This window comes from Humulus lupulus, chromosome 5 (genome assembly GCF_963169125.1).
Source record: "Humulus lupulus chromosome 5, drHumLupu1.1, whole genome shotgun sequence".
Lineage (NCBI taxonomy): Eukaryota > Viridiplantae > Streptophyta > Magnoliopsida > Rosales > Cannabaceae > Humulus > Humulus lupulus.
In genome coordinates, this window is record NC_084797.1 from 148,233,146 (window position 1) to 148,305,234 (window position 72,089).

The 72,089-nt window shown below is 41.4% G+C and overlaps 1 protein-coding gene, 1 long non-coding RNA gene and 1 other non-coding gene across 6 annotated transcripts; 2 read left to right on the forward strand and 1 right to left on the reverse strand.

Annotated features, from left to right (window-relative positions):
* Positions 1–16,833: 16,833 nt before the first annotated feature.
* LOC133780657 (uncharacterized) lies at positions 16,834–19,287 on the forward strand. Of its 4 annotated transcripts, none has more exons than XR_009869483.1 (4): positions 16,834–17,079; positions 17,202–17,948; positions 18,642–19,005; positions 19,110–19,287. It is a non-coding gene; the product is annotated as an uncharacterized LOC133780657 (long non-coding RNA). The 4 variants fall into 4 exon arrangements; XR_009869484.1 differs by having other exon boundaries at positions 17,232–17,948; XR_009869485.1 differs by having other exon boundaries at positions 16,834–17,948; positions 19,082–19,287.
* Positions 19,288–23,978: 4,691 nt separating this feature from the next.
* On the reverse strand, positions 23,979–24,085 carry LOC133780867 (small nucleolar RNA R71). Its single transcript, XR_009869675.1, has one exon. It is a non-coding gene; the product is annotated as a small nucleolar RNA R71 (small nucleolar RNA).
* Positions 24,086–25,220: 1,135 nt separating this feature from the next.
* LOC133779577 (uncharacterized) lies at positions 25,221–25,728 on the forward strand. Its single transcript, XM_062219525.1, has 2 exons — positions 25,221–25,314; positions 25,406–25,728. Exons 1-2 carry the CDS (start codon positions 25,221–25,223, stop codon positions 25,726–25,728), a joined length of 417 nt encoding a protein of 138 aa, XP_062075509.1.
* Positions 25,729–72,089: the final 46,361 nt, after the last annotated feature.

A 72,089-nucleotide genomic window follows, 5' to 3' on the forward strand; every position in this document is an offset into this window, starting at 1 on the left:
TCGATATGGACTGGGGGCAGAGGTATGCCACCGCCGCTCTGGAGGCAGCCATTTAGTTGGCTTGAGGACAGCCTGCATCGGCCTCCCAACCGGATTAGTCACCCAGTGTACCACCATAACAAGATCCACATTCAGGTCATCCACAATATCACCACATTCCACCTCAAACGACAAGTCCTCAGAGGCTGAACAACCCCCTGTTGCTCAATAGGATACTCCATTTTAGGATCCTGAGCAACATCCACCTTCTCATGCTGGTCAACGCAATCCCCAGCAGCAAAGGCAGAATAGGGCTGGGCAGCCTCCTCGAAGCCCTAGACGCCAGACTGCTAAGGAGCCAAACCCACCGAGCAAGGGACAACGTCCTTCTGCTAGCAGAAGGCAGGTTGAATCAGGCTCTGTGGTCAGGTGCCCCCCATGACATAATAATGCTCGGGGACCTACCGACCAACGCAGCCTCCACCTGATGGTCAAGACATGCCAGCAAGGGGAGGGGGAAACAGTGAGATCACCAGGTCGCACCATAGTCAGTCGTACTTTAGGGATGGCCATGACTATAACGAGGCAGATTCCGGCAGGGGAAATGTTGGTCGAAGGCAAGAAGAGAGGGGAAGGGAGCAGAACCCTACACCAAGAGAGAATTGGCCAACAAGTCAGAATGCTGGGGGCAGCCTAGACAACCCAACGTCCTTGATCGGTTGGGCGCTAGCGAGCACAGGCGTAGGGATCAAAATTTGAGGGATGTTCTCAATGACAGATGAGAAAGACACGACAAGAATGCCCCTCCAGCACCGGTCTCCCCAACAATACCAGACGTTGTATAGGCCCAGCTCGATTCATTGAATCAGGTCGTCCAATAGCTAGTGGGAAGTCGGACATCCCACATTGAATACAACCGGAGAAGAGGCACTCCGTTTCTACAAAGAATAGCGATGGCCGAGACCCCAAGCAAATTTAAGATGCCAGTCTTGCCCAACTTCACCGGATTAGAATACCCAGTATCTCACGTAAATAAGTTCGAGATACAAAATGATATCCAAAAGGTGTCAGATGACGCTCGATGTAGAATCTTCCCAGCCACCTTGTCCGGTACTGCTAAGGAGTGGTTTTTCAAATTCCCTCCTGCCAACATAGTGTCTTGGGAAATTTTTGTGAAGGAATTTTACGGACAATTTTATGATGGTCGTGTACATCCTACTGAGGCTAACCAACTTGTCAAGATACGCCAGAAAGAGGGAGAACCCTGAAGGGGTATGTCCAACATTTTATGCAAGCCGCTGCTGGGGCTAAGACAGTTGGTGATGAAGGGAAGATGATTGCACTTACTACTGGAGTACGGTGCCATTCATCCCTCTGGAACAGTTTGCAGAAGAATGGGGTAAAGATCACCCAAGATTTTCTGGATCGAGAGACCGAGCACCCAGTTTTTTCTTTGTTGTTGGCGACTAGCACCAATGTCCCTTACAAGCAACCAGCGCCAATAAGGAAGGATATCTCCAAGAGAGATACAAAAAAATTTTGTCATTTCCACAATGACTACGGTCATGACACCAATGAGTGTAACCAACTGAAAGATGAAATTGAGTTCCTTATTAGACAAGGACACCAGAGAAGATATGTACGAGCCCCTGGAGGTTCTCAGCGAGAGGCTCAAGGAGGCAACGAGCAGGCACATGTACGCCAACGTTTTCCCCCTTTACAACCAGCTCCAGTTGCTGGTTCATTGCTGACTGTGGCCCACACCTGGTAGGAGATAGTGGGAAGGCGAGGGAAAGATATGCCCGAACCTTATGTCACGACCAGGACATCCAAATGTTGAACGTAGAGGAGCGAACTCCCTAAAAAGCTCGAATAGAGGAAGAACCGATAAATTTCTCTGAGCTTGATGCTCAGCATGTCCGATTCCCTCATTCAGATCCTCTGGTCATAGATGTCTAGATCGCTAATATGATGGTTAAGTGAGTATTGGTGGATACAGGGAGCTCAGTGAACATTCTGTGCAAATCTTCGTTGGAAAGAATGAAGTTATCAGTGCAAGATTTGGAGCCATGCAACCAAACCATCTATTGTTTTTTTGGCGAAGGCCTCATGCCAACAAGGTCGATCAGGCTTCCAGTCACAGCAGGAAATGCACCAACGAACAAGACATTACTCACTACTTTTATAGTAGTTGATTGTTCTTCTGCATATAATGTTGTGATTGGAAGGCCTAACTTAGTCGACCTGCGAGTCGTTACCTCAATCTGGCACCTAGCCATGAAATTCCCAACCAACGCAGGGGTAGGATGCGTATTTGGAAACCAACGAGAAGCGCGTGAATGTTACAATTCCTCCATCACCAAAGCAAAAAGGGGCGAATCAGGGGAAAAAGCTGAGAAACGGTTGTTGTTGGTAAGCGAAGCACAAGCCCAATCAAGTGAACAGGTCACCAAATAGGGTGTAGCCCAAAGTGAGGATAGGGATTTAGATCCTCGCTTTGGAGATTTTGAAGAAGATGTAGGACCAGTGGAGGACCTCGAGGAGGTCCAACTTGATGAGGCAGATCCAATCCGACCAGGGTTGTGAAAGTCGGTAAAAACTTAGAGACAACAACAAAGCAAAAACTGGCAGAATTTCTAAAGGAGAACCATGAGGTATTTTCCTGGTCGCATAAAGATATGGTTAGGATTGACCCAGCAGTTATCAGCCATGTCTTGAATATAGATAAAAAATTTCCACTAGTAAAACAAAAGAGGAGGCTCCTTGACAAAGATAGATCAAATGCGTTAAAAGAGGAAGTCGAGAAGCTAAAGGAGAATGGATTCATCAGGGTAGACTTTTATCCATCTTGGGTCTCTAATCCTGTACTAGTTCCCAAGCCGAATTGCAAGTGGAGGACATGCATGGATTTCACAGACCTCAATAAAGCCTGCCTGAAGGATTATTTCCCACTCCCAAGGATCGACTAGCTAGTCGATGCCACATTAGGGCATGAGATCTTGTCATTCATGGATACATACTATGGATACAATCAAATCAATCTGCACCCATCTGATGAGGATCACCCTAGCTTTCGAACTGATACAGGGCTTTACTATTAACAAGTAATGCCTTTCGGTCTGAAAAATGCTGGTGCAACTTACCAGTGACTGGTCAATCACATGTTCAAAGAGATGATCGTTGTTAACATGGAGGTATATGTCGATGATATGCTGGTCAAGTCGAAGAAGACAGGAGAGCACATCGGGGACCTACGAGAATGCTTCAACGTCTTGAACAAATATCAGATGAAGCTGAATCCCTTCAAATGTTCGTTCGGTGTTGGGTCAGGAAATTTTTTGGGATTCATAATAAAATCGTGAGGTATCGAAGCTAATCCCAAAAAAATCAAGGCCCTGATCGAGATGAAGTCGCCTGCCAAAATTAAAGATGTTCAAAGTTTAACCGGAAGGATTGCCGCTTTGAGTAGATTCATTTCTAAGCCAACGGACAACTGCGTTTATTTTTTAATCTACTCAAGGGCAACAAGAAGTTCGAGCGGATAGAGGAGTGCGAGCAGGCTTTCCAGGCTCCAAAGTCTCATATGTCTCAACCACCAATTTTATCCAAGCCGGTCTAGAAAGAAACTTTGTTCATCTATTTGGCAGTCACTGAGTATGCTGCTAGCGCTATCCTGATCAGAGAAGAGGAACATGTTCAAAAAGTTGTGTATTATATAAGCAAGAGGCTAGTAGGAGCAGAGCTGTGGTATCCACCGATTGAGAAATTAGCCTATTGCTTGATTTTGGCCTCTAGAAAGATGTGACCATACTTCCAAGCTCATCCCATCGTGGTACTAACCGACCAACCACTACAGTAAGTCCTGCAAAAACCAGAAGCCACCGGTCGATTACTGAAATGGGCAGTCGAACTTGGGCAGTTCGATATTTCCTATTCGCCACGAGCCGCTATGAAGGGACAGGCTCTAACGGACTTTGTGGCAGAGTTTATTGGAATCCAGAATACTGAGCAGACAGAAGGGCCTAAGCTACAAAGTCAAGCTCCTTCTTGGAAGTTGTTCGTAGATGGCTCTCCCAACGAGCATAATGTCGGAGCAGGTTTGATCTTAGTCACACCCAAAGGACATCGATTCCATTGTGCAATCAGATTTGACTTCACAGCATCCAATAACGAAGCTGAATACAAAGCTCTGCTCGCTGGATTAAGGTTAGCCAAGGACATGGATATAAAGTTGCTTGAAATCTACAGTGACTCCCAGTTAGTGCTTAATCAAATTATTGGAGAATATTGAGCTGGGGTCTTAAGATTGTTGCTTATTTGAACAAAGCAAAGGACTTATTGGCACAATTCGAAATGTATACTCTCCAGCAGGTACCTCGTGACCAGAACTCTAATGCGAATGCTTTGGCCAAGTTAGCAAGCGCAAAAGATGCTGACACCTTAAACATAGTACCAGATGAGCATTTTTTCGCACCAAGCATTCAGGCAGAAGAGTCTTCCCTGGTAATTCAAGCAACAGACACATGGATGACGCCCTTCATTAAATACATAGAGCAAGGAGTACTGACGGCAGACAGAAGCAAAGAAAGAGCCCACCAGAGGCAGTCAGCTCGATTCATTCTGGTCGATGGAGTTTTGTACAGGAGAGGGTACTCGATGCCACTTTTAAGGTGTGTTTCAAAGGAAAAGGCCAAGGAACTAATGCGAGAAGTCTATGAAGGTTTTTGCAGAGATCATGCTAAGGGGCAGAGTTTATTAAAAAAGATCCTAATGCAAGGATACTTCTGGGCTACCATGAATGAGGACTCTATGGATTTTTTTCGGAAATGCGACAAGTGCCAAAGGTTTTCCAAGATACCGCGAACAGCCCCTAATGAGCTCAAACAGATGCAATGTCCATGGCCATTCGCAGTGTGGGGGATAGATTTGATCGGGTCTTTACCCACATGAAAAGGCAACATCAAGTAAGCAGTAGTTGTTGTTGAATACTTTACAAAGTGGGCCGAAGTTGAACCACTTGCAACAATAACGACCAAGAAGGTGCTAGATTTTGTGGTAAAAAATATCGTGTGTCGCTATGGGTTGCCAAGAAAGATTGTCTCAGATAATGGCACACAATTTGACAGTGATCTGCTCACAGATTTTTGTGAAAGGAACGAGATTATAAAGAGTTTTTCTTCAGTAGCTCATCCGTAAGAAAATGGACAGGTTGAAGCTGTCAACAAAACCCTGAAGGATACGCTGAAGAAGCGAAGGGGGCATGGCCAGAACAGCTACCAGAAGTCCTTTGGTCATATAGAATGTCCCATCGAACAGCAACGGGCCATACTCCATTTTCTTTGGCCTATTGATATGAAGTCGTGTTTCCTGTTGAATTAGACCCACCATCACAAAGAAGGCTAGCATACGATTAGAGTATTAATAGTTAGTTATTAATTGAATCTTTGGATTTGGTCGATGAAAGGCGCAAGCAAGCTCAACTCCGAGTAGCAGCTTACCAGCAAAAGGTCGCTCAGTATTTCAACTATAAAGTACGTGAAAGAAAATTTAACGAAGGAGATTTGGTAATTAAAGAGTCTTTCTTACCACCCGCAATCAACCTGCCGGAGTGCTCGGACTTAACTGGGAGGTCTGTATCAAATTGAAGAAGTCCTCCAACCAGGCACTTATAAACTTGCTCACTTGAATGAAGATCTCATTCCTCGCTATTGGAATGGAGAACATCTGCGTAAGTATTATCAATAAAACATTTCTTTTTAAAGAATTAGCTTGTATTAATTTCACTTTTTACAAGTTTATGAACAAGGGTTAGTCAGTCATATGACTAGTTGCTTATAAGTGTAAGATCAATTCTTGATCACTCGTACAAACATCATTGTCAATTTATTACAAGAAATAAAAGGAACTATGTGCAGCTAGTTATTCTTGCCAATTATTGTATTTATTACAAGTATTTGCTCATTACGTGTGTTGTTTTGTTATATTGTCATTTTTATAAGTGTTTATTATGAACAGTCATGTTCGTACAGGTCTTGCTCATGGCAAGTGACCGAGGACCTTAAGCTCCTCAATCACTCGGGGGGCATATAAGGTACTATGCAAGCAAAGCATATCAACATGCATATGTAAACACACGAGCAAAATAAGGGAAAGCATACTGCGGTACTTAGAGTATTTTTCAAAATTTTGTTTAAATTTTGTCAAATCAAAACAAAGTGCTATGCTAAGTTTGGTCATGCTTACAGATGTTATAATAAATTGCAAATATTATAATATCAAAATAGAAATGTGTTACATTGCGAGCATTTGCTGCTCGTATGTAATTACTAATTAAAAAAAAGCTGCCCTACGCCGCAAAAAAATTTCTTGACATTACGAACCGTGGTTCGTATGTCTTAGTTACAAATAAATAAACAAAGTAAAGAAAATTATGGAGTGGCAGGAGCAGAAGGAGGATCTTGCATGGGCTGTTGGTCGACGGTGGTCTCAACATCTTCTTCGATGCCTTCAATACCTGTCGCCAAAGAGATCTTAGGGGATCCCTTAGCCTTCTTCTCTTCCTCTAGTCGAGCAATGCACTTGGCCAACTCAGCTTGTTTTATATGTTCGGGCAAATAATCAAACTTTACCTCGGGGTTGCTTTTCCAGAACATATATAAGCAGTTGAACGCCGCTCCCTTAAACCTCTCCAGATCACTAGCGTTGGTTTTTTCGAGCAATGTGACTCGCTCCTCCAGCTCAGCAGTTTCTTTCCTGCTGATCCCCAGTTCATCTTAGAGTTTGGAGGCCTCTTTGAAGTTCAACACCGAAACCTCCTTGTACCGCTCTTTTGCCTCAGTGACTTTGACCAAGGCCTCCTTGTTCTGCTTTTGCTCCTCGCCCATCTTGGCAAGCTGCTCAGCATGTTTAGCCTCGACCGCCTTGAGATGCTCGCCGAGTCTTTCCTCGACAGTCTTAATCTCTTTAGCATGATGGGCAGACATCTCCTCTGATCGACGCCAACCAGTACTCAGGGTCAAAACCCCCTGCGATCAGAGAAAACGTAAAGTTGTTAGTATGAATAAAAGGGCAAGATAGACAACTAAAGAACAACAAAACTGGCAACTTATACTGAGTACTTAAGCTCCTCATTCAGCGCACGACTGAGAATTTTTTCAACCTTCATGGAGGAGATGTTGCTGAAGGCTTCTTGACTGCGCTGGTGTCTCAAGAGTTTCTTCAGCCTGTCGTTGGGTGAGTTGCAAGCTGTGCTCAAGACAACCTCGGCCTGAGTCTTCCCTGGCTGAGCAGGAGGACTTGGGTTACGAGGAGCTGGAGGAGTCTATTCGACAGGAGCTGGAGGAATAGTGTCAACGATAGCTGGTGGAGGAGTCGTTTCCTTGGAAGGTACTGGTGCAGGAGGATCCTCAGTTCGAGCCCTTTTCATGGAAGGGTCACTACTGCTTTCCTCAGGGTGCCTCTTGCTCGCTTTCTTTCTGTTTGCAGGAGCCACGATAGTAGGGTTGCTGTACAAGTCAAACGCTTCACCAGTAGGCATAACTGCAAGATGGAAACAAACGATCAGACAATATAAATTAAGTTACTTGAAAAAAGCAAAGGAATGAGAACAAGAAAATTCTAAGTAATATACCCAAGCTATTATTACTAGTCGATACATTATTTATGGTACTAATGCTACACTCACTCTCCGCCTCAAAGAAGTCTGAATTTAAACTATTGATCGTATATTTAAATTTGTCATCCCCGTCGAATAAATGAAAGGGAATGGGAAAATTGTCTAAAAGTGAGAAGTCAGTACCATTCTCATCAGAAGACTCGAGTGTGGGCTCGGGGTATTCTGAAAGTTTTTGCTTACCCTTCCCATGTTGGGTCGGGGCAGCAGCAACTCATGGGATGCTGGAGGGTTCCCTAATGGTCACTCCCATTGCCTGCCGTCTTGGGGGCTGTGACACATCTTGATGCTGCTCGGGGATCTCTCCTCCAGTGGCACTCCCTGCTGTAGACTCCCTCACATTCTGGTGAGGTGCCAAAAGGTCGACCAGCCTTAAGTTGCTCTCAATAATCAGCTCTTTGACGTTCTTCTCGATGTTCATCATGCTGGCCAAGGATGCTGCCCTTATCTCCATCTCTGGAGTAGGGTCCGGTCGGTACCATGGACCAAAACAACACCAAAGTTCTAAAGGCGGTATAGAAAAGCTAGATAAAATTAAGCGACCAGTGAGTAAAACATTTACCTCCTCAGGTGAAGGCCAAGTTATTAGCAACCAAGTCCGTTGTAAGAAAGTACTCCTGGAAGTACTTCCCTACATTGGATTTGTAGGTGATGTCACTCAGGAAGGTACGAGTGGACTCTTGGTGGTAGAAGTGGAAGAACCCCGTGTTGTTGTGGTTGGGGTTGGATTTAAGATCGAACAGGTAGTTGATCTCGTGTGGTGTAGGCACAAGCCACTTCTTCTGGTTATAAAGGATATAGAGTGCAGAGAGTACTCTATATCTAGTGGGGGTAATTTGAAAGGGGGCGACCTCAAAATAATTGGCCACCCCTTGAAAGAATTCGTGCAAAGGCAAGATAGCCCTTGCCTTGATATGGTACCTCGACCAGGCGCTGAAGGCGCCCCCAAGCATGTTTTCCCTCTGGTCGGGTGATGGTTTGATTAGGGTTATCCCAGGAAGACCATACTTCTTGAGGTAGTTTTTTACCATCCTGGAAGATATGATGGTAGGAGGCACTACGTACCATTCGACCTCTTGCGTAAGGCCATCGCGAGGTCGGGCTTTAGTTTGGATTTCAGGGGGTGCAATATTTACAGGCTGGGGATTTGTAGAAGGGTCCTCAGTACAAGAGGCAGGCTGGTTAGAAGAAGGGTTGTCTGTCTTCTTCTTCCTACGGGCAATATATTTCACACGACCCATGTTCGGTGGACTTGCCGAAGGTCTGGTCGCTGGGTTGTGTTGAGAAAATGGGACTTCTGAAAATGTCAGTGACGGTTGTTCTTGATCCTCGAACATCAGCGCGAGCAGATCATCGTCGATCGGCCTCTCACCTCCCCACGGATTGTGCATGAAAATCTGGGAACAGAAAATGGGAGATAAGAATCTACGGCCAACAGATAGAAGAAGTGGAAATGTTTGGGCTAACGTTGCTCGTGTATAAAAGTTAAGCTTTTATACGACCAACAACATTCTAACGTAAACACTAAAAACATGCGAACATTTTGGAAAAGCGAATTAAAAAGCGAAAGTGAAAAGTTTTTTCAGGGAAACTTTTTGACTCCGAAAACAGGCGGGAAAAACCCAGATTTTTCTGAAAACATAAAAATCAAATTTTTACTTCGATTTTGAGCCCTAAATCAGTATTCCTATTTGCCACACCAATTTCTGAGCCTCACTTAGTATTTTTTCTGATTAAAACTTCAATCCTATCATGTTACTACCTACGAGCCCGATTACCCCGAAATCGTTGTTCCTCAAGAACGTTCAAAAACTCAAAGCCCGAATATCAGAAAACTAGAGAAATAAACAATACACGATATAGCAGAGATGAATCGGTCAAGAAACTTACTTGAATGGAAGATTGCAGCGAAATCATGAGCATTGATGCTTGCGGTTAGACGGACACGCCTCGGATCACCAAACTTTTTTGAGTTTTTCTTGCTTTTTTCTTCTGAGTTCTTGAGAAAAAGAAGAGTGGTAAAAGGTAAAAAGTGTGAAGTGTGGGTTATTTATATTGATCGTGGCACAATTAAAAAGGTAATGATGGGGTGATTTTTCGAAACGTGGGGAATTGTGTTAGCCGTCAAAACACTTTTGGGAAACTGCAACGACCATAATTAGTTACTTTTTTCGAAAAGGCGCTAACAGATGTGACAGGTCATACGAAATGTCGATCGAGTAAGTTTATTATATGTTGGTCACAGTAAAATAAACTTGGGATGCAAATGTTTACCCAAAAAATGACTACTTGATGACGTGGCAGAATTAGCTTACACGTGGGATACATGTGACTGTTTAAGTGAGTATGATTTGGTCGACCATCAACCAGAAAAGAATTGGCTCATCAGACATCATATTTATGGGCAACCAGTCTGGTCGTATCTTTTCATTTATTTCCTTCAGATATGTAATCTTATAATTATTTATTAATTATGATTTCAATTATTATTTAGATATGCCTATATTAAATGTAATTAAGGCCCATCGGCCCAGGTAGAACTCCTTGAGCCTATAAATAAGAGTCAAAGAGCTCAAGAGATGGGATTTTTGGAACGGGGGGAATTCAAAGAGAGAAATATAGTGTTTTTATCCATCATAATTGTATTCATCTGATAGCTTGTTAAACTCGTGAACCATAGTTCATTGATCACAGTTCTTGGAATTCTACATCAATAAGAACACTAAGTGGACGTAGGTTGTTACCATTTTTTTGGGCCGAACCACTATATATATTGTGTGTCGTTTATCTTTTTGTCTTGATTTCATCTAATTTCTGTTGTTTTACTTGACTCCGTGTCGTTGACCAATTCGAGGGTCAACATGTGCAATAAATGCACACAATCATTATATACATTTATTGATTGATGTAAATGGCAATATGTTTAATTAGGATATTTAAATGTCCATTAATTTGAGAAGTTACCAAATATTTTATGTTACCATTTCTAGTACGATTACCCAATATTGTTCATCATAATTCCCTATAAATATAAGGAGAATTGATAGTAAAAGAGATGGGCATTCTGTATAGAAAAATTCTGCTAAAATTGTCATAAATAATTTCGTCTAGGGTTCCTAAACTATTCAATAATAGAGACTAGTGGACTGAGTGGATTTTAACTACTGAACCACGTAAATTATATGTGTGTTTATATTTCTTTACATTCGGTTTACTCTAAGCTTAATCTCTCTATTTAAGAATACTAAATCCCATGTTTACAAAAAATCGCGTCAACAATCCCCAACTTTAAATTTTAGTATTAATTTTTATTTTCCTCCAAATAAAAATTACTTCAAATTAATTAAAATATATTGTTAATGGGTGATTCTCGTTAACTAAATGTTCATAAAATAATTTCACTTGACTCCCATCAATGGAAAAGAAAAATGAAGTAAAGAGAGAATAGAAATAGTAGAGACAATGGTATAGGAAATACTTTTATATTGTTATTGGAAATCTGGGTCCCAGCCTTTTGCAAACTGGATTGTTTCCCTTTTTTATAGGATGTATATTATAAGTGAATTTCCATATATGTCCCTTGGAATTAATTCAAAAATGGAACAACTGTTACACGTGTCTAATGACTATTGCCTATTCGTTGAGTAGTGGTAGCATTTATTACTAGGGTGCGGTTAGGTGTGTGCCTGCTAGGGGTGTACATGGTTTGGTTTGGTGCGGTTTAGAAGAATTTTGAAACCAAACCGCTTATGCGGTTTTTTCAAAATGAAAAACCAAACCAAACCATTAAAATAAAAAACCAAACCAAACCAAACCATAAATAAACGGTTTGGTGCGGTTTGGTTTGGTTTTAACCATATAACTAAATTATTAAAATTTTAAACTTTTTTTATTATAAAATAATTAACTAAATAATTGTATTTAAATAATAATAATTTTAGCTTTACTTTTAAGACCATAAAAGTCTACAAGAAGCTTATTTTCTTTGTTGTTGTGAGTGTAAGTATTTTGAATCATTTTATAGAAGTGGGAAAAAGAAATGTTTACTTTCTAAACAATGTGGGACTTTACATTTCTCTTTTTTTAGTTTTGGAAACTTGTGCATGTATTAAATACTACTAAAAACATATCTTAAACAACTAAATTGTGTTGGCTTGGATGGTTTGGTATATTTTATATTAACTTAAGTGTAGGGGTTCAAATCTTTGAACCATCATTTCTAAAAACTATTTTTTTAGAAAAAATCACGGTCCGGTCCGGTTTAATTGGTTTTAAAAAATTAGAAACCATGACCAAACCATTAAAGTTGAGCGGTCCGGTTAAAACCGAACCATCAAAAACGGTTTCACCGGTTATGGTTTTTGGTGGTTTGGTGCGGTGCGGTTTGGTTCCAAACCACGGTTTGCGGTTTATATGAACACCCCTAGTGCCTGCACTGTGATATAGAGGTGTCTAGTGGTCGTACTTTGTATGTATCATGTCATTAGAATGAGGGGACGACTGCTTGTATGGAAAAATGACCTTGCAGTCATTCTGACATTGTCTTTGCCTCATGGGGGCCTGTCGCAATTTGTCCTTATGTAGGCTCGTGAATGGTATGGTCTGTCAAATTGCTAGTCTTGACTCATTTTTTTGGAATACTAAATTAATTAATAATGAGAACTTTTGTGCATGAAACCTAGAAAATGTAGTGAAGCAATAAATGTAAAGGACAGTAAAAAATTATAGTGGTTCGATCACCTACATCTTACATCCACTTTAGTTAGTGTATTGTATATATGATTCTTATAAGGAGTAAATGCTCGTGAATATAAGGTTTTTCATCCCCATTAATAGCCTCAGGTTACCATATATATTTTTTTTATCAAAAGGAAAATTATATTGATAAAACAAACTAGATACAACAAACAAAGGCCGGAGAAAATTCCGCCTCAGATTATAAATTGATGAAAAAATTTAACATTTGTCTCTCTCTAATAGAACAATGCCAATCTATTAGGTTCTGCACTCTAGCCTTAACAGAAAATCTAATCAAGTTATCAATCCTAGAAACAGAAAAACAACTCTTCTCAAACTAGCAATGGTTCCTATTCAGCCAAATAAAATAAATAGTAGCCGCAAAAGTTGCAGTAGCCACCATGGAAAGCCATCCAGTGCGATGCACAGACAACCAATGAGACCAATCCGCATACTGAATAGGCCAAATAGCCTCTCCTAGCCGCCCATAAACAACCTGCATTACTCTCCTGGAGAAAGGACACTCAAAAAATAGATGAGAGTGACTTTCATCTCCTTGAGAACAAACAGGGCATAATAAAGATGGGATAGGCAAATGACAATGATGAAGTAGATCCCTTGTGAGGAGCTTCTGGTTCACAGCTAGCCACAAGATAAATCTGTGTTTAGGAACCGTAAGCCTACACCACACAACCTTCTCATAGAACACCAACTTTCCAGGAAGCACTAAGGAGTAAAGTTTACCCAGCTTAAGCTTCCCATTCACAACTGTAGCCTCCAAATCAGATCTGGACAGGGATTGACAGAAATTGATAAGCTTCCTCCAATACCAACTGGTATCTTGTTTTAACAGATAATCCCAGAGGGAAGTTCCTTTTAGGTAAATACAATTTACCCATTTCACCCATAAAATGTCATGCTTAGAAGAAATAGCCCAGATGAACTTAGCTAACAGAATCTTATTCCAAGTAGGACCCTCCCGAAAACCCAAACCACCATAACACTTCGACTGAAAAACATGCTCCCAAGAGATAAGATGAAACTTGCTTCTGTTGCCCTTCTCACCCCAAAGGAATTTCCTATAAAGACAGTCAATATCTCCGATTACACTCTGAGATAACAAAAAGATATTCATCCAGTAAGAACGAATCCCCAAACACAGAGTGCACCAATTGAACCCGACCAGCATATGATAAATGGCGACTTGCCAAATCATTCAGATGAAGTCTAATTTTCTTAAGAATAATGTCGCAGTCAGTAGCCCTCCATTTAGTAGGAATCATAGGAACACCCAAATATTTCAAAGGGAAGTGCCCTTCAATCAAATTAGAGCACAAAAATAAGGGAGCTTTATCACCAGTAGCAAGCCCTCCAATATAAATTCGAGATTTGCTTTGATTGATAGAGAGGCTTGAAGATAAAGTAAACTCATTCAAAGCTTGATGAAGGATCATAACTGACTTCGGATTGGCTTTGCAAAACAATAGGAGATCGTTAGCAAAACAAAGATTAACAAGCTTTAGGGACTTGCATAACGGGTGAAATCTGAAATCTTTCTCCATAGAAGCTTTTAAAAATAAACGAGTAAGATAATCAATCACAATAACAAAAAGAAAGGCGATATTGATATGGACAAAAGGGATGATTGGGAGTCATGGGACAAATCCTTTCCTATCTTAGCTTAATCCCTGCGGGAGTCAGAAGGATGTTGACGTTTATAGTAGCCACAACCTGGACATTGTAAATTGACGAAGTGTTAAGAGCTCAACATCTCAGATTTATTGCATTCGCCTCTCAATTCCCAGGAAACCTTTGTGATTTTTAACACTTTGTAAGTTCTTAGCCTTCCTTTTCTATTCTTTCCTTTTCCTTTTTGTTTTTTTGGGTCGATCTTGGTTTAGGAGGTTTCGTGCAAGGTAAATTGTACATGTAGTGTCCATTTTAGAGTTTTGCCTTTTTTAGGCTTAGGTTGGGCTGTTGAGAGTTGATCCTCACCATATCCAACAGGGTACGAGGTCAGGCGATCTAAAGATAAGGCATGTGCTTATATTTCCAAAGAGAGTTTAAGGAAGCCTTAGAAAAATTTCCTTTTGATCTGTCCCTACGACTGGGTTGTAAGAAAATTGTTAGAAACTGTTTTTCTAAGTGCGCAGAGGAATGCGATATATGGCCAAGTTAATTACAATTTTTTTTTCATATAAAACTATTTTATATGTACAATCCTATGAATTATATAACTATTAATCTAAATAAGACACTTACCTCTTGAAGCCTATCAAGTGTCATTGCTATCTTCTCGTATAATAAATTATCATCCTATCCAAACACGTAAGACCACACCAAAGTCTTCTAGACCGTAATCTCAGCACAACAGGACATGTATGGGTACGTAGAGATTCGATAGGACAATTTATAATTCCATTGAACACATGAAATCCATAAAGTTTGGAAAAAGAGCAGGGTTGAAATAATTTTTTCTCTCTTTTAGAAAAACTCTCTTTCAATAAAAAAACTAAATATCACATTCTATGTGTTGTGGAGAGAGATAATAATATATATTTATATTAGTCATCTAGGTTTTTATTAATTAAAATACTTTTAATTAATTAATTAAGTTAGAAATAGATCTTATTTATTTATATAAGATATTTTATTGATTAAAAATCTATTATCTGACTTTAAATTTCCATAAACTAAATATTAAATTAAGTTTTCAAACTAATTTATAATAAGATGACATAATTAATGTAAAACTAATTATTTTATTTAATTAATTAATAATTAAAAGAATGAAAATTAATTGAATAATAAATATATTTTGCATGCTTATCGCATAGTTACGTATTTGCCTAAAAACTAGTTTTCTTGACAAATATACTCATATTTGTTCTATTGCTACTCTTACCATGTACATTGTTCATAGAGTCAATCTGGGGACATATAGACCTATAATTTCAAGCTCCAATATATTTACATTCTTAAATTTACTCTTTAATATAATAATCTTATTTATTAATCCTAATACTATTCTACTAAAAATATGAGATTACACTTTTGCAATTATATACTATATTTACTAAGTGTCCATTGATATAATCACTTCATGCAATTTAATTTTCCAATAATTAGTTCATAATTATAGATAGATTAAATTAATATTGTATCCCTCTAATTATCTCTTAATCCTTAAGTACCATTAATTCATTAGTGAACTGTTAATTTATAAACTTTTTTATAAATTAGACGCCTCAAACTATTCAATTCTAGAATTAACACTTAAGGGAGCCATTATTCAATATTCTTATGAAGAAGGCTTGGATTCCATATCTGTAAATCATGTCTCCAACCATCTACATCAATGAGCCCCCAAAACAAATTTTTTTAGCGTGATCATTTTGATAAACCCTAACGAGTGAATCAAAGGATCCAAATAATGTAAATAGGAGTTCATGATAACTTTAGGATTTATATCAAGTTGCATTGATCATCAAGTGATACGATTATAACTTTTTATGGTAAGCAACATTTTAATAAAGAGTTAAATACATATGAGGTCTAGTCTTATACAATCTTATTATATAAAGTACCTCCACTGAGATATCTATTTACATCAGTGATCCAAATCTAGATCACATATAGCCATAATACTAGTGGACTGTACTAACAGTGTTTGATTAAAGATTCTATAACTTTTATATAAATTGTGGACTATTTAATTCATTATCTATAAGATTAATCATCTCTTACGCATACAAGATTATAGCATTAATGAATTATGAATTTTTTTATATTTTCTTAAATATTATTCAACAATAATAAATATTAATTATATAAAATAATTTCTTTTATAAATTTTATATATGTAACGAATTACTGTCATTGCTTTAAGGGAACATGCCCAATATGAACTGTGTTTATTGGCGACATGGGTCACCTTGTAAACTCAGCGACCCTTTGTGGGTTGTTATCCAAAACTGCCTTGTTGATTTGGCGCTGACCTCCCCTTTTTGTTTCAGATGTCTGTAGGAGATCGCGAGTACTAGGAAGTCAACTATCAATTAACAATGATTTCCTTCGTCTTTTAGATGACAAAGAGTAACCACTGAAGCATGCCTCACCCACTCTGCTAGTGAAAGTAGAGCGTCATCAGGAGGAGTGGCGTCGCCAATATTGCGAGTTGACCGAGCAAGCATCGTATGACTACCATATTCACAAACTAAAAGAAAGAAAAATGATATTCCTACCCGCGAGTTGGATGTGTGCTTTGGGGGTTGATCATACTTGTTAGGGTGAAATTCTCCCTGAGGCTCCACCTCAATTGCAAGCACAAGTTGAGGTAGCGGTCCTTCCATACGTTGACTATGATGCCTCAACAACCTCACTAAAGCCATTGAATAAAGCAAAATAGACCAATTATCGAGGCATTCACTGTTGTTGAGGTCCAAGATAATGAAGGGTTGTTAGACTTTCTAAACTTGACCAAGGTCAAGAGAGCGATGGCTGACCCAACCGCGATATCTAGGGAGGGGAACTTCAATCTCCTTGCCTTCGAGCTGATAGTAGGCACCATTCAAAGGATGCAAAAGAAGCACAAATGGTATGATGGATTGAATATGATGCTTGTCATGGGAGGTGAGCAACCTGATAAGCCCTCCGAGAATTGGCAAGCTTGGAGCCCTAAACACCATGAGGTAGGGGCCCTTTTGCCATCGAACAATTATATTATTCAAGTTTTGGTTTATTTTGGAATCTCGACATGCTAGCTTGTCCCAAATAGCTACCACATACTCACATGCATGTAAGTTTTATATAGGTCACTTAATTGACCCTCATCGACCCTCAGGAAATCAACTATTTCTACGACCTGGAGCCTAACCCTGTGAGTTACGACTGGGGTTTTTATCACATGCACGCTTGAGGAGGTGTAATTTTTTATGATTAGTGGAGTGTCCAACACCAGCAACTACATACATAATACTTTATGGAATAAGGGTTCACAACAGAGCAAAATACCTTTGGAGTCATCGGTAAGTGTTCACAACTTTAGCATGTTAGTGCATTCTCAAGCATCCTATGCCTTGCCGTCATTCTAGGCTCATCAATTTTAGGCTCTTACAAGAGACCTAGTGCCTAACTGGAATATGACGACCACCTATGGAATATTCATAAGTTGGACATACCCATTCGTACAACCCATCTCTGCTGATTATGATAACATGGCGGATTATGGTATCTTCCACAGCCACCATTCATTTAATCGCAAATTGGACCCACCATCGACAGGTCGGGTGCAAGTGGCGATCCCCATCTGCCAGGTAAGAGTATGGTTTGCCGAAGGGGTGGCACCTGCACACAAGGCTAGAGGACCTGTTTGTGAGGCCTCTTCATGCATGGGCTCATCGGACTCATTCGAAGATAGCGAGGTTGGAGTCGTGCAGATCTCTTCCTCCCTCAAGACCCACGAGACATTTATGAGGCAAGGTCCACCTTGACCCCATGTCGGCTTGCTCTTCTACAAGCCAATGGTACATCGCGGAAGACGAGAAGGGAAAAACCGATGGTAATTTTTCTGAATGTCGTGTCATTCATTGAGTTATTTTTTAGTTCGGGCATTTAGCTCTGCCCTAAGCTCCTCCTTTCCCTTGTCACCTTTTTCTCCCATTTACATGAATGATATCATGGATCATCATTTCAAATAGCAGTGCCCAATGATCCTGACTCCCTGAAGTTAAGTGACTAGAGGACAAGCTCTTTCCTTACATATTGGCTCGGTGACTCTTTAGGAGTTCATCATAATAGTTTCGTGATTCCAAGTGAACCAGAGATAAAAAATTTGGAGATGTTCAGTTTTCTTGGTACTTAGGCTTTATGTGTCTTTTAGTTGTCATCTTTATGTGCCAGATTATTATTATTATTATTATTATTATTATTATTGTTTATTCGTTTGTCTTTTACCTTGTTAACAATATCATGGATCGTCATTTCAAATAGAAGTGCCCAATGATCCTGACTCCCTGAAGTTAAGCGACTAGAGGACAAGCTCTTTCCTTACATATTGGCTCAGTGACTCTTTAGGAGCTCATCATAATAGTTTCGTGATTCCAAGTGAACCATAGATAAATAATTTGGAGATGTTCAGTTTTCTTGGTACTTAGGCTTTATGTGTCTTTTAGTTGTCATCTTTATGTGCCAGATTATTATTATTGTTTATTCATTTTTCTTTTACCTCGTTAACATTCATGTTTTGATGTAGGTTCGATGGTTGATGAGATCAACATGGAATCTTTACTCAACGCACATTCGCCATCAAAAAGAAGGTCGAGCAGAAGAAGAAGTAAAATTCTAGGAAGACCACGCAGGAATAGCCTACGAAGAAGGTGGTCTTGCCTCTGCTGACCGAGACTGGCCCCCAGGCAACCCCAAAGGCAGACCCCAAGGTTGCTGAGAAGGATAAGGAACCTCACTAAATGGTGACACCCTTGCGTAAAATGGTCGGGGCTGTGAAAGACATGATCGATGCTGTCTGCGAAGGGGCGCAGATCCTAGAGACGTGGCCCATGGTCACATCGAGGTTCTCCATGGACTTAGTTCACCAACAGATGGTGAACGTGGCCCATGTAAGCTCACCATCTCTGATCTTGCTTCTTGAATTACTTCCTCTTACATGTTACTTGTTTTCTAATGACCTATTAGTATTTCTTTCATGCATCGATGAAAACAGTCCTCCTTTTGCAACAGTTGAAGCGAGAGGCTAAGGAGAAAAAGGCCATTGAGGATAAACTCGCTGAGGTGGCGCAGGTACTGAAGGTCGCTAAACCCGCAAGGCTAAGCACAATGCCAACAACATGTTCTACCTCATTTGAAAGTATAGTAGAAGTGTTGCCTTGTCCCGGGGGGGGGGGGGGGGGGGGGGGGGTGAGGTTATAATCATTGAGCCCTGCAAGAAAAGGCTCGCTATAGAGGAGGTCGAGGTTGAGAATATTGAGGTAGGTGACCTTGAAGGCAACCACTATCGAACTTCATGGTGAAGAGGTGACCAACTTTAACACCCCGATTTCTCTAATAAAACATAAATTGTGCGCATATATATAAAAATGGTAAATACCACTTTATTACTTGAAATAATGAAAATTTTATAAGCGGTATTCCAGTTTTAAAAGTCAAATAAAAAATGAAAAATTTGTAAATGATAAAGGAATATGGTGATCCCAAAAATACGAGCTCAATTACTCAGCACGGGGTGCAGCTCGCAGACAAGCGTATGAAAAAAACGTACAGATAGAGCATTTTGCTAACTCTGGAGTGAGCAACTCGAGTCAAACTTGACAGCGTAAGACAACCAGATAGTCTCCAGATCGCCTCTAGCGCCAATAACTTAGTTCAAGATGCGCAACATCTAGATTGCCTTCGTGAAACTCTAAACACGACTTGCGTCAATTCAGATTAGTTCTTTGACACTCAGCTCGAAGGAGGTGTTCAGCTTGCAGAAGCCTGGTCATGACACACAGTGAAGAATCTCAAAAGACTTAGAAATTCCTTATACGCTCATTAATGCTCAGATATTATTCAGTATTTATTACTCAAAATTATGGGCATTGAATCAATAGGCATTATGTATTTATGTAAATTTACCAAAAAGTATATACATATTTATGCACGATTACCCAAAACTGTCTAGGCAGAATTCCCTATAAATACAAGGGAGAATGGACAGAAGGGGGGCTCGACATTTTGTATACTGAAACTCTGGTGAAATTGTCACAAATAATTTCACGGTGAGACCAAAACAGATTAATAAGATTGACTCATGGACTAGGTGAATTTTAACCACTAAACCACGTAAAAAGTGTGTGAGTATTATTGATAATATTTATTTGTTCAATTACGATTTAGCATAAGCCTAATCTCTGAATTTTCAAATTCCTTAATCCACTTTTGGCAAAAAACTTCTTCAACAGAATAATAAAAATAATACTATCATTCTACAAAACATAAAACATAAGATTTAAACGCGCCCCAAAGTAGATCGTTCCAGCGGTTATATGGCCCTCATGAGATACACACATTTCTTGCTCGAGGTTCAACTGTCATCTGGAAGCCTAATTCTTACCCTTGTCTGCACACATAGATAATGAAAGAAGTGAGCTTCTAAGCCCAGTAAGGAAATACCACACAACAATTCATAACATACATCATATAATCATTCATAGCATATAACATAACATAAGTACAATCATTCACTTACTAACATTTCCGTAAACATAAACTAATGAACTATCACAAATAGTTAATACTAAACATAACAACAATTAAGAATTCAGTCAAGTGCCAAGGGTTGAGATACTTTATATATATATAAGGCAAACCGTACCAGACGTTGGACAGATCCACAGCAGCTAACTCTCTATCCTAAAATTTCCATACCTCACCACCCTTCTTATACCTTGATAACTCAACAAAATAGAGTTATCTAAGACACTTTTAGGCTAATAAAATGAGTTGGTTTGAGTGATATGTATTATTTGTGGTTATTTTGTATTTAATTTAATTTTTTATTATTTTGTGTGTCATTTATTGTTGTCTTTGTTGTTTGATTGTTGCTTAGAAATGATTAAAATGGTTTAAAATAAATGGAAAAGTTGCTTGTTTAATGTAGGATTCTATGGCTTGTAAGTGTTGTAACTCACTTAACTTAATTATTGTAAAGTAGGAAAAATCTAGGTGTTAACCGAGATTTTCGGCAACTCTATTAATGAATAATGTTTGCTGGTAATAATAATGAAAGTAGAAGGTCGACACGGGGTTTTTACGTGGTTGGGGCGTTAACTAGCCTTAGTCCACGAGTCTATATATTAGAGCTAGAAGAAGCTTTTACAATGGAGTTTTCTAGTAATATCTTAACAGAGTTTCTGCCTTTTTTCCCTCAGAAGACCCCTTTACATTGTTCTACAGCTTATATTTATAAGCTGAGGGGAATACCGGGTCTGGGCCGGATCCGACCCGGGCCCATCAGAGAAATGGGTACAAGGGGCCTTTCTAGTGGAGGCCCAATACAAAAAGGTATAAAATACATGAAATTCAAACCAGCTAAGGCCCAATTGGTTGACCTGAGAAGCAAGCCTCGCCCGACAAAACAGTGCTTTGGCTCTGACCGCTTCGAGTCACGAGGCTGATTCAGGGGACAAGACCGGTCAGGCTACTTGGCTGCGCAGTCCTGACACATCAGTGTGCGATCCCGAGGCGACCCTTTCTGCAGGCGAAAAGTGGGGGACAATGCCCACGCTAAATGAGGCGGCTTCAGGATCCTAGACGCTTGGCCCTTCGACCGGGGAGGAGGTGATCTAGGTCCGTTTACCGTTGGCCCGCTCCATTTACCATAGGCCCGGACCATACCAGGGTCCGGGACAGGAACGCATAGGCCGCGACGGTCCGGGCACTCTGGACACCGTTTGGACCGTTCTTGCTGAGGACGAACCCAGGGGGACGTCCCGGACCCCTCCAATGGGCCCAGTCTAGAGTCCTTGGTACGTACCAGTCCCCTTGGGCATTCTTCAAACCAAGGGACCTTGGGCCGGGCCCATGTGCCGAGCTGGCCCTCTGACCGCGGGCCAGGGCGAAGGCCCAAAGCCCCTGCAGGAAATGGGGATAACACTAGGTATGCGGCTACATTGGATTTTGCAGCATTCTCTGGAGGTTTGAGATAATGACGTGGAATTAACTTAAGTGAGGCTTTGTCATGTGCTAAGGTGGCAATTTTTTATATGGGATAGTTGGGTTTCATTTTATTACACCAGAAATGCTCCCAATTGAATTTAGCACGTGAGAGATAAGGGTTTTTCTAAATTTGGTTATAAAACCATAGAGAAGAGTGAGAAAGAGGCGACTCATTGATTACCTTACCTCCATAGTCTCCATTAAGAAGTTCCAACTGCCCATACTAGATTTTTCAGTCCCTTTTGGAGAGAGAAACAAGAATAGCAAGAGAAAGGGAGAGAGATTCAAGGAAGAAGAAGAGATGAAGAAGGAGGACCACTTTGGGCACAAATTGGCTTGATTTCTCTATCTTTATCCTTGTATTTTAAACCTTAGTTTTAGACAGTTTGACTCAATGTCTGAATTTATTTTTGTTGCCATTTACTTGTTTCTAGTCATCAACTAAACTTTTTTGTTGTTAGAGAAACTAAAGACCTCTAATATGTAATTTTGGATATTGTGGGTAAAGTAATTGCTAAGCAATTTGAGGTTTTGTTCAATCAAGTGGTGAACTTGTAAATGCTTGTTGTTTTTTGGCCAACTTTATTGGGTGATTAAATTAATATTAATATTGGAAATATTGATATTAATGGATGTAAAACTTGATTGATGCATGTTCTTAACTTTTTGGTTTTGAATTGTGAGAATATAGGAATGTATGATCACCTTGCATGACTTAGAAGGTCTGTACTCAAATTGGTATTCTTGACATTAATTTGGCATAGGAATATGTTAGGTAATTAAAGAATTGAACCTTAATTACTTTGGAAAAAAAATTAGGACAAGATAATCTCCTTAGTTAGCTCTGCCCAGTTTGCGACAACATTACTGGCCCGCATTTTACCCAGAATTATGTATTAGGGTGAATTAGTTCTCTAACTCCTCATAACCATTGAAATCAACACCTTGTTACTGTTTTTAACCTAGATGGGTTAATTAATTAATTTCCATTTAATTCCTTGTTAATTTAGTTTAATCAAATGCTTTTATTAATTTTAGCTCCAAGTTGTTTGGTTTTAATTTTTGCAATAGTTAGCTTAAGCAATCCTTGAGGAGACGATTAAATTACTTGCTACTTTATTACTTGTTAGAAGATTATTTACACTTGCAAATCCTAAAAGAAAAATCGCAACAAGTTTTCGGCACTGTTGCCGAGGATTGTTTAAAGTCATATATTGTGAAAATATTTATCTTGCAATTTGGTTTAATTTTCTTTTGTGCTAACTTGGGTGATTCTTGTGAAAATTCAAGTTCACACAGTGTGTGAACGAGAATCAAGATCCTGAACTACTTCCCTTTGATTAAAACATTGAACGTATATTCAAACAAAGGCGAAAAGTACAAAATGCCCAAAGGGAAGTAGTAGTGATGGATGTTGAGCAAGGAGCTCAATAGGGAGCCACTTAAAGGGGCAACAAATCAAGCGGGAGCTGCTCAAGGGGGAGTAGCTGCAAATAATTGGGAAAATCCAGTTATTGTGGGTGATGACAGTGATCGTGCTATTAGGCAATGCACTTTTCCCCTCTATAATGAGCTCAATCTAGGCATTGTGAGACTAGAAATTCAGGCTACACAGTTTGAATTGAAGACAATTATATTTCAGATGCTTCAAACTATGGGTCGATTAGTGGGATGTCGTTGCTTATTCATTGAGATGAGTGACACTTTCAAGCTGCCCAGAGTTACAGAGGATGCCTTGAGATTGAAGTTCTTTCAATATTCCTTGAGAGATAGGGTGAGAGCTTGGTTGAACTCTTTGCCATCTGATTATGTGATTACTTGGCAAGAGTTGGCTGAGCGTTTCTTGATGAAGTACTTTCCTCCCACTAAGAATGCCAAGCTCTGTAATGAGATCAATTCATTTCAGCAACTTAATGATGAATCTTTGTATGAGGCATGAGAACGGTTCAAGGAGTTGTTGCGAAAATTCCCTCATCATGGGATTCCTCATTGCATCCAGATGGAGAACTTATATAATGGTCTCAACACTCACACTGGAATGGTGGTAGATGCTTCGACGAATGGGTCTCTTCTTGCTAAGTCCAATAATGAGGCATATGAATCCTTGAGAGGATATCCAACAACAACTATCAGTGGCCCACTAATAGAGCGTCTACAGGAAGAAAGGTGGCTGACATTCATGATGTGGACGTCCTCACTTCTTTGGCAGCCCAAGTTTCGTCTTTATCGAATATGCTCAAGATGATGAACATGCGGATGAATCCGTCAGCAAAGCAGCCTATGGGGCCACAAATGGGGCAAATGGAGAATATTTCTTTTGTGTATTATGGTGATGGCCACCCCTTTGACAATTGTCCTTCTAATCCCGCAGCTGTGTGTTATATGGTGAATCAAAATAGGAATGGTCCTTATTCTAATTCCTACAGCCATCATAGAGGCAACATCCCAAATTTTCATGGAGTAATCAAGGGGCTGGTTCTAGTACTTCATCTATGCCTTCTAAACCTACTTTTCCACTCGACCATCCTCCACATGCCCCACAACAAGTGGTGCAATCTAATTCACTTGAGAACATGTTGAAGGAGTACATAGTGAAGAATGAAGCCATGATCCAAACTCAAGCAACATCCTTGAGAAACCTAGAAACTCAAGTTGGGCAACTTGAAATTGAGCTAAGAAATAGACCTCAAGGTGATTTACCAAGTGACACAGAAAATCCAAGGAGCGAGGGTAAGGAACATTGTAAGGCCTTGTCTTTGATGAGTGGGAAGGAGTTGTAAAATGCCATGAAATCTGCTGGGCAAGAGGGTAAGCCCTCTTGAATCCAAAATAATGAGAGAAAGTAAGCAAAGATATTGAAAATGCAAGGAAATTAGCCCCTGCCCAGAATGCGGCCGCATCAAAATCACCACAAAGCCCCAAAAAAATTAAAAAGCTACCTTTTCAACAGAGATTTCAGAAACAGAAGCAAGAAAGCCAGTTCAAAAGGTTTCTTGACACGTTGAAGTAGCTACATACTAATATTCCTCTTGTTGAAGCCCTAGAGCAAATGTCTAACTATGTGAAGTTCGTGAAAGACATTCTTACTAAGAAGAGGCAGCTGTGAGAATTTGAGACTATGGCATTTACTAAAGAATATAGCTCCTTCTTGCAAAACAAGTTGGCTTCAAAGATGAAAGATCCTAGAAGTTTCACCATTCCATGCACTATTGGTAACTCTTATAGTGGGATGGCTTTATGTGATTTGGGGTGCTAGTATCAATTTAATGCCTATGTCTATGTTTATACAATTTGGAATTTGAGAGGTCAAACCTACCACAGTTACTCTTCAGCTTGCAGACCAATCTCTTGCTCATCCTGATGGAAATATTGATGATGTGTTAGTGAAGGTTGAGAAGTTCATTTTTCTAGCTGACTTTATTGTGTTAGATTATGAGGCGGACAATGAGGTACCAATTATTTTGGGGAGACCTTTTCTTGCAACAGGTGGAACTTTGATTGATGTTAAGAAGGGTGAACTTACTATGAGGGTCCAAGATGAACAAGTGACTTTCAATGTTTTCAAGGCTATGAGATTTCCAGATGAAGTTAAGGAGTGTTCAATTGTTTTAGTGGAAACTCTTTAGCATCAAAAGAGTTAGATAACAATTGTCTGGATGATCCTTTAGAGAGGCTTTTGTTGTTTCATTCACAAGCACATGATGAGGATGAGTACTTGGCTTGGCTAGAAGCTAGTTCACAAGGTTTATGCTCAAGATGACATTTTGAGTCTTTAGAGCTCTCTTCTAGATCTTTCAAGGCCCCAAAACCTTCAGTTGAGGAACCCCAGAGTTGGAGTTGAAAGTTCTACGTCCCAACTTAAGATATGCTTATTTGGGTGAGTCCTCTTCATTGCATGCCATTGTTTTAGTTGAGTTGACTAAAAAAATAAGAAGACAAGTTGCATGAAGTTTTAAATAAATTCAAGAAGGCTATGAGGTGGACCATTGCAGAAATTAAGGGCATTAGTCTTTCTCTATGCATGCACAAGATTTTGTTGGAAGATAGTGTTGGGAAAATTAGATTGCCTCAATGGAAATAGGTAAGAATATTACAACTCTATGCAATAATATTACAAATAAATATAGATTGATTAAATAAGGTACAACTCTATAACTGAAAATTACAAATAAACAAAGAAAAGGAAGAAGATGATGAAGAAGAAGAGAATAGTGAGAATACAACTTTAAGCAAAAGATTACAAGTAAATAAAGTGTTTGAACTAAAAGAAAAGATTAAAACTCTTAAACAGAATATACAAGTAAATAGAACAAGAGAATAAGAAGAAAAACAATAGAATAAAATGAAGAACAAAAACACAAGTAAACTCTCACTTACACAACTTCAGTAAAGAGGGTTGGGGATCACCAACTTGAATAAGGTTTAAAACCTTTGTCCAAAAGCTTATTTCCCCCTAACTCAAGCACTAAGGGATCTCTCTCAGATATTGGAAATGCTTTAGGGAATTATCAAGCCTCAAGGTGTTTTTAGCCAAGTGCTCTAATAGATAGAAATATTGTGTCTTTCAAGTGAGCTATAGGTTCCTATTTATAGAGTTTAGAGACATCATTTGAATTTCAAATTCCACCAACCCCCATGGATGTTACCAATTTTTAGTTGGATTAATATTGAATTAAAAATGAGATTTGGGAGTTATTTGGGTTTTTTGAGTCGTTCAACAAAGATTGAAAAAACTGAAAAAAAAAAATAGTCAGTTTTGGCCTGTGGCCGCGGCCAGAGACATTAGTGGTCGCGGCCACTACTCTCTGTCCCACTAGCCGCGGCCACTAACCATTTTCAGCACTTAAAAATGTGTTGTTTTTCCAAACGGTTCCAAACCCTCCCAAATGATTTTGTAACTCCCAAAGCACATTATTGGGGTTAAAATCATATCTCTAATAGCCATTTCACATATGGCTTTATGAAATTCTTCTCAATATTGTGTAACAGCAAATTTACACAATAAAGGGTAATATTTGGAAGTTACAAATTTGTAACACAAAATATGTTACATTATTTGGATATATCTCATATATCTAAATATTGTAACTCTGTATTATATGTTACAATATGTGACACTCTTTGTCACATTTATTTAATCTAAAATATTATATTATAATATAATATAATATTACATTATATTATAAAATAATATAACATTCCCCCACTAGATTAAATAGTTATCTATTGTAACACTTATTTAATCAATCATTATATTTTAAAATATAATATATCCCCCACTTGATTAAATAAGAACTCTCTATTGTAGGAGTCATTGCATTAGTGCATAAACCAAAGTGTTTTTCAACTTGAACTTTACTATAGTGTAATTATCACAAAAATTGTCAAAAATTTGGTTGCACTAGGCATTTAACCATCTTTTCATAATAACAAATCGGTGATAACACACACACATTTGCAATGTTCACTTGAGACCTCTATGTCTCGCTTTGCATCGTTAATGGCCATGTGCACTTTCCATTCATGGACGTTCTAGAGAATACTCACAATTCTCATGAGAGGCGACACCACCCCTAGGTCCATATAGGTAGAATTCTTACAGTATTTTGTTACAAAAAATACTTGTCTTCACAAGACTGAATTCTATTAAAAAACCTTTCTGTTTTAACCCTCAACTTGGTAACACACAAGTACTCTATATCTCAGATGGGACTTGTTTTGAGTACAACTAATATTCACTTGATTGAATTGTTGTTACCTATTGAACCTAACACTAGTTGAATAACTAGTGTTAAGATAGGTTACCATCAATCGTGAATCTCTTTAGGGAGTTTAAGTCCTATCCCTCGAGATGATGCAGCCACTAAATCCCTTGTTAGTGGCTTAGTGAAAGGATCCGCTGGATTTTCACTTGTTCTCACATAGGATATTGAGATGACTCCTATTTGAATCAATTCTCTTACATATCCATGTATTAGACTAATATGTCTAGACTTCCCGTTATACACTTCGATGTATGCTCTAGCCAATGTCGCTTGGCTATCACAATGTATCGATATAGTAGATACATTATCTTTGATTAGGGGAATCTCTATCAACAGATCCCTTAACCATTCGACCTCTTTGCCGGTAGCACCTAGAGCTATGAACTCTGCTTCCATAGTGGAATGAGAAATGCAGGTTTGTTTCTTGGAACCCCAAGAAATTGCACCTCCACCAAGTGTAAATACCCAACCAGTTGTGGACAAGTTGTCCCCAAGATTGGATATCCAACTTCCATCGGTATATCCTTCTAAAATCGAAGGAAATTTAGAGTAGTGAAGGCTTAATCCTTTGGTTTTCTTGAGAAAACCTATGACTCTTCCAATTGCCTTCCAGTGATCCACACTTGGATTACTTGTGAACCTACTAAGTTTACTTACTGAAAATGCTATATCAGGTCTAGTACATTGGGCAGTGTACATTAGACTCCATATAGCACTAGCGTACTCCAATTGAGCCACTGCTCTTCCTTCATTCTTCTCTAGGTTTACACTATGATCGAATGGAGTATTGGCATCTTTAACCTTGACATGGTTAAATTTGTTCAATACTTTCTCAACATAGTGGGCTTGCCCTAATGCAAAACCCCCACTATGTTTCTTTACTTTGATACCAAGTATGGTGTCAACTTCTCCAAGATCTTTCATCTTGAAGGTTGATGATAGAAACCTCTTAGTTTCTTCTATTCCTTTCATGCTATTACTTAGAATAAGCCTGTCATCCACATATAATCAAACAATGATCACATATCCCTTACAAGTTTTGGAATACAAACACTTGTCTCCATTGTTATGTCTAAACCCATTAGACATGATGGCTTGATCAAATTTCTCATGCCATTTCTTAGGAGCTTGTTTCAATCCATATAAGGATTTTACAAGTCTATAAACTATATGTTCATATTTTGGTAGGACAAACCCTTCGGGTTGTTCCATATAGACCTCCCCATTGAGGTTACCATTAAGGAATGCTGTTTTGACATCCATTTGATGAACATACAAGTTGTGTATAGAAGCTAAAGCGAACAAAATTCTTATAGAAGTTGTTCTTGCAACAGGCGCATAAGTATCGAAATAATTGATACCCTCTTTTTGCCGAAACCCTTTATCTACTAATCTAGTTTTAAAGGTTTGGATAGTGCCGTCAATGTGGTATTTTCTCCTAAATACCTACTTACACCCAATTGGCTTAGACCCCAGTGGGAGGTCAACCAATTCCCAAGTTATTGGAAATAATGGAATCCATCTCATCATTGATGGCTTCTTTCCAAAATGCACTATCTCTCGATTGCATAACTTCTCTATAAGTCGTAGGATCATCCTCAACGAGAAGTACAATAGGAATTTTCCTAATAACTTCCTCTCTATTTCCTTCTACCATGTTGAATGAAATTCGTTGAGAATCTATCTCATCCACTACTAGACTTTTATGATTTTTAAGCCTTTGACTTCTTCTAGTTTCAAAGGGTTGCTTTACATCCTTTTGAGAATTCTCCTCTTGAGAATCAACTTTGGATGTAGAAGCTTGAGAATTGTTCTCATATAACAAATTCTCCTTTAAAGATGTTGAAGCTTGAGAATTGTTGTCACATAACATATTCTCAAAAAATTCAACTTCTCTAGATTCAATCACAATATTAGACTCTAAGTCTAATAGCCTATAAGCTTTACTATTGTTGGCATAACCAACAAAAGCACACTTTATGGCTCTTGAACCTAACTTTGTTCTATTAGGTTCGTTTTTCTTGCAATATGCAAGACACCCCCACACTTTGAAGTACCCTATGTTGGGTTTTCTTCCTTTCCATAACTCATATGGAGATATCTCATTGTTCTTCATCGGTATTCGATTAAGAATGTGACAAGCGGTTAAAAGCGCTTCACCCCATAAGTTGAAGTTCAACTTAGAAAACACCAACATAGAATTTATCATCTCTAGATAAGTCCTATTTTTCTTTTCGGCAACACCATTGTGTTGTGGTGTATAAGGTGCAGTGCACTCATGAATTATACCATTTTCTTCACAAAATGTATTGAATTCATTAGAGAAGTACTCTCCTCCTCTATCACTTCTTAGCACCTTAATATTTTTATTTAGTTGATTTTCAACTTCTAATTTATACAATTTAAAAGCATCAAAAGTTTCATCTTTATGCTTTAAAAGAAACACATAGGTATATCTATTAAAATCATCTATAAAAGTAAGAAAATACATTTTCCCACCTCTAGTTAAAACACCATTTAATTCACAAAGATCACTATGGATTAAATCTAGTAAATTAGATGATCTTTCTACACTAGGAAATGGTTTCTTAATCATTTTTGCCGTAACACATGTTTCACATTTACCATAGTTTTTAATATTGCATGCAATCATACCACATTTAACTACTCTTTTTATGGTTGAAAAACCTATATGCGATAGTCTAAGATGCCACAAAAGTAAAGAAACATACTCAACAATATAGGCGAAATTAACATTTTTATTGATAACATTGAAAGTTACATCATTGGTGCACAATTTAACCATACCCTCACAAGAGTACCCCTTTCCCAAAAATACATTTGATTTGGTAAGTATAAGTTTACCAGACTCAAAAACGGCTTTAATGCCGGGCTTGCCAAGCAAATCACCACTTACCAAGTTTCTACTCATTTCGGGAACATAAAGTACATTACTAATGTAACTTTCTTGCCGGAAGTGAAAAAGACTCCAGTGGTACCTTTGCCAAGTACCTTGGATTTTCCCTCATTGCCCATTTGAATCTCATGGTTTCCCTTTGACTCTTCAAAGGTCTTGAGCAATGATTTGTCATAGGTGACATGGACGGTGGCACATGTATCATACCACCACCCTTTCACCTTGCCTTGGACCGCATTCACCTCACTAAGGGTAGCAACTATGTTTTCCTCTTGATTTGCGTTCACCTTAGGTCCTTGTTGGTCTTTTCTATGCCTACACTCTCTAGCATAGTGACCTTTTTTCCCACACACAAAGCAAGGACCTTTCTTGCCCTTAAACTTGTTTGGGTTGATTTTTGGACCCAAAGGTTTCTGTTACCCTTTTTCCCTTTGTTTTTGGGATGTTTTGGTTGTGACACCGCATTTGCTTTGGAAGTCTCTCCATTAGACCCCTCCACAAGTTTATCTCTACATATCGATTCCTCTTCGATTCGAATATGCTTTTAGATTTCCTCCAAAGAATAATCCTCATTTTTATGAAGGATTCTGTTCCTATAGCTCTTCCAAGTTGGTGGTAATTTAGCCACTATAGCACCAACTTGAAAGGCCTCGGGAAGCTCAATCTTTAAAACTTTCAGTTTGTTAACAATTATTTTCAATTCATGAATTTGAGGAAGAATAGGTTTATCACCAAAAAATTTGAAATCAAAGTATTGAGATATCAAAAACTTTTTGGTACCTTCCTCTTCCGCCTTAAACTTTTTCTCAAGTGCATCCCATATCTCCTTGGCCGATTTGGTCTCGGTGTCGAGGTCATAGAGCCTATCGGAAAGGGAATTGAGGATATGACCCCTACAAAGGAGATTTTCCTCCTCCCTCTTCCTTCTTTTCTCCACCTCCTCGGGGGTGTCCTTGTCGGATGGCATTGGGAGAGGTTCTAGAGTGGATTCTAGAATGTAGGCGATTTTGAGAGTGGTCAAAAGGAATCTCACCTTGTCTTGCCACCTAGTGAAATTGGACCCATCAAACCTATCCAACCTCACTAGGTCTTGATTCATGATTTTGATGGTCTCACCTTCCATTGAACACAACCAATGGGATAAGCTTTTGAATGTTGCGAAAATTAGATTGCCTCAATTGAAATAGGTAAGAATATTATAACTCTATGCAATAAAATTACAAATAAATATAGATTGATTAAATAAGGTTACAACTCTATAACTGAAAATTACAAATAAAGAAAGAAGAGGAAGACGATGATGAAGAAGAAGAAGAGAATAGTGAGAATACAACTCTAAGCAAAAGATTACAAGTAAATAAAGTGTTTGAACTAAAAGAAAAGATTACAACTCTTAAAAAAAATATATACAAGTAAATAGAACAAGAGATTAAGAAGAAAAACAATAGAATAAAATGAAGAACAGAAACACAAGTAAACTCTCACTTACACAACCTAAGTGAAGAGGGTTGGGGATCACCAACTTGAACAAGGTTTAAAACCTTTGTCCAAAAGTTTATTTCCCCCTACCTCAAGCACTAAGGGATCTCTCTCAGATATTGGAAATGCTTTATGGAATTATCAAGCCTCAAGGTGTTTCTAGCCAAGTGTTGTAATGGATAGAAATATTGCGTCTTTCAAGTGAGCTATAGGCTTCTATTTATAGAGTTTAGAGACACCCTTTGAATTTCAAATTGTACCAACCCCCATGGCTATTACCAATGTTTAATTGGATTAATATGGAATTAAAAATGAGATTTGGGAGTTATTTGGGTTTTTTGAGCCGTTCAACAAAGATTGAAAAAACTGAAGAAAAAAAAATGGTCAGCTTTGGCTCGTGGCTGTGGCCACTACTCTCTGTCCCACTGGCCGCGGCCACCAACATTCAGTGGTCGTGGCCACTAACCATTTTCAGCACTTAAAAATGTGTTGTTTTTCCAAACAGTTCCAAACCCTCCTAAATGATTTTGTAACTCCCAAAACACATTATTGGGGTTAAAATCATATCTCTAACAACCATTTCACATATGGCTTTATGAAATTCATCTCAATATTGTGTAACACCAAATTTACATAATAAAGGTTAATATTTGGAAGTTACAAATTTATAACACCAAATATGTTACATTATTTAGATATATCTCATATATCTAAATATTGTAACTCTCTGTTATATGTTACAATATGTGACACTCTTTGTCACATTTATTTAATCTAAAACATTATATTATAAAATAATATAATAGATAGTGAGAAAGGATCAATTGAAGGTCATAGAATGCTCAATCCTATCATGAAAGAGGCGGTGAAAAAGGAAATCATTAAGTGGCTTGATGCTGGAATTATCTACCCCATTTTCAATCGCTCAAGGTTAGTCATGTTCAGTGTGTACCAAAGAAAGATGGAATCATGGTGGTGAAGAATGAAGACAATGAATTTATTCCTACTAGAATTGTGACACGGTGGAGAATATGCATGGAATACAGAAAATTGAGCAAGGCCACTAGGAAGGATCATTTTCCTCTTCCTTTCATTGATAAGATGTTGGATAGAATTGCAGGGAGAGATTATTATTGCTCCAGAAGATCAACACACCACTTTCACTTGCCCCTATGGTACTTTTGCATTTCGGAGGATGCCTTTTGGTTTATTCGATGGCCCTGCCACATTTCAGAGGTGTATGATGGCTATTTTCAATGATATGGTGGAGCAATTCTTTGAGGTATTCATGGATGATTTCTCTGTTTTTGGTGATTCTTATGATGATTTCTTGAGTAATATGGCTAAGGTTTTGCGAAGATGTGAAGAAACAAACCTTGTCTATAACTGAGAAAAATGTCACTTTATTGTTAAGGAATGTATAGTTTTGGGCCATAAAGTATCAAAGCATGGTATTGAAGTTGATAGAGCCAAGACTGAGGCTATTGAAAATCTCTACCTTCTACCTCAATGAAGAATATTAGAAGCTTTTTTGGCCATGCGAGGTTCTATAGGAGGTTCATAAAAGATTTCACCAAGTTCTCTAAGCCTCTTTGCAACTTATTAGAGAAGGATACATCTTTCCAATTTGATGAAGCAGGAAAGCCTTTGAAGATTTGAAAAGTAGATTGGTTTCAACACCAATTATTGTGGCTCCATATTGGGACTTGCCTTATGAATTGATGAGTGATGGAAGTGATTTTGCTGTGGGAGTGGTGATGGGGCAGTGAAGAAACAAGCCTTTTCACTTCATTTACTATGCTAGTCGTACTTTGATAAGTGCTCCACTCAACTATACAGTGAAAGAAAAAAGAACTTTTGACCATTCTCTTTGCTTTTGACAAGTTTTGGTCTTATTTAGTTGGTCCCAAGGTGATTGTAACGACCCGAATTTGCTAATCGGGCTTAGGGCCTTGATTAGTGTGCCTGGGGGCCAATAAGTGATTTAATATGCTTATATGTGGATTTATATGTATATATGATAATGATGCATGTTTAGTTGAGTTAAATGTGCATGTGGGCCCCGTCTAGGTATTGGAGGCATAAATGTGATAAATGTTATATATGTGATATGTCTGTGAGCACGATCCGAGACAATCCTGGGGAGCGGTTAGCCAGAGAGTCACAACGGGGTTGAGATTCCGACTCGGGGTGAGTCGAGGGGTAATTTTGGTACAAGGTGTGTTATGGGATTATCGGGACATGAAAATAAATATTTGGAGATATATTTGAGGATAGAATGTCTAGGAGGGAATACTGGGAAAATTTACCATTTTGCCCTCGGGGACGTTTTGGTACCCCGAGCCTTGAGGTAACCACATAGACTTAAGCTTAATAAAACAAAAAGGGAGAATTAATTAGAAACTTTGGGAACCGACTTGCACTTCTCTTCTTAGCCAAGGATAGCTTTTATTTTCTTCTGTCTTTCACTCTCTAAGGCAAATCCAAAGGGAAACTTGGGGGAAACTAACTTAAAGCTAAGGGATTGCATCTGGGGGATTTAAGGGAGCTTGAAGCTTGAAGATTGAAGCATAGGGAACTGGTTCTGAAACTTAATTTAGCAAGGGGTAAGCTTTAATTATAAGATTATGCTAGATTTACAGCTGGTTTGTAAGAGCTGCATGTAGGTTGAGTTTGATCTGTCTTAAGTGTTTTAGTTGAGCTTTGGAGTGGGATTTTAATGGGGTTTTAGTGCTGTTATTGAGCTGAAATAACTGTGTTGATTATCTAGGATTGTTAGCTGGGTTTTGGGTGGATTGGTTTGAGGAAAGGTGTTGGAAGATGGTGAGAAAATCTGGGTTCGGAGGTGAGGGCCGCGGCCTGTGTGCGCGCGTGGCCGAGTGTGGCCGAAGAGTTCATGCGTGCCGCGACGCTTGGTGTGCGCGCCGCGGCCCGTGTGTGTTGTAGTGGAGTGCTAGCCTCTGTTTTGAGGCTAGCCGCGGCTCTTTTGGGTGGGGCCACGACCCTTAGAGCCAGTTTGTGTTTTTAAGGGTGTTTAGGCTTGGGAATTAAATGGTTAAGGCTCGGGATGGATTTTATCACCCGGATTGATAGAATTCAAGGTTCCGGAGGTTAGGGTTATGGTTCAAAGTTAATTATTGGATTAGAACTTGATGGATGGATGTTATTAATGTGTTGTGACTAGGGTTTCGGCGAGGCTCAAGTTAGAGATATGTGCTCGGGACATCGGTGCTTGGAGAGCTCGGGACTCAGGTAAGAAAACCCTTGTTCCCATAGAGCTTGTTTACAGGGTTGAGCCCAATGTGTTTGAATAGAACTGGTATGCAGGGCTGAGCCCAATATGTTTGCACTGCGGGGCATAGCCCTTTAATTGAATATGATAGAATATTGTACTTGCTTGTTATGTTATGTATGTTGTTATGTGAATGATCGGCGAAAGCCGGGAATGGTGTAGGCCGAGAACGGAGAAGGGCCAGGAACGGCGTTAGGCACGTTGAGTGCAAGGCCGAGTACGGCAAGGGGCTGGGAGCAGCGTTGAGCACGTGGAGTGTGAGTTGCCAAGGCGAGTCCCTAAAAGGATACCTGGGATATCCTCACGGCGTGGACCGCGAACCCAGGGCTTGGTAAACGCTTGGGACGGCTAGGCCGTATGTGTTTAGCCCATTGGTGGCCTGATTATATGCTTGGTATATGTGTTTCATATGTTATTTGTTTGTGGGTTTTCTTGCTGGGTTTCGGCTCACAGATGCTCTGTGGTGCAGGTAAGGGTAAGGAGAAGGTCAGCCAACCATGAGTGTAGCAGGCGTGAGGCGGCGTGTACATGTTCGGCCAGCCTGGCTGCCACAGCCAGAGGATTTTGAGAGATGTTTGTAATTAAATCTAGATTTTTTCGTTTAGTCGACTTGGTTCAATTTGTATGTTGTAAATGATTATAAATTGTATTTTGGGATCCCAGGTGTCAAAATTTTATGATTTTCAATGAAATGGAATTAATTTTAAAGTTTTTCCTCTGTTTATGGCTTAATTACACCGTTTGACCTAAAACCTCGATTAGCGAGTTGAAAGCACGATTTTAAACTCACTTAGTAACGGCTCTAAGGCAGTAGGGCATTACAACTTGGTATCAGAGCGAGCCAAGGTTATTGGTTCTGGAGATTGACCGAACATGTACACACGCTGTCAGTGATAGGATCAACTTAGGGTTGGTTGGTAAGATTGGCTAATATGTCTAAATATGTGTTTGAATGCCCTGTTTGCTTGCTTATTTTATATATAGAGCATGATGAATGAATTAACATATGCATGATGCTAGGGCATGGCCTGTTGTGTGTTATATGCTATATGAGATATTATTATGGACGACTGATGTGTTTGGGAGGTGGTTTTGGATGTTGTTATCATGTCTGATGAGCGGCGTCGCTGGTTGCAGGCATATTTGTTGAGATGCCTCGTCAATCAGCTAGACTCTGCGGCAGTAGGGCCGAGGATGACAACCAGGGTCAGGACCCTCCACCTGCCCCACAGAATTGGCAAGAGATGTTTGCTGAGATGGAAGCAAGATTACAGCGAACAGAGGAAGAGTTGCAACAGTTGAGGCAGCAGGCCCCGCCTCAGGTGACCGGGCTGCCAGTACAACAGGTTGCAGTGCCAGTGCCAGTGCAGTCTGCTATGGAGAATAAGTGGGAACCTTTGTATGAGAGGTTCAGGAAGCAGCATCCTCCCACCTTTAAGGCTGGATCAGACCCACTGCAGGCAGAGCAGTGGATGAATATGATTGCCTCAATTCTGGATTTTATGAGAGTTCAGGGGAATGAGAGGGTAGCCTATGCTAGCTACATGTTTAGAGAGGATGCCCGCATCTAGTGGGACGTGGTGGTTCAGAGAAGGGATGTATCAGTTATGACCTGGGAAGAATTCAGAAACTTGTTTAATGAGAAGTACTACAGTGTGGCAGTGCGAGCTGCGAAGGTTGATGAGTTTATCAACCTGGCTCAGAATCGATCAACAGTGACAGAGTATGCAATAAAGTTTGATAGATTGGAGAAGTTTGCACCAGATCTAGTGCCGACTGATGCGGCAAGGAGGGATAGGTTTGTGCGGGGATTGAATGTTATGATCGCCCGCGATGTGAACATTACCTTGGATCCAGAGACTACTACTTATGGCCAAGCTATGGACAAGGCCCTTACTGCTGAGAGGGTCGAAGATCAGATTTGGAAGGATAGCGCTGTTAGGCGCGATGCCAGGAGGACAGTGCCTCCTTTTGTTGGGTTTAGTCATGGTGGTGGTTCTAGTGAGTAGAAGAGGAAGGCCCTAGATTCCTTTGTTCCTCCCAGCTCAGATAGGAGGGCACTGGGTGCTGCTACTAGCCATCAGGGTGGCAGTGATAACTGGAGGAGTTTTCCTATGTGTCCGCTGTGCAGGCATCGACACCAGGGTGAGTGCAGGATCAGAGCCTGCTTTATTTGTGGGAGTGCCAACCATCTGAAGAGGGATTTCCCTCAAGTTAAGAAGGAGGAGAAGAAGCAGAGTGACAATCTTGCTCCTGCCAGGGTATTCACTTTGACACAGACTAAGGCGGAGGCTAGCCCCTCAGTTGTGACAGGTCAGATCTCTAGTGCTGGTTCTTTGTATACTGCATTGTTTGATTCAGGGGCTACCCATTCATTTGTATCTGCTAGAGTGATAGATCAGCTTTGTAGACCTAGTGGTGTGTATGCTAGGGGATTTCAGATTTTGTTGCCAATAGGAGAATTGGTAGTCTCTAGGAAGTGGATTAGAGCATTGCCTGTAGAGGTAGATGGTAGAGAATTGTATGTTGATCTGATTGAGTTAGAGATGGATGATTTTGACATGATTTTGGGAATGGATTGGCTATCCAAGTATGGGGCAACGATTGACTGCAAGCGCAGAATGGTGACTTTTGAACCAGAAGGGGAGGTACCCTTTGTGTTTGTGGGGTCAGTTAGTGGACCACGTGTACCAATGATTTCAGCCCTAAGGGCTAGGAACCTGATGCAGGAAGGTTGCATAGGATTCCTAGCGAGTGTTGTGGATACCTCTAGGGTGGCGTCGGTTGGACCGGGTGAGACCAGATTGGTGTGTGAGTTTCCGGATTTGTTTCCAGCGAATTTGCCGGGATTGTCGCCGCAGTGAGAGATTGACTTCATTATAGAATTGGTACCAGGAGCGGAGCCAGTCTCTAGGACACCTTATAGGATGGCTCCGGCAGAGCTAAAGGAGTTGAAGATTCAGTTGCAAGAGTTACTTGATTTGGGGTTCATTAGACCGAGTTTCTCTCCATGGGGCTCCAGTGTTGTTTGTTAAGAAGAAGGATGGGTCCCTTAGGATGTGTATCGATTATAGGGAGCTGAACAAGTTAACCATTAAGAACAGGTATCCACTACCTAGGATCGACGATTTATTTGATCATCTATAGGGAAGAACGGTGTTTTCCAAGATAGATCTTCGATCAGGTTACCATCAGTTAAGGATTAAAGAGGAGGACATACCAAAGACCGCTTTCCGGACGAGGTATGGACACTATGAATTCCTGGTTATGTCCTTTGGATTAACCAATGCCCCAGCAGCCTTCATGGACATGATGAATATGGTTTTCAAGGATTATCTGGACAAGTTTGTGATTATATTCATCGACGACATTCTAGTGTACTCCCAGTCAGAGGCAGAGCATGAGCAGCATCTGCGGTTGGTACTACAGCGGTTAAGGGAGCATAAGTTGTATGCTAAGTTCAGTAAGTGTGAGTTCTGGTTGCCACAAGTTACATTTCTGGGCAATATCGTCAGAAAGGAGGGGATTCTGGTTGACCCAAGTAAGATTGAGGCGGTCAGAGATTGGCCTAGACCGAGCAATGTTCCTGAAGTGAGAAGCTTTCTGGGTTTAGCAGGGTATTACCGGCGGTTTGTTGACGGGTTCTCCAGAATATCTACGCCATTGACAAAATTGACAAAGAAGAAGACCAGATACGTTTGGACGGACAGGTGTGAGAACAGTTTTAAGGAGTTGAAGCGGCGATTGATTATAGCGCCAGTGCTTAGCTTGCCGACAAAGGATGAAAAGTTTGTGGTTTACTGTGATGCATCCAGACAGGGTTTGGGGTGCGTGCTGATGCAAGCTGGTAAGGTGATAGCCTATGCATCGAGACAATTAAAGGAATATGAGCAGAGATATCCTACGCATGACCTGGAGTTGGCAGCGGTGGTGTTTGCACTTAAGATTTGGAGGCATTATCTTTATGGTGAAAAGTGCGAGATATACACCGACCATAAGAGCCTAAGGTATTTCTTTACACAGAAGGACCTGAATATGCGCCAAAGGCGGTGGCTGGAGTTGGTTAAGGATTATGATTGTGATATCTTATACCATCCTGGGAAGGCTAATGTAGTGGCTGATGCATTGAGTCGGAAGGGCCCAGGACAGTTGTTCAGTTCGAGACATATATCTGATAGATTAGCTGAGGAGATGACCAAAGCAGGTATAGAGTTGGTGGTTGGTCAGCTGGCCAACATCACTCTTCAATCTACACTCCTTGAGAGGATCAAGGAAGCGCAGGGGAAAGATTCCCAGCTGCAAGGTCATATGGAGAGTGCCTTAGTCGGAGCGACTAAGGACTTTTCCATTTCAGAGATGGGGTTACTGAAGTACAAGGGTCGGATCTGTGTTCCGATGGATTTTGATATTCGGCAGGAGATCTTGGATGAATCGCATACCACTCCTTATTCTTTGCACCCAGGTACGATGAAGATGTACCAGGACTTGAGAGCTCTGTATTGGTGGTCGGGCATGAAGAGGGATGTGGTGGATTATGTGGCTAAGTGCTTGACTTGTCAACAGGTTAAGGTTGAGCACCAGAGACCAGCAGGGTTGTTGCAGCCTCTGGGGATCCCAGAATGGAAGTGGGAAGATATTACTATGGACTTCTTGGTTGGTTTACCGAGAATTGTGGGACAATATGACTCAGTGTGGGTGATTGTGGATAGGTATACCAAGTCCGCCCACTTTTTGCCTGTTAGGACAACTTATACTGTGGAGCAGTACGCTGAGTTGTATGTGAAGGAGATTGTTCGACTTCATGGGGCTCCGAGGTCGATAGTATCCGATAGAGACCCCACCTTCACCTCCAAGTTTTGGGAGAGTCTGCAGAAGGCTATGGGCATGCAGTTACGATTTAGTACCGCTTATCATCCTCAGGCGGTGGGCAGTCTGAGAGGACGATTCAGATATTGGAGTATATGCTGCGAGCCTGTGTGCTTGATTTTGGGGAATTGTGGAGTAAGTATCTCCATGTGATCGAGTTCTCATACAACAACAGTTATCAGGCGACCATTGGTGTGGCTCCGGACGAGATGCTTTATGGAAGGAAGTGTAGATCACCTATTCATTGGGATCAGATAGGTGAGAGGAGGTATTTGGGTCCAGAGATGGTTCAAAGGACCAATGAGGCGATTGAGAAGATTAGAGCGCGTATGCTCGCCTCCCAGAGTCGACAGAAAAGTTATTCGGGCCTGAAACGTAGAAGCGTGGAATTTCAGGTTGGTGATCATGTGTTCCTTAGGGTTTCACCCATGAGGGGTGTGAAACAGTTTGGTGTTTGGGGCAAGTTGAGCCCTAGGTTTGTTGGCCCCTTCGAGATTCTGGAACGAGTTGGAGAGGTAGCTTACAGGTTAGCGATGCCTCCAGCTTTATCGGGGGTTCATGATGTTTTCCATGTATCCATGCTCCAGAAGTACATGTCAGATTCTACGCATGTTCTAAGTTTTGAGAATCTGGAACTTGATCAGGATTTGTCCTATGAGGAGAAGCCGGTTCAGATTCTTGACTGGAAAGATAAAGTCTTGCGGAGCAAGACCATCGCCTTGGTAAAAGTGCTGTGGAGAAACAGCAAGGTTGAGGAGGCGACGTGGGAACTTGAGATAGAGATGAGGGAGCGTTACCCCGAGTTGTTCAGGTAATTTCGAGGACAAAATTTCTGTAAGGAGGGGATAGTTGTAACGACCCGAATTTTCTAATCGGGCTTAGGGCCTTGATTAGTGTGCCTGGGGGCCAATAAGTGATTTAATATGCTTATATGTGGATTTATATGTATATATGATAATGATGCATGTTTAGTTGAGTTAAATGTGCATGTGGGCCCCGTCTAGGTATTGGGGGCATAAATGTGATAAATGTTATATATGTGATATGTCTGTGCAGCACGATCCGAGACAGTCCTGGGGAGCGGTTAGCCAGAGAGTCACAACGGGGTTGAGATTCTGACTCGGGGCAAGTCGAGGGGTAATTTGGGTACTAGGTATGTTATGGGATTATCGGGACATGAAAATAAATATTTGGAGATATATTTGAGGATAGAATGTCTAGGAGGGAATACTGGGGAAATTTACCATTTTTCCCTCGGGGACGTTTTGGTACCCCAAGCCTTGAGGTAACCACATAGAATTAAGCTGAATAAAACAAAAAGGGAGAATTAATTAGAAACTTTGGGAACCGACTTGCACTTCTCTTCTCAGCCAAGGATAGCTTTTATTTTTTTCTATCTTTCACTCTCTAAGGCAAATCCAAAGGGAAACTTGGGGGAAACTAACTTAAAGCTAAGGGATTGCAGCTAGGGGATTTAAGGGAGCTTGAAGCTTGAAGATTGAAGCATAGGGAACTGGTTCTGAAGCTTAATTCAGCAAGGGGTAAGCTTTAATTATAAGATTATGCTAGATTTGCAGCTGGTTTGTAAGAGTTTCTTGTAGGTTGAGTTTGATCTGTCTTAAGTGTTGTAGTTGAGCTTTGGAGTGGGATTTTAATGGGGTTTTGGTGCTATTATTGAGCTGAAATAACTGTGTTGATTATCTAGGATTGTTAGCTAGGTTTTGGGTGGATTGGTTTGAGGAAAGGTGTTGGAAGATGGTGAGAAAATCTGGGTTCGGAGGTGAGGGCCGCGGCCCTAGGAGAGGCGCGCCGTGGCCCATGTGCGGCCGAAGAGTTCATGCGCGGCGTGGTGCTTGTTGTGCGCGCCGCGGCCCGTGTGTGTTGTAGTGGAGTGCTAGCCTCTGTTTTGAGGCTAGTCGCGACTCTTGTGGGTGGGGTTGCGACCCTTAGAGCCAGTTTGTGTTTTTAAGGGTGTTTTGGCTTGGGAATTCAATGGTTAAGGCTCAGGATGGATTTTATCACCTGGATTGATAGAATTCAAGGTTCCGGAGGTTAGGGTTATGGTTGAAAGTTAATTATTGGATTAGAACTTGATGGATGGATGTTATTAATGTGTTGTGACTAGGGTTTCGGCGAGGCTCAAGTTAGAGGACTGTGCTCAGGACATCGGTGCTTGGAGAGCTTGGGACTCAAGTAAGAAAACCCTTGTTCCCATAAAGCTTGTTTGCAGGGCTGAGCCAAATGTGTTTGAATAGAACTAGTATGCAGGGCTGAACCCAATATGTTTGAACTGCGGGGCGTAGCCCTTTAACTGAATATGATAGAGTATTGTACTTGTTTGTTATGCTATGTATGTTGTTATGTGAATGATCGGTGAGAGTCGGGAACGGTGTAGGCCGAGAACGGCGAAGGGCCGGGAACGGCGTTAGGCATGTTGAGTGCAAGGCCGAGTACGGCAAGGGGCCGGGAGCAGCGTTGAGCATGTGGAGTGCAAGTTGCTAGGGCGAGTCCCTAAAAGGATACCTGGGATATCCTCACAGCGTGGACCGCGAACCCAGGGCTTGGTAAACGCCTGGGACGGCTAGGCCGTATTTGTTTCGCCCATTGGTGGCCTGATTATATGCTTGGTATATGTGTTGCATATGTTATTTGTTTGTGGGTTTTCTTGCTGGGCTTCGGCTCACAGATGCTCTGTGGTGCAGGTAAGGGTAAGAAGAACGTCAGCCAACCATGAGTGTAGCAGGCGTGAGGCGGCGTGTACATGTTCGGCCAGCCTGGCTGCCACAGCCAGAGGATTTTGAGAGATGTTTGTAATTAAATCTAGATTTTGTCGTTTAGCCGACTTGGTTCAATTTGTATGTTGTAAATGATTATAAACTATATTTTGGGATCCCAGGTGTCAAACTTTTATGATTTTCAATGAAATGAAATTAATTTTAAAGTTTTTCCTATGTTTATGGCTTAATTACATTGTTTGACCTAAAACCTCGATTAGCGAGTTGAAAGCACGATTTTAAACTCACTTAGTAATGCCTCTAAGTCAGTAGGGCGTTACAGTGATAGTCTATACAGATCATTCCGCAATCTAGTACTTGGTTGAAAAGAAGGATGCTAAGCCTCAGTTGAATAGATGGGTGCTTTTGCTCCAAGAGTTTAATGTGCAAATTCAAGATAGAAAAGGTGTGGAGAACCAAGTAGCAGATCAATTGTCAAGAATAGAAGGTGATAATGAATCAAGTTCTTTAGTTTCCATCAAGGAGACATTCTTGGACGAACAATTATTTGAGGTAAACCACTCTCAAGTTGTTCCTTGGTTTGCATATTTTTCTAATTATTTGGTTAGTGGGTTGTTGCCTCCAAATTTGACAAGCCAACAAAAGAAGAAGTTTTTGCATGATGTAAGACACTATTTTTTGGAGGAGCCATACTTGTTCAAACAATGTGCTGACCAAATGATTAGGAGATGTGCCCCGAGCAAGAGATGGAGGATGTCCTACACCATCGCCACTCTTCACCTTGTGGAGGGCATTTTGGGCGAACTCGCACCGCATCTAAGGTACTTCAATGTGGTTTCTTTTGGCTTTCCTTATTTAAAGATGCTCATGCCATTGTGCTGAGATGTGATCGATGCCAAAGGTTGGTAATATTTCTAGAAGGAATGTGTTGACCCTGATTTTGGTCAACGACACAGAGTCTAGAAAACGACAGGAAAATGATATAGAGCTTGAAAATAATCTAATGGAAAGATAAAGAACACAGAGATTTATAGTGGTTCGGCCCCAATGATTGGTAATGACCTACGTCCACTTAATACTATTATTAATATTGAGCTCCAAAGGAGTGATCAAAGAACTAGGGTTCCTGAGTTTCACATACCTTAGAAGAAGAAAGCAATACAACGATGGATAATAGTAGTATAATTCCGAAAGAAAAAGATCGATCCCCTTCCTTGAGCTATTTCTTGTGTATTTATAAGCTCAGGAAGAGTTACATGAATTAGGAAATAATATCTATCCTTAATGATCAGATCTGCAGGTCATAATGAAGAGATATTCTCGGATATCATCACAACTGTACAGATCTTTACATAAATAAACGAAATATACGACTAAGCTGGTCGTATATAAAACTTGATCTTTTCGTGTGGAAATAATGTTGGTCGATAGGCGAGCCGTATTTCTGCTATGTGTTTGCCACGTGTCGAAAATCCTTGCCACATCATCAGCAGCTGATTTATGGATAAACATTTGCCCCCCAAGTTTATTTATTGCGACCAGCAATAAGTAAACTTTAGGAAAATAAATTTTCGTATGCCCCATGAAATCTGTCAGAGCCTCTCATGCGATCTTGAAAATTGTGACCTAATCACGTCCAATCAGGCCTTTTCAGTTTTCAAGAAACCATTCCTACGGCTGTTACACTCCCCCATGCCTTAAAAAAGGTAACTCATGATTACCCCTTTTCAGCACACCTCATTTTCTATAAATAATCCCCACATTCATCTTTTAACTCTTTACACGCCATCTTTTTCCAAGAACTCTCAAGAACTATATTCCAGAGCCCAGAACTTCAAAGTTTCAGTCGCTTTGCTAAGGATCTTTCGCCTGCAAACCCAAACCTACTCCTTTTCAGGATCTCCAATCTTCATTCAGGTAAATTTTCTTCAACGTTTAACCTCTGAGATGCCATGCATGCTGCTTCTGTGCTCTGAAACTTTTTGTGTTCTTAGGTAGAAATTTGTGAAGATTTTGTATATACCATTTGATGCTTGATAGGGTAGTGTAGTTTTTCTCTGTAAAATTTAGGAATCAGTTTAATAGTCAGGATCATGGGTTTAGGGCGTAAAATCGAAGTAAAAATTTAATTTTTAGACTAGCTGAAAAATTGGGTTTTTCCCGCCCCTTTGGAGTTGAAAAAGCTTTTTTCAGAAAAACTTTTTACTTTCACTTTTTGATCGGTTTTTCAAACTGCTCGCATAAAACTTAGTGTTTCGGTTAGAATGCTGCTGGTCGATAGACGCGAGCAACGTTATTCCAACTTTCGACATAAGCTCTCAGGCTGTGCGTCTTATCTCCTCCTTTGTCTGTTTGCAGTTTATATGCAAGACCCGTGGAGAGGAGAAAGACCCATCAACGACGATCTGCTAGCTCAACTACTCGAGAACGAAGAACAACCCTCGATGTTGATACCCAATATTCCCTTTTCTCGTATTAGTCCAAACACTTCCCCAGTCTTGACCCGAAACATGGCTCGCACCAAAACCAAGGCCCAGAAAATAAAAACCTCCGACACTTCTCACCAGCCTGCTACTACGGCTGATGCTCCTTCGACCAGTGGTCGAGATGAAAATGCTCCCGACCCAAACATCCAAAGACATGCCCTCCCTCGAAACGCTATTCAGCCGAATGTTGAGTGGCATGTAGTCTTTGAAAGTAGGGTGACGGTCAGAATGATCGCCAACTACTTAAGGAAATACGGTCTGCCAGGGGTGACCCTAGTCAAGCCCAACCCAAACCAAAGGGCTAATCTGCCTGGAGGCGGCTATAGCGCCTGGTCGCGGTTTCATATTGAGGTAGGGGCCACCTTGCCTCTTCACCCATTCTTTCAAGGGGTGGCCAACTATTTTGGAGTTGCCCCCTTTCAAATAACCTCGAATGGATATAGGATGCTTGCTGCTCTCTATATCCTGTATAGCCAGAAAAAAGGGCCCGTGCCATCGCCTCATGAGGTCAACTATCTGTTCGACCTCAAATCTAACCCCAACCATGAAGGCACGGGGTTCTTCCACCTTTGTCATCAGGAAACTAGGTGCACTTTCCTGACTGACACGACCCACATCTCAAACGTGGGGAGGTACTACCAAGAGTACTTCCTTACGGCTGACCTGGCTTTCGCACGAGGAGGTAAAACTTTCGTATCGCTGGCTGACTTCTTCACTTAGTGTTTTCCTCCATAATGTCTTAAACTTTTGATGTCTTCCAGGCCCGTGGCTGCGACCAAACCTAACTTCGGGAATGGAGTCGAGAACGGCACTCTTAGCAAGCATGTCAGATGCTGAAAAGAGTGTCAAGAATCTGGTTATAGAGGCTAACCTTAGGTTGGCTGGCCTTTGGGCCCCTCAATCAGATACGAGGGGGCCTTCGACAGGGAGTGCTCACACCAAAGAGGAACCGGAGCAGCAACCTCAAGCGTCACCTCCACGGAGGAGACCGACTGGGGTAACGATCAGGGAAACTGCTAGCACTCCTTGAGTGGAGAGGCCCTCGGCCCCCTTAGGGAAAGGAAAGCAGAAGGCCACCGAGCCTGCCGACCTCTCTGACGACTCGTCGGATGACAACGGTATAGTAATTTTGCTTTTAGACAACTTGCCAATTCTCTATCATCTATTCGACGGGGACGGCAATTTTAAATATGCTCCACACTTAGGGCCAGACTTCTTCGTGTCAAAGAATGAGTGTAAGACTAGTAAAGTCTATAGTGTAGCGACCAGTAATAATAGCTCGGGTATTGGACTTTGCAATCCTTTTTTGTTTCTTTTTCTGATGTAATGTGTTTGGCTATTCATGCTATCTCACTATTTGACTTCATTCTTGTTTTTCAGGCATGGACTCCACCAACATGTTTGATTTTTACAGCACCCCAGAGGCTGCTGCTGCCCCTCCAAGCAAAAAGAAAACCAGTAAGAGACATACTGGGGAGAGCAGCAAACAGCCTTAGGCGAAGAAGGCCTGGAACACAGGCCTTTCAGAAGACAGGCCCTCTGCCACCGTGACTCCGTCTTCTCCCCGCGAGCAGCAGACTCCATCTGCTGCGAGCGGGTCGACTCCTTCTCCCGACCCCCCATCTGACCAACCTCAGCAGGAGGATCCTGCCTCACCCGGGAACTTGATGGTTGGTCGCCCCTTTAAGCTGATCAAGGAAAGGGTCACCAAAATCGTGAAGCACGAACGCTGCTAAGAGGAAATTGCGGCTACGGAGACGATGGGTGTTAACCCAATCCTGAACCATGCCCTAAACGAGTTCACTAGTGTAAGTTATCTCCTTTTGTGAAAACAGGTCTTCATTAATTTACTGTTGGTCTAATTTTTTGTTCTGACTGCAGGCCATGTTAACCCTTACTGCCGGCTGCATCCGCCTGGGTGCAGTCACTGAGCAGGCCAGGACCTCGGAGCAACGACACAAGGATGAACTCAAAGCTGTTGAGGCCAGACGTGCTGATCAGCTGGAGGTGGTGGCTGCAGAAAAGGCCCAATTGGCTAAGGAGTTGGAGGAGAAGTTGAAGTCTCTGGAAAAAGCCCGCGAGTAGAGGGACCAATACAAGGAGTCCAACCGCTCTAACTTCAAAGTGGCTAAGCAGCTCGAGCTAGACTTGATCGTGAGCAAGCAAGAAACCAGAGACTTAGAGGGTCGAGTTAAGGACTTGGAGAAGACCAACTCTGCTAACTTAGAGAGGTACAAAAATGCCACCCTGAGATGTTTCTAAGATTTCTGGAAGCACAATCAGGGTGCCAACTTTGACTACCTTCCTGAGAATGTGAGGGAAGCTGAGCTGGCTCGCTCATGCACTAAAGTGTAAATTTTCATTCTCCTAGTTGCTACAAAAAGCATTGCGGTCACATTTCTAGGCAGCATTTGTTAGCATTGGAAGTTCAAAAGAAAATTTGGCCACACTTAGAGTGGAAAAATAGAGGGCCATGCGATGGCTCGCATGAAAGTGGCGTGGGCTTGCAACATTTGAAAAAAAAAATGAAAATTACATTTACTTTTCCATAACTGTAAAACCCTAGCTTTTACTGCCACCCTTTTTTTCGTGAGGCACCCATCCGACCCACCACCATCTCCCTCGGTCCCTTCTCTCTTTCCGATCTGACCCCCATGCCGATCACCCAAACCACCATCACCGCTACCCCCCATCAGAACCCTTCCGCTCCTGAGCTCAAAACTCGCTGCTGTGGACGCTCAATATTCCATGCCTATAAAAGACCCAAAATACATGCTTAGGCCCATGAATGACTAAAGGTGTGGATGCTCTCCTATGGGCCATCACGGAAGATATGGTGAGGAAAGGTGCCTTTTGTAGGTCTTCATCTCGTCAAGAAGTGGGATCTCATATGGACCCTTGAGCATAAGGCAAGGTGTCTAGCATAGCGAGGCTTATGGTCCTATGGCAAGACATCCCTTTGCCTAGGGATGCTTTGGAAAATAGCATATGACCCTACGCTTGAGCAATATCATGAAAGATAGGCGAGATGTGCCTCGCTAGACGAGGTCCTTATGCCTAGGTAGATTGGAAAGGCAAGTGTGCGAGGAGCTGGCACGAGACGCCTACATATGGAGGGGCTGGCATGAGACGCCTACAAATGGAGGTGCTGGCACGAGACGCCTACATATGGAGGGACTGGCACGAGATGCCTACATATGGAGGCGCTGGCACGAGATGCCTACATATGGAGGCGCTGGCACGAGACGCCTACATATGGGGGCGCAAGGGTGTACCTCACGAGACGCTTGCATATGGCGCGTGAGGGTGTGCTTTGCGAGGTGCTGGCACGAGAAGCCTACATATGGAGGCACTGGCACGAGACGCCTACATATGGAGGCGCTGGCACAAGACGCCTACATATGGAGGCGCTGGCACAAGACGCCTACATATGGAGGCGCTGGCACGAGGCGCCTACATATGGAGGCGCTAGCACGAGATGCCTACATATGGAGGCACTGGCACGAGATGCCTACATATGGGGGCGCAAGGGTGTGCGTCGCGAGACGCCTGCATATGGCGCGCGAGGGTGTGCTTCGCGAGGCGCTGGCACAAGACGCCTACATATGGAGGCGCTGGCATGACACGCCTACATATTGAGGCGCTGGCACGAGGCGCCTACATATGGAGGCGCTGGCACGAGACAACTACATATGGAGGCGCTGGCACGAGGCGCCTACATATGGAGGCGCTGGCACGAGACGCCTACATATGGAGGCGCTGGCACGAGGCGCCTACATATGGAGGCGCTGGCACGAGACGCCTACATATGAAGGTGCTGGCACGAGACGCCTACATATGGAGGCGCTGGCATGAGACGCCTACATATGGAGGCGCTGGCACGAGATGCCTACATATGGAGGCGCTGGCAAGAGACGCCTACATATGGAGGCGCTGGCACGAGACGCCTACATATGGAGGCGCTAGCACGAGACGCCTACATATGGGGGCGCAAGGGTGTGCCTCGCGAGACGCCTGCATATGGCACGCGAGGGTATGCCTCGCGAGGCCTCGGTGCGAAGTGGGCCATATTCGCCGAATGGAGCATCTCCTAGCCTCGAGGGGCGGCCTCGAGTGGGGGGGCATTCCACAGCGTTGCGGCCTCGTGTGGGGGCCTCTCCTAGCCCCGACGGCCTCGTGTGGGAGCACCTCATGACATCTCCACGAGGGGTGGCCTCGTATAGCCCTGCCATGGTTAAGCCGCGAGGGCCTCGCGTGATAACATCTTGTGCCCTTCATCTCGAGAAGGCATCTCCCATGGAGATGCCTATGGAAACCCCACCGTCTAGAAGTGAAATCCAAAGTATGATTCCGAAGGGTCATGATGGTACAATCTCGTACAGGGTACGGCTTGTAAGGCCCCGTACGTCTGACCGTGGCACTCATGCTAGTCAGGTAGTGGGGGCACTAGGAGAAAGGACATGGCCTGCATACTCCCAATCAGATGTCAGAGTCGACACCACTACCACCTGCACCACTCCTCTGACATTGGTACGGACAAATAGTGGAGACATCCTCCTGGAACTTGTCCCTGTACTAGTTGCAAGACCACAACCTCTGAAACCACTCTCCAGACAGTGTACCTATGTACTACCTGGTCCCCTGGACCACAATGTATCTAGGGCCATTAGAGCCCACTATATAATAAATCCCAATTCCACATGGAAGGGGGTTGGAAAATTGATTGTATGCAGAGGCTATTGAGACATATACCAAGGCTTGCTCCATTGTTTATCTGTGTTTACTTTTCCTTAAAGTTTATTCTCAATTCTTATATAAACATCACCTGACTTACCTTTGAGTTTTCCGATCTAATTTCGTTGACGAGATTTCACCGTCAACAGTTTGGCGCCGTCTGTGGGAAGAACAAGCATCAAGCCAGTGTTCTTCCATCACTTCCAACAAAGAAAGATGCTAGGACGTTCAAAACGCCTACGGCAGATACAAGAGGTTGAGGTTCGCCGAGATGAAGTAGAGCGGAGGGCTTCCAAGAAAGACCCCCCTCTGCCCGAGCATGGAGGTGAACTGGAGGAACCTCTTCCCCTAGGGGAGGAGAGGGAAGCATCGTCCCCAGCTATCCAACCCAACGGAGGTCATTTAGAGCCGCTAGTGTATCCACTTAACCGACCCCGGTTGACCCCACGCTCAGGCCACCAGGACCCCGGTCCCTCGACGCACTGGCCTGGCAAGGGTCCCGGGGTGCGCCTGGTAAGTTCCAGCTCAAGGACGCGCTTCTACAAGGATGAGATTCGCGAGTTGCATAAAAAGACTCGAAGGCTGGAAACCACGATAGAGAACATGCAGGAGGTTTTAAACGACCTACTGCAAGGGAAGTCAAGCATACCCCTCCCTAAGCGTAAAGGGAAGGAGCATGAAAAAAGGGAAAAAATTGTCCCCGTAGATGATGGGGGAACCCAACTTACTACCAGTAAAACCCCCCAGTCAGAGTACCATGGGGGACCTAGGTCGATGAAATGTCCCCGGGAGCAAAGGCGGAGGGAAGATGGTGGTCGTGAGAACGAGGCTGAAGTCCCCGCAACAGAGGCACCCCTTGTCCTAAGAAAGAGCCCCATGGGAAGAGGTCCGAAGTAAGAAACGCACCCCCCGCGGTTCCCCCGAGGAACACAACCAAGGCAAGGGATCAGCCCGAGAACCCGCAAGACTCCTTATGCAAAAAGAGGAGGGGACTAGACACCAAAATGCGAAGCCCTCAAGGCAAGATCACCACTGCACTTGGGGGGCACATGGATGACGAAGAATTCGACCATGATTCACCCTTCACAAGGGAGATTCAGGCTGAGCAAATGCCCACTGGCTTCAGAGAGCCTCGCATGACTCTGTGCGAGGGTACTACAGACCCAAAATATCACTTAGACTCCTTCAATAACTTGATGAGGTTAAGAGGGGTCAGCAACAGGGCAAAGTGTCATTGCTTTGTCGTTACGCCTAAAGGAGTGGCGTACAAGTGGTTCAAGAGGTTAAGGCCAAGAACAATCAAATCATGGCAGCAATTCTCTGACGAATTTCTTCAGCAACACCATGCAGCCTGTGATTACGTCATGCCAACTACCAGCCTCGCTAACATAAAACAAGGCGAGAATGAAAGTTTGAAGGACTACATCCATAGGTTCAGTATAGAAGCAACAAAGGTGGGAGGTTTAACCAAAGCGGAGCAAAAAATGGCTATTACAGCCGGAGTTCGTCCAGGGAGCAAGTTGTGGGGTAACATGCTCAAAAGAGAAGTTTCGAATTTGGATGACTTCGAGAGAGAGCACAGAAGTACATACGTGTGGAAGAGGGCCATAAGAACTTCTATGTGGAAGAAAGCGAACCTTCCTCCAGTTGCCCTACTACCAATACGTCTGAAGATTCCATATAGAAGGGGGCATCATGCTAGAGGGGTCGCTGACCAAGTTTGAGATTGAACGGAGACCATCTAGCCATGAAAGTCCTGACCCGAGGGGAGTTCACCTCAAAAATTGCAAAAAGGGTCTCAAAAGTAGACACTTGAGAAAAGGGTCTCCAAAGTAGACGCTTGAGAAAAGGGTCTCAAAAGTAAACGCTGGAGAAAAGGGTCTCAAAAGTAGACACTTGAGAAAAGGGTCTCCAAAGTAGACGCTTGAGAAAAGGGTCTCAAAAGTAGACGCTGGAGAAAAGGGTCTCAAAAGTAGACGCTTGAGAAAAGGGTCTCCAAAGTAGACCCTAGCAAAAAGGGTCTCAAAGAAGACGCTTGCTAAAAGGGTCTCAAAGAAGACGCTTGCAAAAATAGTACTATGCCTAATGACGAGAAGGACGCTTCTCGCAAGATGTAATAAGCGCGCGCGAAAATATATAAAAGGATAACTAGAACCCAAGGAGTCAATATATCCTTATAGATACAATCAAGGTGCACCAAAGAAAGACCTACCGAACCCCCTTTCACATGGGTTCCAAAGGACCTCGAACATGATAAATATAAAAAAAAAGAAAATATATATAAAAAAAAAGAAGAAAGAAGAAGAAGAAGAATAAAAGAATGATAAAAAGGAAGAGAAGAGTCTACAAGAACGCCTAAAGGCCTCCCTATAGACTGGGGGCAAGTGTGGATGCTCAATATTCCATGCCTGTAAAAGACCCAAAATACATGCTTAGGCCCATGAATGACTAAAGGTGTGGATGCTCTCTGTAACGCCCTACTACCTTAGAGTCGTTACTAAGTGAGTTTAAAACAGAAATCGTGCTTTTGACTGACTCTACGTGGTTTCTAAAACCAAAAGTGTGACTAAGCCAGAGTTTAAGGCTGTACTCTTTGAAAATGTTTAGTTTCATTGAAAACATTAAGTATCCAACATCTGGGATCCCAAAAATAAGGTTTACAAAATATTTACAACTCAAAAATAGATTTACACCAGGTTAACTATCAAAAGAATAAGTTAATACAGCCATATACAAAATGCCCCCAACCAAAGCAGTCGGGCAGGCCGAACATGTACGCGCCGCCCCCACGCTCTCCATACTCATGGCCGGTTGACTGACTCCTTGCTTTTACCTGCCACACAGAGCACCCGTGAGCCAAAGCCCAGCAAGAAAACCCAAATAGTACATCACATATGCATAGAATATAGCTGACATAATCCACTGATAAATAGGAAAACCATCAGACTGAACAAGCACGGCCATGCCGCCCTAGAGGCCTTACCAAAGCCTGGGGTCTCGGTCCTCACCGTAAGGATAACTCATGTATCCCTTGGGTCCCACCCTGGCTATAAGCACCCCATGTGCTGAGTGTTACTTCCGGCCCCAAGGCCATACCCGGCCTTCGCCGCTCTCGGCCTTAGCCATTCATTTCATTATAATCACACATATAGTACATTTCAAAATAATCATTCAAACATATAATAATTCATTTAAGGTTATACATTTGCACGTAATACAATCTAGGGCCATGCCCTGCAATAACACTGTGGGCCCATGCCCTCTTCTCGGGTGTTACGGTTTTCTTACCTTTAAATTCGATAGCCTTGATCACCTGACTCCTTGAGCACGATCCTACTCGAGCCCTAGCGCTTACCTAAATAAATTCCATAAGTCAAAGTCATTACCAAACCTCAAGTCCAAAACCTAGCCTCGGGACCAATCCCGAGCCCCCGGGAAGTCCTAGATCCCCAAAACAAAGTGGTGGAATCAAGCCCCGAACCCTAGGTCAAAATCCCTCAACAATCCCCTTCTGTGAACAGTGCAGTGCTACAGCGCTCTAAAGAGGGCGCTGTAGCGCTACAAGCAGAACCACACCCCCCAGAAACAGGGGCTAGCGCTACAGTGCCCACTGACTAGCGCTGTAGCGCTAGTTGCAGACCAGCAATACCCAAAATCGTTTCCTGCGATTTCCTTCTACCATTTCAACCCCAAACTTGTCCAAATCTTTCCCAAGCCCAAAAAAAAACTTATCAACTCCTCACACTCATCCCAAGCATCCCAAGAACTCATACCCCAAGCTCAAGCAACCCACAACTCAAGATCTACCATAATGAACCCTAAAACCATAAATTCATTCAAACATCAAAGATAAGGTCTTAGAAATCATTCCGTGGATGGAAATTTGACCTTGAGTTGAACCCTAGACCTCCTTAGCTTGCTCCTTCACAACCTTGACCTGATTTCCCCAAAAATCCCATCTATTTAGCTCAAATACACAGCTCAAACCAGTCAAGCCCTAAAACTGAAATCTCCAAGAACTTACCTCAAATTTCTGATGTGATCTTGCTAACCCCTTGCCAATCCTCAAGTCTAGCTTAGGATCCTTGATGCTCAGCCTACCCTTGCTCTCCACTGAGCTTAACTCCAAGAAAAATGAAGGGAAATGGTGGGAGAGCCACAAACCGATTCTTTTGGAACAAAACCCTTCAGCTTTTCTCTCCTTTCCTTTTTCTTCCTTCTTTCTTTCTTTTTCAGCCTTAACTCTTTTTCTACAAAATCCACTAAGTATAAAGCCCCCTTTAACTTATCTCTAACAAGCCTAAAGACCAAAATGCCCTCCCTAATAATTCTAAAACTTTTTGCCCATAAAGGGACATTTTAGTCATATTACCCAAATTCCCACTAATTCCTCAAGTGTTCCTAATAATTTCCCGCTTGCTACCCAATACCTGATAAATCACCAAATATACATTCCTCATCATCAAGATTAACCTCAATATATTTTCCAAATTCTCATTTAAACTCCCCAGGCTTAACCCAAGCCAGGTATAGATTCCCGCTTTGACTTTTCCGCTAACCCGCTCATTCTAGGATCGTCTCGAGTCACAGATCACAGATATCAACACAGTCATGTCCAAAATGGCCAAATTACAATTATGCTCTTTCTAAGATAATCAGGTCTACATGCATACTAATTCACATAGTCATGCATCTCAAATAATGAAATAGTCATATAACGTGCATTAAATCATAATCATGCATTAAACTCATTAAAGTCACACACAAAATCCCATTATGCCCTCCAGGCACACTACTCAAGGCCCTTAAGCCTTAATAGCGAATTGGGTCGCTACACTCTCCTATGGGCCATCACGGAAGATATGGTGAGGAAAGGTGCCTTTTGTAGGTCTTCATCCCGTCAAGAAGTGGGATCTCATATGGACCCTAGAGCACAAGGCAAGGTGTCTCGCATAGCGAGGCTTATGGTCCTATGGCGAGACATCCCTTTGCCTAGGGATGCTTTGGAAAATAGCATATGGCCCTATGCTTGAGCAATATTATGAAAGATAGGCGAGATGTACCTCGCTAGACGAGGTCCTTATGCCTAGGTAGATTGGTAAGGCAAGTGTGCGAGGCACTGGCACGAGCGCCTACATATGGAGGGGCTGGCACGAGACGCCTACATATGGAGGCGTTGGCACGAGACGCCTACATATGGAGGGGCTGGCACAAGATGCCTACATATGGAGGCGCTGGCACGAGACGCCTACATATGGAGGCGCTGGCACGAGACGCCTACATATGGGGGCGCAAGGGTGTACCTCACGAGACGCTTGCATATGGCGCGCAAGGGTGTGCTTTGCGAGGTGCTGGCACGAGACGCCTACATATGGAGGCGCTGGCACGAGATGCCTACATATGGAGGCGCTGGCACGAGACGCCTACATATGGAGGCGCTGGCACGAGGCGCCTACATATGGAGGCGCTGGCACGAGACGCCTACATATGGAGGCGCTGGCACGAGGCACCTACATATGGAGGCGCTGGCACGAGACGCCTACATATGGAGGCACTAGCATAAGACGCCTACATATGGGGGCGCAAGGGTGTACCTCGCGAGACGCCTGCATATGGCGCGCGAGGGTGTGCTTCGCGAGGCGCTGGCACAAGACACCTACATATGGAGGCGCTGGCATGACACGCCTACATATTGAGGCGCTGGCACGAGGCGCCTACATATGGAGGCGCTGGCACGGGGCACCTACATATGGAGGCGCTGGCACGAGATGCCTACATATGGAGGCGCTGGCACGAGGCGCCTACATATGGAGGTGCTGGCACGAGACGCCTACATATGGAGGCACTGGCACGAGACGCCTACATATGGAGGCGCTGGCACGAGACGCCTACATATGGAGGCGCTGGCAAGAGACGCTGGAAAGAGACGCCTACATATGGAGGCGCTGGCACGAGACACCTACATATGGAGGCGCTGGCACGAGACGCCTACATATGGGGGCGCAAGGGTGTGCCTCGCGAGACACCTGCATATGGCACGCAAGGGTGTGCCTCGCGAGGCCTCGGTGCAAAGTGGGCCATATTCGCCGAATGGAGCATCTCCTAGCCTCGAGGGGCGGCCTCGCGTGGGGGGGCATCCCACAGCCTTGCGACCTCGCATGGGGGCCTCTCCTAGCCCCGACAGCCTCGTGTGGGAGCACCTCATGACATCTCCACGAGGGGTGGCCTCGTATAGCCCTGCCATGGTTAAGCCACGAGGGCCTCACGTGATAACATCTCGCGCCCTTCATCTCGAGAAGGCATCTCCTATGGAGATTCCTATGGAAACGCCACCGTCTAGAAGTGAAAGCCAAAGTATGATTCCGAAGGGTCATGATGGTACAATCTCGTACAGGGTACGGCTTGTAAGGCCCCGTACGTCTGACCGTGGCACTCATGCTAGTTAGGTAGTGGGGGCACTAGGAGAAAGGACATGGCCTGCATACTCCCAATCAAATGTCAGAGTCGACACCACTACCACCTGCACCACTCCTCTGACATTGGTACGGACAAATAGTGGAGACATCCTCCTGGCACCTATCCCTGTACTGGTTGTAAGACCACAACCTCTGAAACCACTCTCCAGAAAGTGTACCTATGTACTACCTGGTCCCCTAGACCACAATGTATCTAGGGCCATTAGAGCCCACTATATTATAAATCCCAATTCCACATGGAAGGGGGTTGGAAAATTGATTGTATGCAGAGGCTATTGAGACATATACCAAGGCTTGCTCCATTGTTTATCTGTGTTTACTTTTCCTTAAATTTTATTCTCAGTTCTTATATAAACATCACCTAACTTACCTTTGAGTTTTCCAATCTAATTTCGTTGACGAGATTTCACCGTCAACAGCTTCCTACCACCATATCGTTGGCCAATGCTCCAACTCGTCGTACCACCACAACCCACCACCCCTTGCCCTCTGTTAGTGCCCATTCGTCATAGTTGAACCAGTCGACGCATCCTCCCCCTCCATTTTTCTCTGTCGCTTGCCAGTCACCACCCAGGCCGAGCTCCACCTCGTCGCCTCCGAGAGCCCCATCGCCGACATCCTAGCTCTCCCCATGAGGGCGGTCCAACTCTTGGTTAATAGTATTGCTAGCCACTTGTTAAATATATTTGGTAATCATTTTTTAGAGCTATGTTTCACTGTGATGCAATTTGGGGTCCTTACTGCTTAGATTTATTGTTCATTTGAGTTGAATATTTGTTGAGGATATTTCCTTCATTGAGTTGCATTTTGGTTGAGATTAGACCTAATTTGGGGTGGCCTTATTTGTGGATTTATGCTGAAATTTGGAGTCATGTGTGCCTCTTATGGGGCTGTTTTGAATGGATCAACTATAGCCAAATATTTGGGGATCAGTTTGACATGTGATTGCTAAGTTTTTACTAATCTTGGATGCTACTTTGTAATTTGTGATGCTTCCTTTGAGTTGATATTGAAGTTTCCCTTTTCTGAAAGTATGTGTTCGATTTGAAGTGAATTTTTTGGTGAGGCCCTATGTTGGTCTAAGATGCATTTTGAGGCATCTCTTGAGTTGATTTTGCTGTTGTCATTTGATTTTAATGCAAGTAATTTTATTAGATCTCTACTGCTTGGTTCATATGCTTAGTTGAACTGTGTTTTTAAGGGAATATTGATATGCTCTTAAGTTGGTTATTGGGCAAGATTTGAATCATTTGTGTTAGTATTTAGGGGCTGTTTTGAGCAGAATTTTTTTCATCAATTTAAGCTTTGATTGTTGGATTTCTATTGCCCAGTGGATTTTATGAGCTGCTGCCTTGCTTGATCTATTGAGTAGTTGTGAACTTAAGAAGTTACCTTGACAGAATAGTGTAAAGCAAACAAGAGAAAGAAAAGGTCTAGCAACAACCAGGGTGAAGATGGTCGATTTACCTAAGAAACTCCACCAGCCAAATTTGCTACAATAGTCTAGACCAAAGAATTATTGCATGAACGGGGCTTTCCTTTATCATACCCCCCTGACTTTGGGTATTCCATCTTTCATTTCAAGCGTGATACTTCAGCGGGGTTGGCAAGAATTTTGTAAGCTCCCTAAAACCTTAGTTTCAGTTGCTGTTGTCAAAGATTTTTATGCTAACTGGCTTGACCTTGAGGACTCGATAGTCATGGTGTGAGGGATTCCCATTGACTGCTCTCTAGAAAAAATTAATGATATCTATGGTTTGGTGATTATAGCAGATGAGTATACATGTTTCATGCAAACACTTTCAGAGGAAAACATCAACCAAGCTTTATTGACATTGACCATTGAAGGCACTCAATGGAAGGTCTCTAAACAAGGGAGGTATGATTGTGATAAAAAAAGACTTATCCCCTAGGCAAAAGTATGGTGCAATTTCCTTCATCGTTGATTGGACCTCACTACTCATGATCAGATGGTGTCTAAAGAAAGACTACTTTTGTTATATGCTTTGATGATCGAAGACACCATCACCATTAATGTGGGTACCATCATTTGTCGAGCAATGCAGAAAAGGGTTTCAAAGCCTGCTGGTAAACTTTTCTTCCCCTTCACCATCACAATGCTTTGCCGAGCAGCTGGTGTTCCTATTGGTGATGGCCCATCTGAAAAATTAGTGGCCAATACAAGAAAATTCTCTCATGGGAACATCCACAAGGTTCTAAAGGGAGCTTCAGGGCAAGAGTCCCCCGAATGCAATCCACATGACTCATCCACTGGGCTAGTTCTAGCCATCTTGAGCGTTATGCAAGCATCTACGCTCATTTGGATCAACAAGATGCTTGACAGGGGTTGCTTTGTGAAAGATTGCACAAGTTCTCGACCTACATAAAGGAATATGATGATGTTGTAATGCCCCGAATTTCCTAATAAGGGTTAGGACCTTGATTAGGAGGCCGGGAGGACCATAATTGAATTATGATGCTATTTAATGATCATATGTGTGTTAATGTGAATTATTTTATTATATGATGATAAATGCATGCATATGGGTGTATTTATAATGATAAGGGCATTTTGGTAATTTGGCCTGTTGAGGGCATATTTGTTAATTGGGTGCATGTTTTAATTTGTGAATGAGATTTTATTATTATGGAGATATATTCGAGCTATTTGGCATGAGACGATCTTAGATTATGAGTTAGCGGTTTTTTCATAACGGGGTCAAATTTGGGGTAATAGAATGTTTATTTGATGATAAATTGGGAGTATTTGAGATCAGGATGGAATTCTGGAAGTTTTGACTACAATGTCCCCGGGGGTGTTTTCGGGACCCCGAGCCTTAGGATTTATTTGAGGTTACTTAAGCTTGAAGTAGCTTTTCAGATAAGAACGTACGTTAGAAAATCTCTCTCTTCCTTCCTGATAGCCTATTTTACCGTTCGAAGCTTTCTTGAAGGAATCTCGAGTTCTAGGAGTCGAAATCAAGCGAGGGTTGAGGCATAGTGATCCTAGGAAAGATTAGAAGCTTCTTAACCGAAGGATTTGACGGAAAACAACCCAATCAAAAGCAATCTAAGTTTGAAGTTTTGAGTTTCTAAAGTTTTTAAGCTTAGAATTGGACTTTGTAAATTGTGGAGTTTTTGGTTGGTATGAACCTTGGGTTTTGAGGGTTATGAAGTATTGGGAAGCTTGGGAACTTTGATTTGATGATTGGGGAATGTTTAGGTATGATTTTGGAGGCTTTGGAGTGTTAAAATTGAGTTTGGGAATGACCCAGGGTTGGGGGTCGCGGCCCTGTTCTTGGGCACCGCAGCCCTAGCTCGAAGAAGCAGGTGTCAGGAAATTGGTCTTGCTGGGCGCCGTGGCCCTTGCCTCAGGGAGCTCTGGGGGCCGCGGCCCAAGGTGCTAGGGCCGCAGCCCTTGCCCTGTTTTCACCCCGTTTGCTCGTTTTGACCCCGGGAACTTTGCTATAGGCCTCGGGAGTGTTCCTACTACTTGGATTAGTTTGGATTGATGTCCCGGAGGCTAGATTTTGGTTGGTAACGTATGTTAATCATTTTATTGATGGTGTCCCATATTTGGCTATGATTAGGTGACCGCTAAGGGCTTAAAGGTTGATCGTTCTCAAGGGTCGTTCTTATATTGGTTCTAGCTCGAATCTGAGGTAAGAAAACTGCACCCTATGTATACGTGACATGCATGGCTATTATTGGTGCATGTTGGATTGTTAAATATAATGCATATGATGCATGAGAAACATGTGATTAGGACATGCTTTATATACTGAGTATGATATCGTTCAGAGCTTGAGCCTCTGTGTTCGTGCATAGTCCTAGCTGTACTAGTACTTGTTAGGTAAGCATGCTGAATACCTTGTTATGGATATTGGATATGTGATACATGTTTGGTGGCATGGCTTACTTGTGTGTGGCACTGACTTATTAGTTAGAATCTACAATGGTGTTAGATCCATCTGTGAGACTGTGATTTATTAGTCAAGTTCACAATGAGTTGAACACTGGTCGTGTTTTACTGACCTAAGAGTCAGAAATGGCATAGCGTCATGAACGCCGAGCCAAATGAAGATTAGATCTAATCGATATCAGCAAGAATGACTCATATGGGGTATTAATGCTGGACCGACCCTAAGGTCGATGAACTTATAAGCGCTTGGCTAGTCTGAGACTAGTTATTCAGAGCTAGGGCAGATGGCCCGGTGACTGTTTGTCACATGGCTAGGGAACGTTGTTCCAAGGTTACGACTCTAAGGTCATGAGGAAGGTTATGTTGGTGACTATTCACCATACACCTATCCTGTTCAAACTTATGAAAGGTTCACTTATCAATTAAGCCCGAATGACCCTAACGTCACATGGCTATAGGGGGTTGTACCCACTTTTGTGACTTTTACGATTGTCACCTATTTATTGGGGCTAAGAGTCCTGGATGATTATTATGATCATTGGTTGATGTATTATACTCAACATCGCATCTCTATTTATTGGGGCTAAGAGTCCTGGATGATTATTATGATCATTGGTTGATGTGTTATACTCAACATTATGTGGATATGTTGCCTGTTGGAGTAGGGCGTGTGCCTTATGATCCGATGACATGTTATAACTGTTCATGAGCATATTAAGTTTTCTTGCTGAGCTTCGGCTCACGAGTGCTTTGTGGTGCAGGTAAGGGCAAAAGAAAGCTAGACCATCCTTGAGTTGGAGAGCCTAGGTGATGAGGTGTACATATGCAGCTGCTCGACCACCACGGCCGAGGTTGAGAAGGAACTAGGGTTAAACCCTGTTTTGCCGCGTAGAACGGCCTGTTGTAACTATTTTCTTGTAATAGACTCTGAAATTATAATTTTGGGATCCCAACATATATAAATTAAACGTTCTAATGAAACGTTACATCTTATCCAAAGTTTTTAATCCCTAAACCGCTAATCATACTTAGTTACACGATTTTGGCCAAATGACTCGATTAGCGAGTTTAGTACTGTTTACAAGGCACACCGTAACGGTCCCTGGAGTTGAGGCGTTACAGATGTCATGAAGTAGGCAGTCCAAAACAATTTCACCCAACCCTTCCCTGCATTCCCAAACTTTCCCAATGCCATCCTATGACAATAGACCACTCCCACTGAGCCTGAGCATCCTCCGTCTGATGCAAAGTCTGATGAGTAAATTGAGGGAGATCTTTCTTTCCTTTCTTAGCATTGTGTTTTATTTTTATTTAGTTTTTGTTGCTTGCTAATTAGTTCTTGTTGTATTGCACTTGTAGTTTTGCCCTCTTGTGTTAGATGTGTGTTGTCTTTTGCGTGGTTCACATTGGGGACACTGTGCTCTTTATGTTTGGGGGTATTTATTTATTGTTTTGTGTTTTGTTGTGTCTTGTTTTTTTAAAAGGAATCATTGTAATGACTCAACTATTTCTCAGACTTAGACCATTAAAATTACTAGACATAATTACTACTTTGAAGAGAACATATATGAGAAATATTCATAACTTTATTGAAACTTTAAAATAATATTTGTAATACATAAATGAGCTCATTCTTTAAAAAAAAAACACAATTTTAAATGAAATTGTATACAAAGATAAATTCGGAAAACACATAAAAATGTAATTTTAAGAGACTAAAGACAATAGCGTCATCCTTGAATCAACACACAACCCATCTACTCTGTTCATCTCAACATACATGCCAAGCTTCCAAGAATCTTTCCACATTTGTATCTATTTTTCTACTTCACACTAAAAGTAAAGGAGTGAGCCTAATGCCCAGCAAGGAAAAACTACTAACAACATAAAACATATACATAAATTATATCATAAACACATATACTATAAACATATGTCATATAATATTACAATGGCCATTATACTATTGGGGGCTTGTTAACTATGCAAGTCATATGCCTAATAGATTTGTGGGGCTTGCTAGCCAAACAAGTCATATGCCCATAAATTATTGGGGCTTGCTAGCTAGACAAGTCATATGCCCAAGTTCTATAAACTTACTATAATGTAAACATTACATAACATAAGATAACATAACATTAGATAATATAACATATCATATCATATAAACATATAAAGTTCTATCCTATTTTCCTTACCAAAACCGGGATATTTCAGAACAAATGTGGGACTTGGAACTCTCCTAAAACAAACAATAAGAGCGGTGAGTATTTCTAAAGAGTAAAGAATAATTGTGGAAACTAAACCTTCAATAAGAGACTTACCAAGAAATATTTTTTAGTTTCAAGAACCTAATCAAAACCAATATCAAAAGTTAGGATCTGAATAAAAGGAAATCAAGAAAACTAAAGAGTTTTAGAGAACTGGACTTAAAGAATGAGAGTACCTTAGTTGACCTTATGGATTGGTCTATCTGCAATACCGAAATACACTAAACCTCACTTCCCAAGTATTTTATAAAGCTTAAGAATGGCAAAGCTTTTTCCCAACCCAAGTATTTATCACTCTATGGTAGTACTAGCACTTTGGAGTCTCTGATCACAGCTTGAAGAATGAGGGGAAGGGTTGGGTACTAGGTCCTATTTATAAAGGTAAGGAGTGAAACTAACCCCATTTTGATTTGAATAAAAATAATTAATATAATTGAAAATATTTTAATATTCGTCAATCAGAGGCTGAAGACTCGGTCAAAACTATTCAGGGGCAGGTCTAAGTAGTTAAGGTTTATTTTAAAATAAAAAAAAAACTAAGTTTCAAAAATCATATCACTCCAGCCGATATATCGCCCCTATGTGGAGATATATCGGCTCTGGCCTAGTCCCGAGCCTCCGTTCATACGTTCGTGCAACTTCAACATGTTTTCCGTATCCTTCGTCGGGCGATATATCGGCTCCAATGCTGTGATATATTGGCATATGTGAATATTTTAAACACGTAATTGCACTTTTTCAGCATAATTAAAGTTGGATAACTACTTTGACTGAGTCAAACTACGACCCTAACAGTTTCTGGTGAATACTAAAGCTTATATTTCCTTATTTTATCATTAAAATACTTAATTCATTAATAATCATGCTTATGACAAGTGTCATATTCCTATTGGCTCTATCTAAACCTTAGGTTATAATAAATATCATATTTATGACCAGCAATATTAATCAAACCTTATGTTATAATTAATATTTTTAAACTATAGGTTAAACTTATAAAATCCATAACTATTGCTAGGAGTTTCCAACTAAGTCTCGGTTTGAACCAAAATCCACGAAATCTAAAATACTACAACTACTACTAACTAGATAACTAAGTATCATTCTGGGACTCTACAATTCTCCCCTACTACAAAGAATTTCATCCCCTAAATTTACTTACCAAACAATTCCGGATACTAAGCTTGCATGTCCTCCTCCAACTCCCACTTGCCTCCTGTTCAGAACTATTTCTCCATAGGACTTTGACTATCGGAATACTCTTCGACAATAATTCCTTCATCCCTCTATCTAGGATGCTAACCGGCTGTTCCTCGTAACTCAAGTCTTTCTGGAGTGCTATCGTATCATACTTGAGGACGTAAGATGGGTCTGACACATATCTACGCAGTATCGAGATGTGGAACACATTGTGGCTATCTACTAGAGCTGGCGGTATGGCTAATCTATATGCAACTGCTCCCACTTTGTCCAATATCTCAAAAGGACCTATAAACCTTGTACTAAGCTTGCCTTTCTTCCCGAACCGCTTCACACCTTTCATAGGAGATATTTTTAGGAAGACTTGATCTCCAACTTTGAATTCCACATCACGACGCTTGGCATCTGCATAACTTTTGTGACAGCTTTGAGCAGCGAGCATACGTTTTCTAATCAGTGTTACTGCTTCTTGAGCTACTCTAACAGCTTTGGGTCCAAGTAGTTGCCTTTCTCCTACCTCGTCCCAATGTAACTGCGATCGACACCTCCTTCCATAAAGTAGCTCGTAAGGTGACATCCTGATCGTTGACTGGTAGCTATTATTATAGGATAATTCTATCAGCAGAAAATACTTACTCCATGATCCTTCGAAATCAAGTACACAAGCGCGTAACATATCTTCTAAAATTTGTATGGTACACTCAGACTGACTGTCTGTCTGAGGATGAAATGTTGTACTAAGACTTAACTTGGTACCCATGGCTTACTGTAAACTTCCCCAAAATCTTGATGTAAACACTGATCCTCTATCAGATACTATTGTTTTAGGGATTCCATGAAATCGTACTATTTCTTGGACATAAACGTCTGCATATTGATCTGCTGTGAACTTAGTTTTGGCAGCAGGAAATGAGCCAAAATCTTAGGGGATCAATGATGAAAATGAAAAAAAAATAATAATAAAAAATAAGAGCAGATCTTAATTATTTGGAGCTAGCATGATTTAGAAAACATTTTGGAAAATAATGAAATGTGAAGAGTGATTATCCCATGGGTGTGTGAAACTCTAAGAAAAAGTGTGCTTGGCTTTATCACGAATCCTAGAAACTCTAAAGATGCTAGTTTGTTGTGAAAGCCTAGGATATTTGAATTGACTAGTTAATTTCCTTTAGGCGAAATCCTAGGAGGCTTAGCAAACTAGAAATGACCTAGGTACATTTTGTTGGATCGTTTGAGCCTATCTAGCCTACCCTCGAAATCGTTGTCCCTTGTCACCCAATTTGAGCTAATTGGCCTACTCTTTGTTGAAATACCTTTAAAGCATTTAGCTGCATCCCTTTTCATTTTACATTTCCAATATTTTGTTCCGTATTCCATCTTTGCTTAGTTTGTTTTAGATATATTTTAGTTTAAGTTTGGGGGTGGCCTTCTTTTATTTCTTTTATTTTGATAAGAAAAAATGAATTAGTCATTGCATAAACCAATGTGTATATATATATATATGTCCTAGTTGAATTTCGTTGTTCAAAAAAATAGAAAAAGAAAAATAATATATATTAGCATGTAATGTATTGGACATATATTTTTTTTTATAATGTATGAGTGCATCAAGTAATCAGCTCAGAGAAGGTGTATTACGCTTAACCATCATTAATAAGTTAGTGTGTGTTATACCACTTATATTGTTTAACCAAAGTATAGAAACTTGGCTTGGTTATTGTTGACTGCCTTTTTTTCTATCAACTTAGTAACAGAACTTAAAGAAAATAAATAACATTACCACCGATATTTTTATGTGGTTTAGGTTGTTAGGAACGAGTTTTCTAATACGCAGCGGAAAGGTGGTGTGGTTGGCCCAGTGTACAACAAAAATTTTGTAACATATTTAAACTACCTTTAAATATGCAGATCCATTAATATACATACATTAATCATAAGCAAGATAGTGATAGAAATCATACCTCTTGAAGCCTATCAAGTGTCCTTGCTATCTTCTCGTATTTAGAACGATCTTCCTATCCAAGCCGCTCCACGTACTCACACCAAGATCTTCCAAAGCGTTCTCTACACCTCAAGAAATGTGTGGGCACTTAGAGAATGAAGGATAGTTTATTTGTGATTCTACTTGATGTACTCAACACATGAGATCAAGAGAATAGGCCTGAGAATGAGTTCTTTATTTTCAGGGAGAGAAAACTATCGTTCTATTTTCACAGAGCGAAATTGTTAGAGTAGTCTCACTCTCTTTTTTCTTATTTTTGAATAATAATCTGATCAGTCTTACTTAACAGAAAAAATTCAAAATTTAAAAATTAAATCTGTAACCATTTTACAATTTAATTTTTAATTAATTAATTATTCCATTAATGAAAAAATACGAAAAACCAATTTTTGAATTATCCATTAATTAATTAATTAAACAAATAAAATTGAAAATCCCATCCCTGAAAAAATACTGCTCTACACGCCACACACAGTCTATGGACTGTGTGTGAACGTGTAGCTTCCTAATTTCTAGGGATATTAGTTTTTCAAATTTTATTTAATTATTTATTCAAATTTCTTTGTCAGATAAGATCTAACAACTTGATAGCTAATTCAAATTTGAATTCAAATTAACTATCTTTTTAATTAATTATCAAATATAATTAATTATTTGAATAAATATCAATCTTTTAAATTCAAATCCAATTTGAACTTATCAGATTATCATCTCCCACTCAAATAAAGATACTTAATTAATTCTACTAATTAATTAAACCCAAATTTTCGATATTAAATATTTAATTTATTATAATTTCAAAAAATTATAATTAATTAATTATTTAATTAAATTTCAAAAATTAATTTAATTATTTAATATAATTTCGAAAATTATATAATAATTAAATATTAATTAATTTGGTTAACTACAACTAATTTGTAATTAATTAATTAATCACCATTATCATATAATTGAATATTTGGCCTGAAGAACAAATTTCTTCCTAAATATGTCATTAAACTATTTTCCCTTCATATCAACTCTTACCTTGAACAGTGTTGATAGAGCCGCTATGGGGACCTATGGACCTATAATTCCAAGCTCCAATAAATTTGAGATTATTAATTAAACTCTTTAATTAAATAATCTTAATTTATTAATCTCATGATTATTCCACTATAAATATGAGATTGAACTCTTGTAATTATAGACATTTCATTTACTGAGTACTTTATAATCATAAAGCGTCCATTGATTTAATCATTGCATACAACTTGACCCTCTAATAATGGTTCATAATTAATCGGGAATAAAATTACCGTTTTACCCTTTTAATTATGTCTTGTTTCCTTAAGTACCATTGACTCTACTAGTGAAGGTTAATTCATAACTAAATTATGAATTTGAGCTCAATAACCTTTCAGTCCCAAAAGTCAACCCTTAAGAGAACCATCATTCAATCTCTTGCGAGAAGGTATAGATTCCATATCCGTATACTATGTCCCCAGCCATCTATATTAATGAGTTCCCAAAACAAAAGTTTTTAGCCTGATCATTCTGACAGACCCTAACAAGTGAATCAAAGAAGTCATATAACATAAACAGGAGTTCATAGTAACCTCAGGATTAAGATCTATTTGTATGTGATCATCAGTTGATATATTTAATTAATACTTCGAAACGGTATTTAACTAAGTATTAATAAACATATCTGGTCCAGTTCTATATATTCTCTAATATATAAAGCACCTCCACTAAAGTGTCCTACCACACTAGTGATCCGGATCTAGATCACATGTATTCATAATACTAGTGGACCGTACTTGCAGTAATTAATCTAAAGATTCCATAACTTTATTTTACTGCGAACTATTCAAGTTCATTTATCTCAAACACAATCCTCTCGTACTAATACGTGTTTGAGATTACATACATGAACTTAGGAATTTTCCTGATATTTACATAATATTGTCATAGAACAATATAGTCCATAAAATATATGCATAACAAATTCAATTTATTTATTTATTTCATAAAAACAATGTCTACTACATATGCTTTTAGGGCACATCTCCAACATAGGTTATAAAACAACCTAATCCATGAGGCTTTTAGTATTAGGATCTGTGATACTTGGTTGGTTAAGTTTTAATGGAGATCAGGCAATGTATATGCAATGCTCTGAAAACCAAAATAGTGAACCCTTTTACAATGGTTCCCTAGCCATATTTATAGAGGTTGAGGGCCATTAACTCTCTTAATGAGGAGTTATTAAAAGAATATTCCCACATAAGTGGGATTAAAACCCTAATTAAAACACCTTTCTATGACAAAGGTGGTAGTAGGCCCATGCAGATCACATGGGGCCCAATTTGCAGGTTGCAGTCGACTCTTTCAGGGGAGGCATGTCCCTAACATTGTTATAATGTGGCTGCACATTATCCTATGTCAGGAAGCGTTGTGGGAAATGTAAAATGTCGAGTGTACGAACTCGATACTACTACTCGAGACACCCAAAAAGCTATTAGACAATATTGTGGTGGCCCAATGCTACAGTGATTAACACCTGACCCTTTCTTCAGGCCCCAAGGAAAAAATTCCTAGACCTGGAGGACTATCGAGTCAAGAAGGCGGGATGATCGCTAGGGGGGTCCTCAGGACGTGGCCTCACTTGGAGACATCCACGCCTAAAAAAGAATCACGACTTGCTAGGAAGAGACTACTCTCTGAGGAGCACTAAGCGGCCTCTATAGAACTTTACAATCTCCCAATGAGCTTAATTACTTCTCTAATTAATGTCAGATGTCCAATGATGAAATCACAAACAACATTTGCCCCCAAGCCTTCACTTGTCCTCGGGCAGTGGAGACTTAAGACTAAGGAGTAACCTCAAAGGTCTTTGGGAGGTGACGTTTTGGCTCCATGACGTAGCACTTCCAAAAAGGTAACGCCACATGTCGACTCCCCATTTTTGGGCCCATCAATCAGTGCAATTAATGAGGAGTCTGTGCATGCCCAAGATGTCCAATCCATACTTGAAGTGTCCTTTCGCCCTTTACCCGAGGCTTCTTTTTCCCATGCTAATGATCGCAATCCATCGCTTGATAATTGTGATGGTTGGATCACGCTCGAGTGCCTACTCCGTAGGTGATCAATGATCGAGGTGGATTTTCTTCAACCCCAAGCTCTTCCACTATATAACTTGAGAACCGCCTCTCACATATTTACTTTGGTCATTTGAAATTCAAAAACACCAGAGCCTTCAAACTCTCCCGAAGCTTCATCACTCCCAAACCCCAAAATCTTCACTAGTTCTTGTGTTTCCGAGGACTTGGACGGCTGGAGGGAATCATCATTCTTCTGGTCGAATAACAAGAAGTTATTTCATGTCCGCACACGGCACAACACCTACAAGAACTTTATATCAAGTAAGTATGCATTCCCCTTCTTGTTTTACGTTCTTGTTTGTTGAGTGTGTAGTTTCATGCTTAGGGCTTTGATATTTCTATCATATGGAGGTATTTTTTTTTTACCTTTTTTTAGTTATTTGGGGCCTATTTTGATGTTTAAATTTTTTGAAATGGCCTATTCTGTGCCTTATGCGATTTTCGCATTTATGGACATTTGACCAGAATCTGGAATATTTTTGGATTTCAGCAAAGTTCATGAACTCTGGTTGTGTTCTTCGAACCCAATTCATTGGTTATGAGGACACCCAAGTCGCTTAGAATTCTTTCTCCTCCATTCTCTAAGAAGTAGTCTTAAGGGTTCTCGTTTTGGCCTAACTTTCTTCTAGTCAAGGCGCTAACTGCTTGGTTTTATTTCACATGTCCGAAGAGCTATACCACCTCCACCAACAAGGATTCTATCTCCTTGACAACGAAATATTGGAGATGGAATGAGACACGAGACGAATTCTCGAGAAGGGAAAAAAATTGGATGTGGAGCAGAATAGGGCCCTCGTGGTGAGGGAAAAAAAATCCTCCAACGGCGGAGAGGCCTCTCCAAGTTGGCATCTTAGAGGAGGAGGCTAACATGGGTCCCCTGGTAGGGGACAACAAATATAGTGCTGATGGCTTCGAGGCGGATGAGCTTCCAAGCAAGCTGAGACATTGGGGAACTCTTAAATAGATTATAGCCCAATTTGGAGTGGACACCCAGGACATGCTGGTGCGCTCGTCTTGAGAGAACAAGAGCGTCCATGGCCTCGGGGCATGGAGTGCTTCTCACCTCCAGCCGGGAGCCGCACTACCACTCTATCAATACTATGTCGACTTCCTGAAGTTCGTTAGCATAGCCCCCTTCTAGCTATCTCCAAATGGATATCATGTGTTAGCATGACTCTTCGTTCTGCACAGGAGGTAGAACTGGCTCTCCCTTCTCTGGCAGAGATCATTTACATATACAACTTCCAAGCATGCCTGAAGAAGGGGAACCATGATGAGTATTATAAGGCTCCGTGTGGCAATGAGAACCATGCGCGGGTCTACAAAGACCACTTTTTCTGGACAAGTGGCTTTCCCATGCAGACCAATCCAACATTACTCCTGGACTTCGCCAAGGTTGGTAAGTTTTTGCTCGAGCTGCTTTTGTTTAGTTGTCCTCCCTTTGTTGCTGGTCCTTATGAGTTGAGTATTTTGGAGGTCCCTTCTGCCGCACTCCTCACGTTGACACCTACAACGAGAGGTTTCAAAGAATGAAGGCCCTCCAAGACAAGGAGGTGATTCTTGCATTCCTCGTCACGAAGGATCATCTACACCAGTACGGGCTTCTATAGAAGAGTCAGCACATAAGCCTTGTGAACCTGTCAAGCTTCTGCGACTCGAAGAAATCATTGGCGGATGCCAGGGTTCAGACGGAGTATGTGGCAGTGTAAGTGCTCTTCCAGTTCAACCAGAGAATGCACGAGGAGCACATGGAGACAATACTCACCGTCCACGCAGTTGTTGAGGCCCTAGAGGACAAGGAGCTCGACGCAGAGCTTGAGGTGGGGATAGATTCTTCCTTTATACCTCAAGGTAATTCCCCCATAACCATTTACCATGTTATGCATGTAGGGGTGGTGTTATTCCCAAACACATGTGGGTCTCACCATCACTCCTTGAGTGTGGGCAGATCTCGGGATGTCACCTTCGAACAAGGTGACGTCCACACATGCAAGATTGTTTTGTCAATACGAGACAAACACCACGTAGGAGATGGGCCGACTTGTCCGAGAGTACCATGATTTAATCGATATCTTCCTCCACAACCTGAAGAGGAGAATTCATCCCCGAGGATTCATGCCTCTGGACGAGGTGACGTCCACACATTCATGATGGTTTTTTCAATACGAGACAAACACCATGCAGGAGATGGGCCGATTGATCCGAGACTTTTCCCACTTCATTCTCCACCTGGAAGAGCCTTATAGCGGTGGGGCTCCCGAGGAGATTCTATGCACTTAGATTTCCTTGAATTCGTTTAGTTACCTTTATTATTATTTCTCTATCATTCCTTCCTTCCGAGTGTTAACCAACTCATTTTTCTTTTCCAGACCACATGGGCTTGTTTGACTTCATTCGGGAAAAATGTCAGAGGGTGTTGGGGCCCTCCAAAATTGAAGTATCAGCGACACCAGGAGTTGTGCCTTAGCCTCAACAGCCCCTGCGACTACTCCACTGGTCCATCCCTTGGGACTAGTGGTGTTCGGAGATGTCATTGACCTAGAGGGGTCTACGCAGTGAGGGGCCTTCTCAGAAGGGAAAGGAGATCCCTTCCTCCGAACTGCCTGGTAGTCCTCCAACCACGACACCTCCCCTCATCATTTTCGCTAAGAACTACAAAGGGGAAGAACTCGAAAGGCACAAGTGAGTAGTTGA

What these genes read in the sequence shown, in the direction of transcription:
- LOC133779577 (XM_062219525.1), top strand. Translation starts at nt 25,221, where the DNA reads ATGGCATTTACTAAAGAATATAGCTCCTTCTTGCAAAACAAGTTGGCT. An exon ending in CACCATTCCATGCACTATTG is followed by an intron (nt 25,315 to 25,405) that starts GTAACTCTTATA and finishes TTGGAATTTGAG; the next exon opens with AGGTCAAACCTACCACAGTT.